This window comes from Pleurodeles waltl, chromosome 11 (assembly GCF_031143425.1).
Source record: "Pleurodeles waltl isolate 20211129_DDA chromosome 11, aPleWal1.hap1.20221129, whole genome shotgun sequence".
In the NCBI taxonomy this organism is placed as follows: domain Eukaryota; kingdom Metazoa; phylum Chordata; class Amphibia; order Caudata; family Salamandridae; genus Pleurodeles; species Pleurodeles waltl.
The window spans coordinates 326,175,136-326,247,224 of NC_090450.1; positions in this window are offsets into that span (position 1 = coordinate 326,175,136).

Consider the following 72,089-nt stretch of genomic DNA (forward strand, 5'->3'; position numbering starts at 1 on the left):
TCCTTGTATAGAGCGCGCACCTTGTTGACCCGTCAGCTCCTCTAATCCGCTCCCCTTTCCATTTAATATCGTTGAAGTCCAGTGTTTAAGGACCGAGACGAAGAAAACCACATCTATATTTTTTCTCCGAAGGGTGGTAACCAGATGTCAATAGCTGCAGCTGTGACTACATAATTACCTGTTTGCATTAACATCGACCACAGTTTAGATTTAATAGGTCGGGTGACAATGCAGCAAAATGCATTTAGCCTATGATTACCCCCTTTTCAAACATTCTCTCACTCGCAACTTCGACCCTGGGAACATTGCAGACGCATACCTAGGTCAATAAGAAACATTGGCCGGCACAATGGGCCTATACTCTTCACAGACTCTTCTAGGCCCCCACTTTACTGGCATTACAGCAGCACTCAGCACACCCACTGTTTTACAGGTACCATGCTGCAATTCATGCATCAGTCTAGATACAGCTTTGGAGCCCTAGGGCTGCAAGCCTCCACCCTCAGCCAGCACATGGCCCAAGTGCCCTCTATTATCCGGGTCCAGTCCATCAGCAGTGCACGAGACCTCCTAGTCGATCAAGTCACCCTGTAAGGGGCCTCAGTCCTGGATGGGACCTCCGAGAATCCCCACCACACCAGAGCAGTGTCCTGTTTGTGTCTTGGTGTAATCAGGAAATATCCATTACAACACGGTCATAACCATGCATGACTATTACCACAAATCCTTTACCAAGCATACGCCTTTACCACGCATGACTTTCCTACGAATATGCCTTTATCATGCATGTCTTTTCAACACATTTCATTCTGATGGTATGCATGGTAAAAGCATATGCATTGTAAAAGTTTTAAAGGTAAGTATTAAGGCCCTGATTTATACTTTTTGACGCAAACCTGCGTTAGCGCAGGTTTGCGTCAAAAAGTATACCACCAGATAGCGTCATTCCTGGACGCCAGCCGGGCGTCATATTTAAGCTAGGACGCTAGCCGGCAGTAAGGCCCAGTTAGCGTCAAAATTATTGACGCTAACTGGGTGGGGGAGGCCTAAGGGAAACTGGAGGTTGTGCGTGAAAGAACTTAAGTCCCCTGGGCACGGCCATTGGGCACAGTGCCATGTAGGGGGGCCCAAGTTAGGCCCCCCTATGGCACTTTGCAAAAACAATAAAAATACTTACCTGGACTTACTTGGGATGGGTCCCCCACCCTTAGGTGTCCTCCAGGTGTGGGTGCGGGTGTCCCTCGGGGCAGTGAAGGGCACCTGTGGTCTGTTTCCATGGTCTCTGACCAGGTAGTTTTCCGCTGGCAAAAAATGATTTTAACTCTGAGTTAAGTTTGCACTGGATTTGCATAAAAAAAATGACGCAAATCCTGCGCAGAGTATAAATATGCCCCTAAGTGTTTTATTTTTGTAAGGGCAAGAATGTTAAAGGCATATGGTTAGTAAAAGCTTTACAGGTAAGTACAGGTAAGTGTTAAGGGCCTGATTTAGATCTTGGCGAAGGGGGTTACTTCATCACTAACGGGCTGGATATCCCATCCACCATATTACGATCCCATAATATGCTGTGGAGATCGTAATACTCATCATATGGTGGACAGGATATCCATCACATTTGAGATGGGGTAATACCCCCTCAGGGATCTAAATACTCACACCCCGCCACGCACAGTTATCTGATCAATAATTTTACTGCAAATGTTACAGTGACATTATCAATGATGTTATCAAAGATGTTATGAGTGCTGTAATTTGTGGGGTAATTAGCAGTGCATGGCGAAGAAACGAGCTATAGTTACCTTAAGTTAAGAGTAATAGTTACTTTAGATAACTATAACTATGACAGATTAATTTCTATGATTCGGTACCCCTAAAATGTGAGCCTAACTGTAACAATCAACAATAATGCCACCCAGGATAAAAATCAACTTGTATCATAAGGGTATGGCAAATTAATCCACATGAAGGACAAATATTATGCAGTCCAAGTGGGCAATTATATTGTGAGGGGCACCTGTATTGTGAAAATTGCACAAGGTACTGCATTATAAAAATAAAAAAAACTTCAAAATTCTCCAAGGTGGAGCCGAAGTGGCTGCATAAACAGGATGAATCACAGTCCAATGTAATAACTCAAAATAAAGTCTAATTAGGCTACCCACTATGTCATAAGTCAGGTCTCAAAGTGAAAAATGAAACAAACATGTTAATAACAACCAGACACAAGTGGCATTAACATATATACCACAAAATACAATAAATTGGGAAATCTTAGTTCAAGCAGTCTGGTGACATCTCCATGGTGATCTCCGGATCACCTCTGTGGAAAATAATAAGGGTTTTTTATCAAATTACTTTGAGAAGAAGAACAACAGAAAAATAATGAAACAAAATTAAACCAAATGCACAGCCAAATCCTCATCCATAATTAGCCATGTTGGGTAAAGTGTGTTGAACCTGATTATGTACTTGGATTGTAGTCTACGCAGTGTTGCCACTCTGTCACCACCACAAATGTTGGGGGGGGGCTGATCAGTACAAACAATTGGAGGAGCTAATTGTTACTGGAAATATAGGGGATCATTCAGACCCCGGCGCGGTGGCCATTCTGTGTTTCCCGCTGGGCTGGCGGGCGACTGCCAGAAGGCCGCCCGCCAGCCCAGCGGGAAACCCCTTCCCACGAGGACACCGGCTCCGAATGGAGCCGGCGTAGTGGGAAGGGTGCGACGGGTGCAGTGGCACCCGTCGCGTATTTCAGTGTCTGCATAGCAGACACTGAAATACAAAGTGGGGCCCTCTTACGGGGGCCCCTGCAGTGCCCATGCCATTGGCATGGGCACTGCAGGGGCCCCAGGGGCCCGCGGCACCCCCTACCGCCATCCTGTTCCTGGCGGGAGACCCGCCAGGAACAGGATGGCGGTAGGGGGTGTCAGAATCCCCATGGCGGCGGAGCGAGGATTCGCAGGGGCAGCGGAAAACCGTCGGGAGACCGCCGGTTTTCCTTGTCTGACCGCGGCCGAACCGCCGCGGTCAGAATGCCCTGCGGGGCACCGCCGGTCTGTCGGCGGTGCTCCCGCCGACCCTGGCCCCCGCGGTCTGAGACCGCCGGGGTCAGAATGACCCCCATAGTTCTTAAAGTGTCTAGCAACTGGATATTGCTTGTCTTGATTACTGATGGTATGCATGTGTTCCAGGATACATTTTCTGGCCCTATGTTACAGGGCATCGTACTGTCGCGTGGGCTCTCATTATCCTAAGTGAGACTACTGGATTTCTAGGCAGCAGGATCAATAACGGTGTGGGGGACTGAGTCTGACCCACGTGTAAAGAACTCTGTCACCCTAAATCCGGTTCTTGCTCCGGCTAACTAGCAGTGCCTCATTTCTCCCAAGGGGAAGAGATGATTGGGCAGCCGAGCGCATGACATCTTTGGAACTTCTCAGGGAAGTCGTGGTCACTCAGATCCAAACCAACTCTCTCATTTACAGTATGATCTCATATACAAATGATAAAGACAGTATAAGTTTTATAAAATGTTTTAATAAAACGACTGTATTTTAGATAATAAGGCGTGAGCCGCAATAACCAGAACCATACAACACAGTAGGATTGAAATAGTCACCAGGAGAGTAAAACATAAAAACAAAGCTATCATTGTGTCTAATAGTTTCTACTCTCCCTCTGCTTGTTCTATTTAGAGCACAGCATGATAAGCTTCTAGCTTGCCTTTCTGAATCACTGGGGAGACATCAGCCCTCATACCTGAGCAAAGGCCTGTGATCTTGGTTCAGCATCTGCAACGAGGCAGTCAGCGTCTAGTTGTGGTTCCCTGGTCGGAATCTCCCTCTTGCGTGTATTGGGACAAGGAAGTGATTTTATAACTAACATGTTAGCGTGATCACAAAATGTCCCTAAGCAGGAATGCCAAAGACTAAACTCATACCACGTCTATCGGCAATATACCAGACTGTATCCTTGACTGGAGCACAGAGTGAACAGGAATGTGTTATGGAGAACTCCAGTGCTGAAGTACGGTAAACAGTGTGATATGAATAAAAAACAAGACCGTAGAACTGGCTATTTGAAAAATAACAGTACGAAGCCTAATAAAAAGCATTTAGAGCAAAGTGCACAGAGGCTCTAAGCTGCAAGCAAATGAATAAAATACATCCAGGGCAAAGTTCACAAAGGCCTAAAGCCTGAACCTAATGAGCAAAGGATACATAAAAACTAACCACACTACATCCTCCCCTTGTCGGTAGCAAGTGGTTCCAATAATATAAAAGTATGCCCCAAATATAAACAATACATAAAACTCTATATTTCGACAAGGTCAGAAGACAACAAAGTCATAAATTTAGGAAACGTGACGATAAAGCCAAATTCAATATAGTGTCAATTTTGCAGGAGAGAAAAAAAAAATCCAATTGTCAGACAGAAGCAATAGAACATAGGAGCTCCTCCACTTCGATATATGTCAATATCGGAAGATCCGCGCCACAAAGTACCATGGAGCAGGTGTGTTCCAAAGCCCCAAAACCATTCAGGACTGCACCCCGTGCAGGGCCTATGAATGAGATAATACCATCTTCCTCCAGGAAGGGAATCTCATAAACTGCCTCACGAAGCAAACGCAACCGTAGTGCACAAGTCTGGGAATGAGCCCTAATCGGGAACATCAACAGATCAGTTTCGACCACTGGAGAGCGCTGCAGTGAGAGGCAGAAAGCCAGTGCATGTTCAAACGAGCACCAAAGGCACCGAAACACGGGTTGCACACAATCCAAAACTGGTCGGAATGACAGAGACCAGTCACACTCCAAATGTCCCAGGAGTGTCGCTCCAAAATGCTGCATCATGCGTTCACGACACAGCTGCGCTGACAGGAGCAGCAATATAGGATCTCGTCGTGGCGGGACAGCCATTGCGAAAAAATAGCAACAATAGCAACACTCCAGCCAATAAAGCCAAAGTAATCGGGAAACCCCCAAAAATGCTTCAGAAAATAGAGTGTATAGCCGAAGGTATCAAACCGAATATGGAAGAGAAGGTGTGAGCAAAACCAACACCAACGGCTTTGAAAAAATGTGCAATTCCAGCAGTGCTGGACGCATTAAATATACGTCCCACAAGTTCACAAAAGTGACTCGGAAAGTTAGTATTCAAAAGGGACTGCATTTCCGCTGATGACCTTGCCACCTGTAGTGCATAGGTCTCGCTCGCAGATGTAAGGGTCACATGCTTTTGAAACAATAAAGCCTTCAGTCGACTCAACTTGTCGAAATTAACCTTGGAAGTAGCAATATGAGGCCAGATGTCCGCTACCTCCCTAATTTGAGTGGGGGGAAACAACGCATTCCCGCAGCACGTAACGGCCTTGGTGACAACGACAACGTAAACTATTCTGGCACGCATGCCACAGCAGCGTTCGCTGTTAAGAACAATGTAACTGCCGTTAGAAAGCACCTGGAAAGTGTTTTTAATAACCGGGACTGGAACTCCCTTCAGATAACAAGCTAAGTTAGCAATCGAAGCGTTACACGCTCCGTGCAAGGACAGCTGTTTACAAACCATGGAATAGCTGACAGAAGTTTCGCATTCACTACCGCTAAGAAAAACCTCCCTCAAACCATTAATACATCTGTATAGAAATGGAAGCTCCCACACCTCGTGTATGTAACTGTCTCCCAACCGTTCATATCTACCCACCGGAATGTGCTTCAAACAAGAAGTAATTTGCAGAGTGGAGATAGGCAGATCAATTACCCCATGAATCAACCACTCAGCTGACGGAATCTCAGCAACCGTGAAAGGCAGTTTCTCCAATTTTTCAATATTCAACATGACATACGTCGCTTCCTTTTTAGCCATCAGCTGTTGTTGACGAGTTAAATTAAAGGAGACAAAGATCTCCCTGGCACGAATGTGCTGCCACGGAACGCGACCTGCCTTCAAGGTCTGAAGAGTCCAACCCAGCTGCATGATGGACCGCGTCTGACTCTGCCCATGATATAAAGAAGACATATCTGATTTAATAATGTCTATAGCAGAGGAAACAATGCTGTCAATTGTGTAAACACGGTCAGAAAGGGTATGCATGCCAATATCCACAACAGATAAAGCCTGTATCAGGTTTTCCTGATCAATCTGCCTCAACCGGGCCGCTGCCTCCTGTTGTGAAAGCTTCCAAATCTCATTATATACTTCGTATAAAAATCGTTTCTTCCGTGGTACCTTAGGTCCTGACAAAAAATCTTGTAAGTCAGTATCATTAGACAGTAACGTGAGATGTGATTTAACTGCATCCAGCGTGGATGACTTCAACCATTGCTGACAAAGTTTCCCCACGCTGTATGTAGTTATGATATCAGCATGTTCTGGTGAAATGTAGCGAGGGTCTGCCCTACCAGTCCTGAACCCCCCTGAAGAGGTGACAAAACGTTGATGACACTTATTAGTGTCTACAGGCCATAATAACCACCCGCCTGGATGTACCAATGAAGTGTTAAGCATACCATTCTGGACCCAGTGTGTAAACTCACTAAACGTAGCATTAACATATCGCTGCCAATTGTTCAATTTGGAAGGGACAGGTATACTAGGCAAATTTAACTCTCTAATCGTTGCCAAGCCCAAACAGCTAGTCTGTTGTACTGTGTCATTGAGGAAAATCATCTGCACAGGGATAATACATGCTCTAAATAATGTGTCCCTGCCTTGCATTTGCCAATTTTTCGTTCCCCAGACACTTTTAAAATCAACAGTCTTAAACCAATATTCATACCCCTCAACCGATAGTTTAGACCCAAATAAATTTGAATACAGTAATTTAGTATCGGTCAATAACATTTGCTTATTAGCATACGGAGTAACTTTAAAATAGTAAGACTTAGCATTTTGTTGATTATGCCCAGAAAAATATGCAAATTTATCATAATACGTTTTTGAACTCCCTTGTGGAGGAGTTAGGCAATGTTCCCATTGCACATAATCAAATATGGACTTAGGGCTACTTGCTTTATGAATAAAGTGGTGTCCATAATAGTTGTAGCAAAACATGTCACCATGATTATCTCTAAATAGGTAAGCATCTTCATCGTCATAGACAGTATAATATTGTAAGTCTGTCAGCATAGAATCTACTGTCTTCACATCCCAATCATCAGAAACAATGCCTGGTATAACAATATCATTCATTGATAACTTGAGGACATACGGTATTTGAATCAATTCAGTGGGACCATATATATCAAACATTACTTTATCTCACACAATCCCATCCGGAATCGGTATTGCAGAAATGTTTACATTGGACAAGTCTCTTCGAACCATATGGGACGAAAAATGTGGTTTTAACACAGTCTCCACGTGCTCAATGTCAGATCGTTCAGGAAGAAAATGACCATGTATTACTAGAAAAAAAGTAACCACAAATCGCAACCACAAAAAAATAGTCATAACAGCCATAAAAAGCCACAAATAGTTCCAAGGAAAAACAAAATATGTGTGTTTAAACCAACACAGCAGCTTACGTGGACCTCGGACTGAAGACAATGAGGACGAAGAGCCGGACACGGCATCATCAGTGTCGTTGAAGCAGCCAGAGGCAGTTCTCGCAAAAGGTGCAACTGTGAACAAAGAAGCAGATGGAGGCTCTCGCCTTGGCACACTATAAACCACATGTTCAGAAACATCAGCAGAACGTACAGCAACTTAATCAAAAGATTCAAAATTAATTGTTGTCTGTGGAACAATCGCAAGATCATCTTCCACCCTCCCCAAGCTCAGAGAGGAAACAGCGTCGGTGTAAATCACCTGCAGCGGGACTTCTTCCCCAGTAGTGAGAGGGATTCCGGAACTACTGGGTGTCCCTCTTGGTCTGCTGTGCAGAATCAGCCACATGTTGTAACTTGACATTATCAATGGAAACAAAGCGATTTCCTTTGGCCCCTTGCAGCGGCGGTAAAATCACAGTTCTCGTGCCGCTAACCCCTAATACAGGGACTGGTGCTCGATAAGAAGGACCAAATTCTTTCTTTACTGCAACCTTTTCACGCACTAGATCCCCAATCCTGGGTATCCAACCAGTAGGAGTTACTGGCTCGTCCTTAATTCCTGAGGAGGCAGCACTTGCAGAAGAGTTATCTTCACGGAATTGTTGTAAATCCTGCAAAACAGTGACACGATCATTTATGTCAAAGGGCGTATCTGCCGCCTCCACACCAGGACCATCTAGATCAGGAACATACATTCATGTTCCAAACAGGCACTCATATGAAGTACGACCCCCCCAGTGACCTTCTAGTCAAGTTATTAAGTGCTCTCTGTACTCCATACAGATGGGCTAGCGAACTACGACCCGTACCTATAACTCTGGCCGTTAAGGATTGCTTTAAATCACGATTCAAACACTCCACGACAGAATTTCCCTCGGGATGAAATGGAGACGAGAATTGGAGTTGGACCCCCAATGAAGCCATGGTGTCCCTGAATGCCTTAGAGGCAAAAGCAGGGCCCTGGTCCGAATGAAAAGCCGCAACTGCAAATGTATCAACAAAGATGCGCAAATCTTTAATAACAGTCCGAGCGTCAGCCGAGCGTTGTGGCCAGACCCACACAAATCTGGAGCACGAATCTACAGCAACCAAAATATATTTGTATGCACTGTCTGGGGTCAGCGGACCGCAATGATCAAAGTACCCACACTGTAAAGGTTTATTTGAAATCAGAAGGGGCGTCTGCTGCGGGCGTCTAGCCGACGAAGCTTTAATTTGTTGACAAACGTCACAACAAAGGACATATTGCTTTGTCTCTTTATAGAGACCAGGCCACCAGTAACGAGCCTGTAAAAGCAAAATAGTGGCAGCCACACCAGCATGTGCAGATGCCGCCCCCTCATGTGCTGCAGAAATTAATCGAGGTCTCTCAACTTTATTAGGTATTTCACGTACAAAAATGCCTGGGATATTAACAACAGCATTCAGCGCACTACTCAAACAGTAACTATATTTAGAAGGAAATCCTTTAGGAAATGGCGTGCCATCAGCCGTAGCTTTAACGGTAGCCAAAATCTCTGTGTCTGGTTTGGAACTCGAACGAGTCACTGCGGCCACAGTGGCGACTGCCACTGCAGACTTCGCGGCTTCATCAGCCAAAGTATTCCCAGCAACGTGTATCCCAACGCACTGGTGTCCAAGTGTATGCACAACATGGACCTTAGGAAGCGTTTCTTTCAGATCCGCAACCTTACCCCACAACAATTTGTGTTTAATGGTGTTGCCCTTAGAATCTCTGAACCCATTCAACTTCCAATAATGTAAATATTCATTGAAAGACTGAACACAGTAGTAGGAGTCACAGACCAGCAAGGTTAAAATCGCCGGTTCCGTGTGTTCCAACGCTGACAATAGAGCTTTGAGCTCAGCCAGCTGTGCCGTGCAATCTCCCAAGGTTTTAGTATAAGTATGTCGGGGCAGAACACTTCCCCCTCCATAGTGACGCTCACTACCGCACATGCAGCAGAATACTGTTGTTTAGTCCCAACCGCTGGTAGCGCAGAGCCATCGGTATACATGACCACCTGATATTGGTCAATAGGCAAAGTGCCAGCAGGAACTGGGTACTCTATTTCATATTGAAGAAATTCTTGAGTCTGCAGTTTGGGGTCAAATATGTAATCTACATCAGTGGCTGTCAAAGACGTAGCCCATTGTATCCATCGCGGGTGTAATGCTTTCGAATTAGGAACACTCGCTTTTGTAACAGCCTCTAAGGCCGGAATCGGGGAAACGACAATGATGCGTTGTCCGAGGGTAAGCGGTCTTTCTTTAATCACTGCCATCTGTACTGCAGTGAGTATTTTCTCAGTCTGTGCAAATCGTTGTTCTGCAGCAGAATACAAGTGGGACTTGTATGCAATCAGGACCGTCTCACCCTCATTAAAGGTGACACACGTAAATCCAACAGCCCCAGGTATCACCCTGATCACCAAATGTGTCTTATTGTCCCGTGTGTGTAAGTGTTTAACTGCTAAGAGATCAGTCTGCAAATCTCGGAGTATGTGTGTATGCTCAATCGTCCAAAATCTACTCGAAAAATTCGGACGAATCAACTCGTATAAGGGTTTTATACGCGTAGCATAATCTGGAATGTAAGTTCTGCCAAAATTCAGAAACCCCAACAACGACTGGAGCTTCCGAACCGTATTAGGAGGCTGCAATTGAGCACATTTCTCCCAAAAATGTGGCACTAAGCTCCTGCCCTCTCTCGACAACTCATATCCCAGGAAAATTACGCTGAGGAAGGCAATCTTCGATTTCTTAAAATTAAACTTATAGCCAATTTCAGCAAACCCCACAACAATGCGCGATACACGCCTTAGATGCTGCAGAATCTCATCGTCTGTCAAATATATATCATCAACATATGATAACGCTTCAGGGTCCAACTCGTGCAAAATTTCAGTTACACGAGCCGAAAATAGGCCTGGGCTATTCTTATACCCCTGAGGCAAACAACAACAAAATTTCTGAGAGCCAAACGCACTGAAACTGGTATAGTCCCGACTTTCGGGCGCTATATTTTGGCAGAAAAATCCATTTGAGATATCTAAAGTTGTTTTGTATTTTTTACGCACTATGGGGGTTATTCTAACTTTGGAGGAGTGTTAATCCGTCCCAAAAGTGACGGTAAAGTGACGGATATACCACCAGCCGTATTACGAGTTCCATAGGATATAATGGACTCGTAATACGGCTGGTGGTAAATCCGTCACTTTTCCGTCACTTTTGGGACGGATTAACACCTCATCCAAAGTTAGAATAACCCCCTATATTATTCATAAGCGCTGCGCTATGTGAATTCTGTGTAGCATATGTGCGTGTATGACCATTTAAATGTCTGTAATCCACCACTATCCTATATGAATGGTCCGGTTTAGCAACCGGAAATAAGGGATTATTCATCAGCGAGACACAGGGCTCAATTACACCCTGATACTCCAATTGTGTAAGAATTTTCCTAACCGATGTCCTTGCTTCAAGTTTGATAGGATACTGCGGCTGTGGCTGAGGTTCGCCCTTTATTGGAATTACATGATAAGGTGATTGTCTATCCCACCCCACATTATTTCTATATAGAGCGGGGGCCTGTGCAAGAGCCCATATTTTACTATAGGACTCCGCTAGTTCTCTCGGAACAAGTGGTGAGAAGGAAGGTGTAATAACCTCTTCCCCCACCAGACAGTCGCGAACAAAGTCAGGCGGCCAATCTTGTTCGGCCAGTAGAACATCATATGATTTTACCACATGGTCCCAAAAGATGCGTGTACAATGCGGTCAATGTCCCCTTCTAATTGCAGAGTCACTTTATATACTCTAACAGGATCAGAGACCCGCATATCCGCCGTTTCGACTTGTATGAAGTCATCAGTTGCTTTCCCCTCCAGATGCTCTAGAAGACTCCGGCGAACTATTGTTACCTCTGCCGCGCTGTCTAACAGTGCCAATGCCCATGTCTTGTTCGTCAAGAGAACTCTCTTCTTGAGCGGCATGTCTAACTGAGACTGCTGCCACTTTCTTCTTTTTAAATTGCTGTTTCTGTTGCAGTGGTTTCTCTTCTTGTTTAATAGAAACCTCCTTTGAGCGTTGTGAATCCTGTCTTGGTTTCACGTACTCTGTCCTCCGCTCTGACCGCCCACCTCTCTCACTTCTCTTCTCTGAGGAGTCCTGAAAGGAACGAGATTGGCGTGTATCAGTATATTGATATCTATCAGGCGTCTTCAAGTTATCCCTATTCCTGAGATTATACCTATTTTGCGGGGTCTCCGGTTGTGGAGACTGTCTCCCATCTTTCTTAGGTGTTTGCTGTTTCTTTTCCCAGCGCTTTTTAGTACCCTCAGGTTGCTGTTGTTTAGCATTATCTTTATTATTTTTACCCTGTAATTGGGGTTTTTGCGGTCTAGCCCCTAGGCTATCGCGACCAATACTGGAATATGTCTCTGCTATTATTCTCGGAAGTTCCCGCTCCTGATTAATCTGCGGAACATCCTGAAGACGCATTCGCACTGCTAGTGCTACTGCCTCTCCCTTGAGATTACTCAAAATAATAGAAGAAACTGCGGCAAAATTGCCCATCAACTGCATGCCCAAATCTAAGGCAGGGGCAGCCCCATATTCATCTTGAATTTGTTTAAGCACTTCCAGTAAATTAGCTAATGTCGGTGTACCGTGTGCCGTAGTATAGAGCGTGGCAAACACCATGCCCCAAGTATTACAAAGGTCCACCAGAGGAACCATCCCATACGGCAAACACATTGTCAATATTCTATGTTTATCCTGAGCTCCCATATGGGGAAATACTGCCTCCAGCGTATTAATTTTTTGCGCCAGCCAAAATGGAGTTTCCTCACGTTTAGCCGGTACTTTACCCATAACTGAGTGTGCAGTGGCCGGATTAATACCTGGAACCACTGCTTGTGGGTGCGCCGGAGCAGCACACGCTGCATTAGTATTTAATGCCTGCATTACAAACTGAACCAGTCTTCTGTATGTAGTTGCTAAGTCTATATATAAACGACGCACGTCAGCCACTGCCAAATTAGCAACCGCAGGATATGGTGTGTAAGTAGCCAATAAAGGCCAGGTTGGACCATCATTACTCAGTGGACCTAACCTTACTTGTGCTACTGTGTGTGGGAGGGCGCCATCAAGCCAATTATGGTGTTCTTGATAAGATAAAGGTATCTCTAAATATGCATAAGCCCTGTATTGTCCAGGGACATTCGCAACAGTGTATTCGTGAAAAGTGTTTGTACGCCCATCAACCGCTGGAAATACGACCCAAGAATAAAAAAGTTCTGTTCTATAGGCTGCATGGGCGTCCACCACAAAAGTGACCGGACCCCACTGGACTGTCAGTCCATGTGCTACTAGATGTCCTGTGAGTGGTTGTCGCATATTGATTGCTATATTCACTACATTAGGATTCGCCATTTGTAAAAAACAGCACCAGGTCAGAGAAGGCACACCAATATCGGGGTTTTTCCTTTCAAAGTTCAAGCTTGAACAACCAACCACTAAGTAACAGGATGTACCTATCCCATGGCGGCGGAAATCCTCAGCCCCACGGACGTATCCGCTTACGGAACCGAGTAGTCAAAATATATATGAGACCGAGAGAGTCAGCCGGACCTAAATATTAGAGCCAGACCAATCGTTGGCGGTGCCATGTCGCGTGGGCTCTCATTATCCTAAATGAGACTACTGGATTTCTGGGCAGCAGGATCGATAACGGTGTGGGGGACTGAGTCTGACCCACGTGTAAAGAACTCTGTCACCCTAAATCCGGTTCTTGCTCCGGCTAACAAGCAGTGCCTCATTTCTCCCAAGGGGAAGAGATTATTGGGCAGCCGAGCGCATGACATCTTTGGAACTTCTCAGGGAAGTCGTGGTCACTCAGATCCAAACCAACTCTTTCATTTACAGTATGATCTCATATACAAATGACAAAGACAGTATAAGTTTTATAAAATGTTTTAATAAAACGACTGTATTTTAGATAATAAGGCGTGAGCCGCAATAACCAGAACCATACAACACAGTAGGATTGAAATAGTCACCAGGAGAGTAAAACATAAAAACAAAGCTATCATTGTGTCTAATAGTTTCTACTCTCCCTCTGCTTTTTCTATTTAGAGCACAGCATGTTAAGCTTCTAGCTTGCCTTTCTGAATCACTGGGGAGACATCAGCCCTCATACCTGAGCAAAGGCCTGTGATCTTGGTTCAGCATCTGCAACGAGGCAGTCAGCTTCTAGTTGTGGTTCCCTGGTCGTAATCTCCCTCTTGCGTGTATTGGGACAAGGAAGTGATTTTATAACTAACATGTCAGCGTGATCACAAAATGTCCCTAAGCAGGAATGCCAAAGACTAAACTCATACCACGTCTATCAGCAATGTACCAGACTGTATCCTTGACTGGAGCACAGAGTGAACAGGAATGTGTTATAGAGAACTCCAGTGCTGAAGTACGGTAAACAGTGTGATATGAATAAAAAACAAGACCGTAGAACTGGCTATTTAAAAAATAACAGTACGAAGCCTAATAAAAAGCATTTAGAGCAAAGTGCACAGAGGCTCTAAGCTGCAAGCAAATGAATAAAATACATCCAGGGCAAAGTGCACAAAGGCCTAAAGCCTGAAGCTAATGCGCAAAGGATACGTAAAAACTAACCACACTACAGTACTGCATATACACAGAAGTCAGAGTACATGATAACCCCTTGAGAATCTTGAATTCCTGTTTGGTCTTAGGTATTGTGAAAGAACTGACTTTCTCACTATAAGTGCTGGCTTTGCAGTTTCTACATGGCATGATGCAAGGTGTTCTTATTGTGGACAATGTTTCCCTACCTTTGGGAATCATATTCTTTGCATGGGATATCTCTCAAGTTCTTACTCCTGTGACAGGTGTGCTAGGTTGGTTGGACAAGTATTTGAATAAGGTTTCCTCAGTGTGAAGAACGTGCCAATGTTTGCACAAATATACCTTATATTGCCTGCTTGACTAATGTAAGTGGTAATAAATCTGACATGATCCTTCTCTTGTGGTACTTTTCTAGGGGCTACAAGTAGACTCTCTTGTTTGATCTTGTCTTCCTTCCTAACAGCCTCAGTAAGTGTGCTAGTGTTATAGCCACTCTGAAGAAATCTCTTGATCACCACCTGTTTTCCTCGTACAAAAGCAGAATCCAGGCTGCAATATCATCTTGTTCGTACAAGTTCACAGTAAGGAATGCTCCTAATCAGATTCTTGGGATGACTGCTGGTAGCATGCAGTTGCCAGCGGTTTTCTTACAGTACAATTTTGCCTCAATTTTGGAGTCACCAATCTCCAACATGAGATCAAGAAAGTGTAAGCCATGTCAATATGGCTTGCGAAGCTGAGATTTATATCACTGACATTCAGATTTTTTACAAATTCCTTGGCAAGCTGTTCAGACCCTTTCCAAATGACAAATATGTCATCAATTTATCGTGCCCAGAGCACACGTGGTTGTCGTATTGAAGGAATAAATTGGTGTATAAACATGTGTAACTGAGAGCGAAGCAAGTTTTCATCTTGGGGTCCATTGGTTTGGTGGTATAATTGACCATCAACAATGAAAAAAAAAATTTTAAGATGATATTCTATCATGTCCAGGATCATCTCATTGTGGAAAAGATACAAGAGTGATTTTGCAAGCAGGAAATGCTGGCATGCTTTGATGCCCAAGTGATAGAGAACACAAGTGTAAAGATTACACTCATCCAATCCCATGAGGAGGAAATCTTGTTCCCAGGTGATCCCATCAATAATTCCAATTATTCCAAGAAAGTCCCCACTGTCACACACATTTGAGGGCAATGCCTCAACCAATGGTTGCAAGAAAAAATCCACATATGTTGAGGTATTTTCCAAAAGGCAGTTCAAAGAGGACACAATGGGTCACTCAAGTGGGTACATGGGATTTTTTAGCATTTTGGGCAGAAGGTATCAAATGAAGGTTTTGGGGAGCTTGTTGAGGAGAAACTCACATTCTTCCTACTCCAGAAGCTCTTGGTCCCTCCAATCCATGAGTTTTCCCCAGTATACTTGGTTGGCTATGTCAATATCACATTTCTGGCAAGGCATGTAACATGGTATTAGCTAACTGTCTGTAGCCCTCAATCAAATACAGCTTTTTGGGCAGCAATACAATTTTACCCCCTTTATCCACGTTACGAATCACAATATCTTCTGTACATTGTAATCCTGACAATGCATTCTTCTGGGCTAACAAATTGAAATATGTTTTCCTGCTTCTGAATCTAAGAGTTTTGAGGTCTCCGGTCACCCCTTTCTCAAATACATCAATAATGTCAAAAGACATGCTGGGGAACAATACTGGTCTTGTCCGAAACCCACTTGGACAGCTTAAGTCAAGGGGGATCTCCAGATAATCTAGGTTTAAAACAAGATCTTCATGACATGCAGTGAATTCATCCAAATCACATAACATATGTAACTGGTCAATGTCACCCGAAGTGCGATGTCCAAAGCACTAGTTCCTTCTCTTGCCTCATTGTGTTTCTACAGTCTCAACTCCTGTGCTGGTGCCTGCATCTGGTTGGGGATTCATGGTCCCTTGGGATGTTCCTCCGTTGCTGAGTACATCATATGTTTTAGCAAAAGTCAGGGCACATCCATTCTTGTAATCTTTGTAATCTCAATAGAATTTCCTCTGTTTCTTAGTTTCTGTTTATTCTTCTAGTTTATCCATTTTTGCTTCAATTTTCTCCAGACCCTAATCAAGTTCCCTCTGGTCAGTGATTTACTGTAATTCCATGGTTAGCTGGTCAATTTCTGCAAGTAATTTCTTTCTGCCCTTCCATGCATATTTGATGAGCATATGCGACATGGTCATTTAACATTCATGGAAATTGGTATGCCATTCTTGCATCATTTTGGGGTACAGGGCTTCATAAGTTGGCACTGTTAAAATCCTGAGGTATTCTGCCACAGTCAACATACTTTTGTAATGACATAGTTTCCCACCACTTGAGTAATTCTTTTCTAGAGGCTTTTTCCCAGTTTTTCCCAGAGTTGTTTTGGGTTAAAGTGTCATCTTCCCCCAACTTCATCACAGTAGTTCCAGACTCATATTCTAGGTTCCAGAGTTTGTAAATCAGTTTTTCCACTGCCTCCCTTCTTCTGTTATCTCTCATCATTGCCATGATTGTGAAATATATGTCTTACTACTAAAATACTCAAAAAAGGCATAGGCCACATGTAGGCTCATCAGATCTGGCCCTATGTGTGTGTGTGCATGTGTGTGTGTGTGTGTGTATATATATATACAACTATAAATGAAGTGCTGGGGTGTGCCCACCCCACCACAGCCCCAGAGACCATCACCTCCCAGGACTTCAAACTAAATGGATGTGGGGGCCACCCACCCCCCCACACATTCGCAGGGGCCGCCACCTCCCCAGGCACATCTTCTAAATCTAATGCGGGCACCCAGGCCCGCCCCCTGCAACCCCAGGGACTGCCACCTCTCCAGGGCACATCTTCTAAATCTAATTCCGGGGGCTCCCTCGAGGAGCCACTGATGGCCCTGGGTAACACTATCATCAGGGCCAGCTCCTGCTGTGTCCCAAGGTGCCTATCCCATGACATAGCTGTTTGCTTTAACTTGGCAGGAGCTTTGACAGCTCCCACCAAGTGAGAGCAAACACTTCACTTTCTACAAGTGAGAATGTCAAACAACTCTCGCTAGCAGAAAGTGAAGTTTTCATCTGTTTCCCTGCACACAAATATACATGTGGGGAAACAGTGAAAACATTGCTCCCGCAAGCAGGGAGCTGATATTTATGCAACTCCCTTCTTGCGGGAGCAATGCCAGCTCCCGCAGGACGTGTGGAGCCGTTTAGGACCGCAAGAACCTTGAGGCGGCCGCCGTGGTCCTGTCACATTTCTCTCTTCCATCTTATAATGATACGGAAGAGTGAGGGAGAGAGAGATTGTCACTGCAATGGTCTCTCCATACAATTAATTCAAAGGTTCAGACTATCAAGATGCTTGGATGAATGTTATAGTTATGTTAGGATGCAGAGCAGAACAGAGTCACTTCTGGCCCAAGGGTCAAGGTCTCAGTAGGCTGAAGGTTCAAATACTAGTATGGCTTGGCAGCGTGTTTGTTTATTCACTAGTGTTTTGACTGTTAAACCTTCCTAGTGATGGAACATTCACACTTTTTTCCTATCACATGCTTGGGTTGAATGTCATAGGTATGTCTGGAAACAGCAGGGTAAGGATTCAACTCCAGGTGTGCCTTTGGTCTTTTCCCTTCTTTAATTTATTTTAAACTTCAAACGTTAAAGGTTCATACTAGAAGGTGATCTCACTCATCTTAAAAGTCAAATACACTTTTAAATTTGTCCCAAAATACCTCATTCTACATATATAATTCATCAAAGCTTATCTCTCTTTCTCTCTCTCTCTCTCTCTCTCTCTCTCTCTCTCTCTCTCTCTCTCTCTCAATTTCTCACTTTCTCTCTCTCTCTCTCTCTCTCTCAGGATTGGGTGGTAAGGGGGGGATGGTTGCAGGGACTGGCCCCAGGCCCTGTGGCCAACCCCATAGCACACAGCCAAAGGCTGTGCACTGCACAAGGTTGGGTGGTAATAGGGGTTGGCCACAGGACCTGGCCAAAGTCCAGGCCCTGTGGCCAACCGCTGCCATGCACGTCAGAAGGCTGTGAGTGGCAGTGGATGGATTAACATGTAGTATTTAAAATTGCAATATGATAAATAAACTTAGAAATGAACTGAAAAAAACAAAGGTTACAAGGATATTATAGTTAGGAAATAGAATTTTTTAAAAACGAAATTCATTAAAAAAAACAAAGGTTACAAAGATATTATAGTCAGACTCAGATTTGAACCATATCAAACCATAGAAATTAATCAGTTATAGTTAGAGTTATATCAAGTAACTATAATTTGTGCCCTAAGGTAACTGTAACTCGCGCCCTCGCCATGCACTGTCAATTACCCCACAAATTACGGCACTCATGCCATCTTTCATAACATCATTGATAATATATACAGTACCATTTTTGACAAAAAACTGTGTGTGTCTGTGTATATATATATATATATATATATATATATATATATATATATATATATATATAATCTGAAACCCCAACCATTTCACTTCTGAAATGGTAGGCAACTTAGTTTCATTGTCCACAACATAGCAATGTCATATCTATAAGTCAATTCAGTGTAGCACGTGGAGTGAACAGGAGCTGAGCACACCCACCAAAATACACAAGACTTTCACAAATCTAAAGAGGTGGATGTTTCAAATTGCGCATCTACATGAGACGCACATGACTATTTCAGAACTGGGTAAAATGTCTAGGTTATCTGTTTGGCATACCTATTCAGCCTTTTTTAGGGGACTGCTGATTTGTGTGTTCCTTGAGGTACCGCTGGTAATCGGTAACACACACACATAAACACTGAAGGTAAACATGTCCTGCTGGAGGGCACTTTGGAGGGCAGACTTCTATTACTGATAAAGGTTTATGTACCAAATACGACTCATTCTCAGTACCTGGTCAACCTTCACCCTCTACTGCTTCTGACACAAGTTATAAATTGTATTTTACAGAAGACTCTAATATGCCGGATTTCACCTGCATATAACAGGATGCCAATAATTATTGTTTCTTAAGTAATTTCCAGCATGTCTATGGATTTATGAGCTAACTTGGAACCTAATTTACTTATTACACTGGCCGTTTTGAATGCTCAAGTAGCTATATTCTCGACATGTTTAAAATTAGGATTCCATTAAAATGTAACATAAAAGATGTGAATTTTTAAATCTCCAAAATGTTTTGATACAGCCTCCATTTAAAAATGCACAATTAGTCATGTTACTTTCAAATACTACAGCCTTCAACTTTGATACACTGATGTTTAAATAGTTATCTAAACAATATTTAGACAAAGGGCCGCATTTTGAGTTTGATGGTCCCACCATCAATACTTACCATACATAATTTTGCTTCACCTCTTAGTCCAGGTTTCTGCTCCATGTCCCTGATGCTAATTGTATTCGGAATCATTCTCTATGTTTGAGCCAATTCATACTCCGTTCCAGGCTTTCCTATTCTCTTTCTTGTAGCTCCTGGTTCCCCTGGTCTTCCCTTCTCCAGGTCCCTGCATCTGGTTAATTCCTTGCACCTGGCTTTCTCCTTTCACCTGTGCTCCTCCCCTGAGCCTTCAGCTATTTTAGTTAGCCCTGTGAGTGGAGAGTGCAGTGGCTTGCAAACGATTTCTTTTTAGTCTCTTTGTGTTCGTTTGTGTTCCTGCTGATGTCATAACAGGCTTGTCCTTTGATTCTGTTTACTTTTTTCCCTATACCCATTTTCCTGTCTTTGGCTACTTGCCGTATCTGTTTCTGTGTCTCGTATTCCTCCATCCCTGTTCCTGTGTTAGCCATAGTTCATGGTCTCCTGTCTGCATTCTTTTTCCTCTTCCCTGTTATATGCATACTCCTTGCTTTGTGTTCTGTGTTCCTGTTTGTCTCATATTTCTCTCTTGCTTTGTTTGAGTGTAGAAATCCATTGATCTCTTGTCTGCACTGCAATTAATCTGCTCTGTTCTATGCAGACTCCTTGCCATGTGTTCCCATTTGTCTGCATATTTCTGTCTTGCCTTGTCTGAGCGCAGATGTTTCCTTGCCTTGGTTTCAATCCTCTACCTGAACCTCATTCCAATTCTGCATTTCTCTGAGCCAGGTTTCTCTTTTGGTGTTCCCTGTTCTGTTTCCTGGTGTACTGTTTTGTGGTTATATTTGGCATTAATAGATATTTGTCTCTTTCATATGAGCTGCTGGGTGTTTCCCCGAACTCTGTGAAATCGATTTGCTCCTTACTTTCATATAAAATCGTTTCACCTCTCAGAGAGATCATTTCCAAAGAGTAGACAAACTACCATTTATGATAGTTTGCCTATCATTTTCCTGCTTACTAGTCCTGTTGTGTGTACTTTTGCTTTCTCTACAGACTTTCAGTGCCCTATTCACTGCCTGTTACAACCTGCTCAACCTGCTTCAGTCCTCAGCTTCTGTTCTACTTTCCTCTCAGCCTTACGGTATTCTCTTGTCTATATTACACTTCAGTTATCCAGTCTTGTTCCAGTCTCACTGAGCTAGTCCCTGACAGACCACCCTGCTAGTTCTCTGACAACAACACTGCAACAGGGCAATGTCCCTTAAGATTCATTCCAGCCCACATTTGGCATATGCAGGGCCGCAAACATAGCAAAGGCGGGGTCCTTCTTTGGGCCACTATCCTGCATAGGGCACTCATTGCTTTTTGGACTTTTCACAATTGCTTCAAGGGTCCCTTGTATGTTTCAGTAGGGCTTTGCAGCTCACCCATCAAATGGCACCATATGCCCTTCTTATTCCCCTTTTGGGCTTACAGGTCCAGGACAGGTACATCACTGATCTTCAGCTGTATCCTTGGACTCAAGAGCTATTGTCCACACTTCAAGACCTCTACCAGAGTGGCCAGCTTCTGCCTTTTGCAGCCCTAAAGGAGCAATTTGGTGTTCACGAAGGCCAGATCTGTTTATGCTACAGTAGTCAAAGCCCTCCGAGAGCTTTGCGGGGTTCAGGGCGAAGAGCACCCCACTTATCCTCTCCTCTACACCATCCATACAATGGAGGGGGTTGGTCGCCGAGTAATCAGCTGGCTGGCTAGCTCCTTCATGGGCCATTCAGAGTCACCCTCTAGGCACTCAGGGAGACATGGGAGGATGAATTTGGCAGGGCCCTCCATGAGAAGGAATGGTCTCTACCCCAGCTTATCCAAAGAGGATCTCTAGAAATGTCAGTCACCAACTGAACCAGTTTTATGTGCTCCATTGCGCCTACCTCTCCCCCCAAAACTTCTTAGGATTTTCCTGGGAGCCTCTGACAGAAGTGCCAGACACTCTGCTCCAGCTACTTACCTGAAACACATCCTCTAGAAGTGCTCCCTAATCCAGCCCTTCTGGGAAGAGGTCTTTAACTGCCTTAGGGGCATCACAAAAATCAGTGGGATCAATTCCTGGGAGGTTTGTGCATTAGGTATTGCACCCTGCCATAAAAATCAAAAGTTGGTGAGATGTTTTTAGAGCTGTCCTTCATTCTGGCTAGGTGCCTCATCACAATGAAATGGATGCACCCACAGCACTCTATTGTCTCAACCTGAGGATATGCCTTCATCTGATGGGCGGAGGCAGAGACTGCAGCCCTCTGCCAGGAGAAGTCATAAGGCCTGCATCACTGACCGATCACCCATGCCTGGGAACAACTATTGCCCAGATTAATTAACCCCCTACAATCCTCTGTGTCCTCACAATCAGTGAGTAGCCCTGACCAGCACCAGCCCCTTGAACCTGTAGATTACTCACAATAAGGAAACCTCCTTCCCTCTCCCCACCTTCCAATCCTCCCGTTAGTCCAGTCACTTCCTGTCCTTTCACACTGGGACACCTACTTCTCCTAGTTATGCTACCCCATCTCCTTGGAGCCCAGGCCACTGACACCTTTACCCCACTGCCAGTTTTCCTGCATTAGTATCCAACATCAGTCATTATCAGTGGCCCTCCCTTTACCCCAGTCACCACAGTGCTATATCCATGGCTTATTGCCATTCACAAGTCCAAGCTATGAGAAGCATCTCAACCATCAATAACGAGGTGAAATTGGGCTCATCGTTATCTCTATTGTTTTTACTTGTATTGAAATCATTAAAAAATCTTTAAAAATGAATCCTGCACAGGGCCATGGTTCTCTACACCACAACACTAAACCAGAGCAATGGTCCTTAATCTTCACCACAGACCACACCTGTCATACAGTGCTCATGAACAATGCACACATGTGGGTGACCTGATCAGTGCTGCGTCCTGACGTGGCCCACACCTGTCATACAGTGCTCATGAACAATGCACACATGTGGGTGACCTGATCAGTACTGCGTCCTGACGTGGGCCAGAATTTCACAGTCTGCTCCCAAGATCCACTCAACAGGATCCTGACTGGACCTTGCAGCCTCCAGGTTCCTCACAGGATCCTCTGATCTTTGGTCAGGCAGAAGCTGGTGCTCCATGCTCAAGGGCAAGTGGTCTTGATTCTCCTGGATGACGTCCCCTCACCCAGCAGGGAGACTGACAGACCCTTAGCCCCCAGACTTGGTCCAAACCGACAGAAGTCATGTTGTGCTTCTCTATGTTTATGTGCAGCTTCAGTTCCACAATTTGGATGTATCAAGCTCCCCTTTTTATAAACAATTTCCAGACAGAAGTGTGATTTAGTGCATATGCCTTTGAGTTTGTGTTCTAGGGATTGCCTACTTTGAAGTGCCCATTCCTCTGTCATACTCTTCCCCCAGAGAGGTGCCTCTGCAGCACGAGTGTCTCCAAATCTAAAGCCCCAAACACAGGCCATCAGAGAGACTCGAAGTTCACACTTGGATGTCAGCTTCAGTGATATGTGCATCAAGAGTTTATCAAAGACCCCCAACCCTACTCTTTATGATTCCCTTATCAGCCCATCTTCTTACTGAGATGTGCCCAGGCCACGCTGACCAGTGACCTACCTTAGAATGAAAGAACCATTTTGAAATCCACAAAAAGCCTGTCTCTTCCTTCCTTTAGTGTGTGCCGTACCCAGTTCTCAGGAATACAGCAATCCACAAATCTGCCTGAGGGAATCCTCTACATGTTCTCCTGGCAAGCCCTGGGTCTTCCAAAATGGAACCCTGAGACCTCCATGTATTGTGCCCTTTCTAATCTCCTATACATCCATGTGCACACACACGCAAATATATGTGTTAAGACTCCCATGTACTGTACCCTTCAGAAGTACATATAGATCCTAGAACCTATGCAGAGCTGTACTTACTGTCTGGCACTGCAGAGGAGGCCATGATGAGTTAAGCACTCAGCAGGGGAATGTTACTAAATAGGCCAGGAGGCACCACTGCCATGACACAGTTAACAAGGCCTGTTCACTATACTAATGACTAAAACTTAAATTATAGTATGGCGCCACCACAACACTCATGCTACTTAACTCCTTGTGAAAGCAGTAGCCTTTCATCACAGAGGGAAGCTGTTTGGGGGCCCCTTCCAGTCTTAGCACGACTGCAATCCATGAGACAAGCCTAGGTCGTGGTGCATATGCATCAAACATGTTTGCCGATGGCCAAAAATGTTTACCAAGGATCCAGACGTCACAACAGGTGGTGCACTTAGGGCAGGGGTAGATGTCCGTTACCATGTGGGGGACATTTTCATCCTAACAATTCCATCATAGCAATTGCAGTAGATGTTTACTGAATATTTTGCCAGATATCCATTGGGGCAATCATCCTATATTTACTCTGATTTTCCCCATCACCTTTTTTGTATAATGGTATTCGGATGCTCCCTTTCAAGGTAGCAGGATTTTTTTCTTGGTGTATCGCTGCTTGATATAATGGTTGGAGTAATTTAGACCAGGATTGTGTCAACCTCTCCATGATGTTTGGAGTTACACCATCTGCCCCTGAGCACATAAAAGTTTTAGTCTTCTTATATATTGCTCTATTTTCTTCTTAGTTGGAACTACAATTCCCCTTTCTGGTACTAAAGTTAAATTATGACATCCTTTATTGCCATCTATTACAATTAGATCAATAAGCTTGTGAATTCCACTTCCGCTTGATTTTTATTTAAACGGTTTACTCATTAATGCATTTTAACTGCATATTTTTTTGTTTATTGGGATTGATAGTATTGTCATTTGGTTCTCCCAGAGTCTGGCAGTCACAAGACCACCAGACTCACAGTGGTGGTCAGACCACCAGGGCTGTGGCGGTCCAACCGTCCCATTACAAGTTTGGCAGGTGGACCGCCAACCAACCACCGTCTCTGCCATTATCCAAGATCCTGACGGGGTGACTTGGTTGTGATCTGCAGGGCAGGGATGAACTCTGCACAGCCCTGCAGAGTACAACCTTGTTCTCTGCCAGCCTTTTCATGGTGGTTTCCCCACCATGAAAAGACTGTCGGAGAACAAGTGCAGGGGGCCACAGGGAGGCCCCTGCCCAGCACCATTGGAATGTGCACTGTCTGCTTTGCAGAAAGTGTGTATTCCTAGGGTGTTGGCAGCCCCCTCTGTGCTACGAGATAACACTCGGCCCCCTTACGGGAGACGAGTGCTATCTCATAGCACTGTGACACAGGCCCTCATTATGACCTTGAAGGTCAGGTGACCGCCATGCTGACAATGGCAGTAATACTGTCACCAGGCCAGCAGTATTGTCTGCCATATTATGACCATGGCGGTGATCCCTCCCATAGACAGCCAATGTACCACACCAACCACCAGTGTGGTACGAACACTGAACATGGCGGTAGCAATCTCCAGCAGGCGGAAGACAAGGATCCACCCACCATATTATGACATAGCACACCGCCAGGATTGCCGAGGCGGTACCAACACCACCAAAAGGCAGGCGGAAACACATCATATAAAAGGAGACACTCACCTCCAGGGAAACAGAGGAGTCAGCGGCTGCCATGGAACCTGAACTGCAAGTCTTCCCGATGCTGTACCACGGCATGGCTGTCCTGGACCACCAACGCCAACAAAGACGACGACGGTGAGTACAGCCACCTAGCACACAAGGGAGGGAAGGAGGGAGGGAGGAAGGGGAGAGTGACACACACATACAACACACACCAAACACACACGCCCAGAACCAGCTGCAAGTTAAATCGACAGTAACAGGACCCAGGAGCAAAGAAATCTAGGACACATACCTCTGTTCCAACCACTGTAATTCAGTTGGATGAAGAGCCAAAATCCAAAAACTACAGAAGTGTATATTTACATGCAGGCCCAATCGCTAGTTCAAAGTCTGTAATGCCCACAGGGCAAAGTCAAAGCCCCAACTTGACTCCTGACAACATCGGGACTCCACTGTGCAGGGGCATCATGTTGGAAATAGGTAGGCTCCTCAGGGGGCAGGGGGGTGCAGGAGCTTCTCATTGGGAGGAGGCTCCTTGGCTTTTGTTTTGGGAGGGGTCTCCTCTGCTTTTGGTTTGGGAGGGTCTCCTTTGCTTTTGGTTTGGGAGGGGTCTCCTTGGCTTTTGTTTTGGGAGGGCTCTCCTTGGCTTTTTTTTTGGGAGGGGTCTCCTTGGCTTTTGGTTTGGGAGGGGGGCTCCTTGGGTTTGGCTTTGGGAGGTGTCTCCTTGGTTTTGGGTTTTGGTTTGGAGGGGGCGGCACTTTAGCCTTCTGTTATGGGGGCAGAGGAGTGGTCTTGGGGCGGGGGGCCGAAGACCACTCCTCTGCCCCCAAAACAGACCACTCCTCTGCCCTTAGTGGCATCTGAAGTCTTTGGGGGTGGAACAGGGTCAGACTGGGTGCTGGAGGTACTGGGCTGGGGGGTGGGAACATTCTCCTATAGGCAGGACGGGGGAGGGAAAGGTCAAGGCGGGAAAGGAAAAGCTTCTTAGGACCAATGGGGTGGGATGTGGGAGGAGGGATGGAAGTGGGGGTAGAAGGAGTGGTTGTAGCAGGAGGAGGTGTGCTGGACTTGGGTGAAGGTGTATGGACAGTGTGCGTGTGTGAGGTGGATGGCTGTTGGGGGTCTGAGTGAGAGCATTTGTGTGTCTTTGGTTGGGGGGCAGACAGGGTGGGGGAGGTCAAACAGGACATGTGGATGGATGTTGTGGTAGTGTCTGCAAGTGAAGTGGTGGTGGTAGTGACTGCGCATGTGGTGTGTGAGGTGCATGTCTGTGGGTCTGCTCTTGTGGTGACTGTGGGCAAGGCTGTGCAGGTGGCAGGTTCAGGGACTGTTGATGCAGTTCATGCAGGTGTGAGTGCAGATGTGACTGTGAGGAAGGAGGAGAGGGATGCAGTGGATGATGTGTGTGCATCTGTGTTGGCTGTGTGAGTGCTTGTGGACTGAAGTGTTCTGCTTGTGTCTGTCTATGCAAGTCTTGTCGGTTGTTTTGTGTGCATGCTTGTCAGAATGTGTGCGTGGGATGGGTTTGGGGTGAGGAGACTGGGACCGGAAGGTGGTAGTTGGAGGGGGAATGGAAGGGAGGGACACTAGCTGCCATCAGGGAGGAGGCCAGAGCCTGAAACGATCTCTGTAGGGCCGCAAGCCACTATGAATGCCCTCCAGGAAGGCATTGCATTGCTGCATCTGGGATGCCAGCCCCTGGATGGCATTCTATATGGTTGACTGCCTTTCAGAGATGGATCTCAGGAGGTCAATAGCCTCCTGAGGGCAGCAGGGCTGACTGGGGCAGGGCTTGAGGTGCCTGGGGCGAAGGAGACGCCAACACTCTTGGGTGAGCGGGCACGGGCAACTCAGGGGGGGGCTACTAGGAGGACAGTGCTGGTATGGGGGTGGCGGTTGAACATGTAGCTAGGGTGGTCCCACAGGGGTCCGCCACCACCAGGGAGCTCCAATCGGAGGACGTATCACAGTCAGTTGAATCAGCTCCTGTCCCCCCTTGGTGCTCCCCATGCCCTCCGTCCCACTGGTCCCCTCTGCGTTGGTGGACTCTGCCTCCTGGGTCCTGTGTGCTGTAGCTCCCTCACTCCCCGGTGCCCCTGCTCCTTCGCCAGATGATGCTAATGCACACATGGACAGGATGACAAAAGGAGGGGGGGAGAAAGAGAGCACAGGGTCAATCACAGCAACAACAGCACAGATGGCCTGCACAGCACCATGGCACAGAGGGACTAAGAATGGGCAGTTTGGACCACACTGGCATACCATTGGCTAGGTACCACAGCAAGTAGAAGACAGGCACAGCCATTTGCACATCAATTGGAACCAACTAAGCCCTGTCTGACATGGAAAGCCTTCTACCTAGCCATCTACAATAAGCATTACACCCAAAATACCTAAGTTGGACCATGCTGCAATGCCTAAGCTGGCATATTGGGGCATCCACTGACTAGAAGCCTGCACCAAAATCCCATGCCAAGTAACATAGATGGTTGTCACACACACTGTACTCACCCACTTGGGCTGCTGTGATGCCTCAAGTGCCTATCCAGCTCTGGGTAGGCCACTGCCAGTATGCAGGCCATCAGGGGGGTCAGGTTGAGACGGGCACCTCTCCCTCATTGGGAGGCGGTCCCCAGCTGGGCCTCCGCGGTCTTCCGGGCTCAGTGTCTCAGGTCCTCCCACCATTTCCTGCAGCGGGTGCTCCACCGACTTTGGACCCCCAGGGTCTGCACATCCTTGGCGATAGCACGCCACACCCCCTTCTTCTGAAGGGCGCTGACCTGCAGAGGAAACACAGACAGAAGGACACCATTAACCATACAATCCAGCCTGTCAAATAAATGGCTCACATACTGCATTTAGCCCTCATCAAGCACATACATATCCTATACCACAGCACAGACACTGCCACCAGCCATACCCCCCAAATGACACAATGCCAGCACACATACATCACTAAGCAGCCATGTCGCATGCAACGTACCCATGGTGTACTCACCTGTTGGTCTGGAGGCCCATACAACTGCTCATACAGTGGTAAGACCCCATCCACAAGCCTCTCCAACTGCTCCGATGTGAAGGCTGGGGCCCTTTCCCCTGTTGCACGGGCCATGGCAGGTTCCAGACACAAGTGACAGCAGCACACGCAGTGTAGATGTGGTCCTGTGGAAAGTCAGGAATTAAGTGAAGTGGGAGAAAGAAAATGGTGGTCACGGCTGCCGCGGTGAACACGGTCACTGCCGGTGTTGATCTTCATTGGTTCCTATACTCCATTGAGGCCCATGTTATCCAATGAGGAATTGCACGGCGGTGCAGACGGTCTCCACCATGACGCCTAACGCCGGCGGGGTGAGGTCACTTCCACCTGTCCCTGCATACAGGACAGGCGGTTGACATTTTCTACTGCTAGTACACATGTACTGACTTTAAAGTGCATCTTTGTTGTCGAATTTACACACCTAGACAATTTCAGTGTCCAACGTACAAACATGCTCTGTGTACACTGATGTAGTGTGTTCATAGTTCCTGTTGTCACTCCCTTCCTACTTTTGGGCCCCTTAGGTACCAACCACTGCAGAGGAATAGGAAGAGGAGGCAAGCACCTGTGTACAGACCCGTTGTGGATTTGGCGACACTGGAGGACAGGCACATCATACTCACCTATTGTCTGGACAGGACACAATCCGGATCTATGTGCACAATTGGAGCCTGATCTGCTAACTGCTATCTGTTGCACAACAGTGATACCCCCTCTTATGCAGGTACTCTCAGTGCTCCATTTCCTGGCAATGGGCTCTTTCCAGGTGACAGTAGGCTTGGCTGCAGGGATGTCACAGCCAATGTTCTCTATTGTGCTTGAAAAGGTTTTGGCAGCCTTGCTAAAACACATGTGCAGCTACATCGCATTCCACCAGGTAGATGAATTGCCCACTGTGAAGGCTGGATTCTATGCAATGGGACATATACCACATGTTATTTGGGCCATTGATGGGCACCATATTGCCTTAGTCCCCCGCACCCCCTCCCAGGCCAATGAAAAAGTGTACAGGAATAGGAAGAGTTTCCACTCACTCAATGTCCAGATGGTGTGCCTTGCTGACCGGTACATCTCCCACGTAACTTCCAAGTATCCTGGGTCGGTACATGATGCCTTTGCCCTGAGGAATAGCAGCATCCCACAGCTGATGGCACAACTACAGAGGCATGGCTTATAGATGAACCTGAGTTCCCACCCAATGTATGTCAGTGTATGCCTTCAGGAGTCATACCCCCTGCCATTGTGCAAGGCTAGTGTGTGTCCCTCACTTCTTGCAGGTGATTCCTGCTACCCAAACCTGTCCTGGCTCCTGACCCCTGTTAGGAATCTCAAAACAGGGGCTGAGAATTGGTACAATGATGTTCATGGGCATACCAGGAGGATTGTTGAAAGGACCTTCGGTTTCCTGAAGGCCATATTCAGGTGCCTCCATCTGACAGGTGGATACCAATGCTACTCTCCTGAAAAGTTCTGCAAGATTGTTGGTGTATGCTGCATGTTGCACAACTTGGCACTCAGATGCCATGTGCCCTATCTGCAGAAGAAGAGGGGTGACAATGCACCTGTGGCAGCAGTGGACACTGAGGATGGTGAGGAGGAGGAAGAGGAGGAGGATGTGGACAACAGGACACATATGTTACAGCAGTGCTTCCAATGACACTCAGGTAAGACTGTTGAACTAAACATTTTTCCTTTTCAGTGTTGTGCTGTGTGGCTGTAGCATATTCCCAGTCACTACCTTTGCATTGCACCTGACTGTCACCTATGCCTTCCCTTATTGCAGATGTTGCGGTGATTACAACAGTGTAATGCTGTGATGTGTACAGACTGCTGAGACACATATGTAGTATGGATCAACATATTACTGGACATTTGCACAGGACCATGCAGTTCAAAACAGTTCAATAATTTGTACATACACTTCAGATAAATCACTGTTACTCAAATTGTGTCCAATGGTGTTTGTAAAATATTCTGGTATACAATGCACAGTGGAATAGAGTGGGGTGATGGTTGGGAAAAGTCTAGTGCAGTGGGCCAGTCTGTTTGTTGCACAGGTCGAGTGTCCAAGGGGCCATAGGAAGGGGAGCAATGGCAGTTCAAAGTGTACAAGGTGACACCGTGGAACACAAGGGGAACGTTCAGGAGGGGCTCATTTCCTGGCTGTGGTCTTGGCAACAGTGTCTGGTGTCTGTCTGAGTCACAGGGAATGTTTGCTGGGAGGTTCACCTTCTGCAGGAGGAGGGGCCTGTGGGTCCTGTGGCAGGGCCTCCTGTTCACAAGCTGCAGCAGATGTGGAGGGCTGGTCAGTACACTGGCTAGTGGAAGGGGCCCGCTGGTGTACTGTGTACTCCCTCATGATGTTGGCCATGTCACCCAGTACCCCTGCAATGGAGACCATGGTGGTATTCAAGGCCTGCAATTCTTGCTTGATCTCCTGGTGGTGTTCCCCCTGCAACTGCTGGTTCTCCTGCATGATGTTTAAAACCTGACCCATCTTGTCCTGTGATTGTTGGTAAACCCATTGGTGGTGGGTGTACATACAGGGCTGGAAGGGATGCGCATGCAGTAGGTACAGCATGCAGGGCTTGGCATTTCATTTTGGTAACTGTTGTGGCGCACTGTGTGGGATTTAGTGGGATGATGGTTGTCAGGATGAGGGGTCGAGGTGGCATTCAGGTTTTGGGGGAGTGATAGGTAGTAAATGTTGACTCACCAGTGTCCAGTCCTCCAGCTACTCTAGTGAGTCTCTCAGGATGCAGGATTGCCAAGACTCGCTCCTCCCATGCTGTCAGCTGTGGGGGAGGAGGTGGGGGTCCACCGCCAGTCCCTCCTGATGGCGAGCTGGTGCCTTGCTGCAATGGAACACACATTCCCCCGTAGGTTGTTCCACCTCTTCCTTATGTCATCCCTTGTGCGTGGATGTAGTCCCACGGCATTCTCCCTGTCCATGATCCTCCACCATAGATCCATCTTCCTGGCAATGGAAATCTGCTGGACCTGTGCTCCAAACAGCTGTGGCTCGACCCTGTCTATTTCCTCAGCCATGACCCGCAACTCCACATCGGTGAAACAGGGGTGCCTTTGTGGGGACATGGGCGTTGTGTGGTGTGTGTACGTTGTGCAGAGGGTAATGTCTGAAGTGGTGGGGTGTGTGGTGCGTGTCGGATGAATAGGTAGTTGTGATATGTGTGTGCAGATCTCTTAAGGATGGGCATAGCAAAGTGTAGCCGTCTTCTCGTGTTTGCAAAGGATTGTGGGTGATGTGAGTGTGTGTTTTATATTGCTGTTGGCGGGTGTGTGGGGTATGTGTATTTGTGTCAGGTGTTTTTTTGTTTGTTTTGGCCAATGTTGTCTTGTTTGGAATTTGGGTGGCCATTTCTGCTGCGGTGGTGTTCACCGCCAATGGTTTACAGCCGTTGAATGTCAGCTGTGGTAATTCGTGGGTCATTTTTTGGAGAGCATAGTATTGGTGGTGTAACGGTATGGGTGGTAGTACCAACAGTTTATCACGTTCACTGGGTGTGGCGGATTTGTGTTTATGGCTGTTTTCTGTCGGTTTTGTATATATGTGTCATTATCTGAAGGACGAATGTCCTCCTCCGCGGTGGTATGCTGGCGGCAGTCAGCGCGGCGGTATTTGGTATTTACCGCCAAGGTCATAATGAGGGCCACAATCTTCAATTGATTTTTGATAGGATTTATACAGTTTTTGAGGTGGAATATATATGGATTTATAGTTTTTAGCAATACATTTCCAGTCATCAACTTTATTCAAATCAAATGTATTTTCCTTTTTGTACCTATTTTTGTATTAGATTTTCTTCAGCTTTATATTTTCCAACTTCTATCAACTTCTTCCTTTGATATATATATCAGGTCGGACTTTGTCACTCTCTTTCTTTCCAGCATGTTCCGTTGGCAGCCATTAGTCAAAACCAAGGGCCTGATTAAGAGTTTGGCGGTCCGAGGTCCGCGAAACTCACTGTGATGTTTGGACTGCCTGATTAGGATTAGGATCCCGGCCATCGGACAGCCAGGAGATCGCCACCACCACTGGGATCAGGGATCCAGATGGGTTGGCAGCGGTCGAAGTCGTGGTCAGCCATAGTGGAGCTGAGTTCAGCACCGCTGTGCTGATCAAGACTTCACTTTCTGTCAACCTTTCCTTGGGGGTTGCACTGCCATGCAAAGGCTGGCAGAAAGGGAGTGCTGGGGGCCAGAGGGGGGCCACTGCACTGCCCCCCTGCCAGCACCCTCAGTGCTATGCAGGCAGTGCGTATTCCAAGGGTACTTGTGTGCGATGGCAATGGCATTAGATCCCTGAGGGAGACAAGGCCAGTGCCGCTGCCCTGTCATAATGTGGTGTTTCTGCTCGTCAGCCCAGTGGAAAAATCATGGTAGGACGTGGGTGAGGCCACCGGCTTAATGGCAGCCTCACCCCGCCGTATCGGTGGTCTCAACTGCAATGCTGCTGAGATTGTAATCCACCCCCAAGTGTCTTCATCTCATTGGATTCTTTTAATTTCTCCTGAGAGTTTCTCCCATCTTTCTGAAAATGTACACTTGCTATACCATTTGATATTCACTAAATCCTTATAGGGGCGATTAGGTGTAATATCAATAGTAGTGTTGAGCAATTTAGATAAAAGCTGCTATCATCTACAATATTTCCACAAAACATAATACTTTTAACAAACTCATTAATGGTTAGTCTTGATTCATCAATTTTAATTGCAAAACATTTAGACCCATATTTACACTTTTTTAGCATCGCATTTGCCCCGCTTTTGTCGCAAAAGCAGCACAAAAAAATAATGCAAATGCAGCGCTAAAAAATTATAAATAAGGGCCTTAGTTCTTTATTCACTGGCACAGGGCCTAATTAACAAAGGTACTTACATATTTGTGCAAGATTACTATTCTTTTGGTATTCACAAACTACGAGTTTACTTTTACTAATAGGAATTTTACAACTGTGGAGACTCCGCACTCATGAGGGAGACACAGTACATAAAAAGATAGACATGTCATGTTCTCCACCCCAACTGTGGAGTCTCCACAGTCATAAAATTAATATTAGTAAAAGTAAACTCATAGTTTGTGAATGCCACAAAAATGGTAAACTTACACAAAAGTTTAAGTTTGCATTTGTGAATCAGGTCCTCTGTGATTTTGTTTTCTTCTGAAACATTTATCTCAGTCTCCTGAAACCTTTCTGAGATTATGTCCACACCTATTTGTTTGTGACTTTCTGTTTGGTTTTTTACTCTTTCACTTTTAATTTTACATATTATTGTAACTTCTGTCCTTTCTTTTTCAACTCCTTGTATTATCTCTTTTAGGTTGGAAAGACTTGTCAGTCGATCAGTGCACATTCTTCTTGGGTACTGTTCTTGAGACCTCCAGTGTTTTTATTTGAAAGATCTGATTTTCTTTGGTTTCTTTTTGGTTATCTTCATTCTACTTTATTTCTTCTTTTATTTTGCTTTTTTCATCTTCCCTTTCCAATGCTACTTTGGATATCCACCTTTTCTTTAAATATGGGCAACAGGGCAGGTTCACCTATTTGTTCTCCTGATGTCTCAGATCCCAGAGTTTCTTTCTCTATGCCTTCCTGTTTTGATTAACTGTAGTTCCTCGAGGACTTATTTTCAGGTTTTCTGTTCATAAATTATGAGTTTTTCATCAAGTTATCATCTACATTACCATATTATTAATATGTTTGTCTTTTTCTTACCAACTAATGTTACTGTTGTTTGAGTTGCTTAACTTACTTTCTTCAGTCTTTAGATATCTTTACCAGTGTCTTTAGGATTATAGTCAAAAGACCCAATGTATGATCAGAGTCATTTGCAAATGTCTCTATCAATTTTAACACTGAGTCTAATACACATTGGATAGACATGAACAGTGACAAACCTAAGACTGGATCTATAACTGGCCTTTCTAGTTCTTGTTTGATTTTCCTAGACTCTGTTGTTATTGACATAAAAAGATCAATTTCAATCAGACTATCTCCTTCCACTGGTGAAAATAAAAGACATTTTACTTTCTTGAAACTACTTGACTGGTGTATATCAATGGGGCTACTACAGTTTTCTACTACCATTTCCCCGTAGCCAATTGTAAGGTTTGCCCCAAATCTTTAAGCAAAGTGGCATGGAATCACTTATTTCTTGACCATACATTGTTTTTCCCTCCAGTATGATTTTATCATCAATACAATTCTGGTGTGATTCATATATTAATTTGTGCAACATATTTACTTCATGCTTTTTGAATGCATAACTTTTGATGCTGCCACCAGACGTATTTTAGATAGCATCCTTCCTATTTTGTTCTGAGCACTCCCTTAACACGGGGAGCATTTCATTCAGTTAATGGAGCTCAGCTTTTATCTGACTTTGATGCTTAGTTTATTTTGACTAAGTCGGTTGAGGATCCCAGCTATTCCCATCAAAATTATTCTCCTTCATTACTGAATCCATACTAACAATTGGATTCTTGAGTTTAGGAAACAAATCATTTGTGATCGTTTCTCAGTGTCATTTCCTTTTTTAGGGCCTGATTACAAGTTTGGCGGTCAGACCGCCAGACCGCCATGTTGGCAGTCCTGAAAAGACCACCATGCTGGCAGTCTTTCAGACTGTCCTATTACGAGTGACAAAGGTAGGACTTCCGACCTCCAAGCAAAAAAGGCAGACTGCCAAAGGCGCGGTGGCCTGTAAATAGGTAGTCTGTCCTCCAGCGCCTTCAGCACCGCTACCAACCACTGTGCATATTACAAGCACATAGTTGCCGTCACAGACCCTCATGGCGTTCAGCCAATGGTGTTCCGAACCACAGAGGTTTGCGGTCAGAAAAGTAATAGACAACTGCACATTGGATGAATTTGAAAAAACACAACTGACACATATTGCCACAGTAGAGTAGACACACCTGCAAAGGACACTATAAAGCACAACCCTTCATAGACCACACTCCTTTGCATTTTCAATGCAAAACACAGAAGCTACAGCACAATATTTCCAATACACCCCCTGGATTAGTCTCCCCTTTTTTCACCATCCCATATAACACACACTTTTGTCCATTGACAACTTTTGCACTTTCCCTGATAAGTAAGTCCCTGACACCCGTTTTCCTATTTACCACCATGTCACATTTGACAAAATCCACGTTTTTCAAAAGATGAGTTGAGAGCCATGGTGGATGAAATCATAAGAGTAGAGTCACATGTGTTTGGAGCACAGGTCCAGCACACTCCTCTCACTAGGAAAATAGAAAAGTGGGACAGGATAGTCAACAGAATCAATGCTGTAGGCACCACCTGTGCACAAAGTAGGACATCAGGAAGAGGTGGAACCAACTCATGGGTTAATATCTGTTTCCTCGCTTCCAGGCTCCTGCTGCAGGCCAAGAAGACTGGCAGTGGCCCTCCCAGCACCTCATCACATCTCTTACCCTCAGAGGAGAAGGTATTGGCCATCCTGAATCCCGAGAACGTGACAGGAATACCTGGGGGAGTCAAGTCTGGTAAGCCACAATACAAAAAATGTAATCAAATTGCACTGTCATGCATGTTCACAGCTCACCTTTACCCACTGTCTTGTTCATATACACCACCAACATTCAATACCCATAGTATCTGAGTGTAAACACTGTCAATCTGTATTGTTAGACCCAACAACTCAGCTACTAAGGTCCATCACATGGTATTGGCACAAATGGGGCCTGTCTGTCTTTCAATATACAAAAATAATCCCAGGTCTAATGGTATGTCTCAACAGGTAAATGTATGCCTAAACCTGAATGCAGTCTGCATACAGATATGTAATACCCAATATTTGTTTAGTGTGTAAAATACAGAGAGTTAACTGACTGCAACTTGCAGGAGGCACAGTTTCAGCAAATCCAGAAACCAGACCAGTGTCCACTTGTGCACATACACTTGTTTGGTAACTCTCCGTTGAGGTTTACTCACCTGGGAGGATACCATTTTGTCAAGTGTGGAAGTAGAGGGTGCGATCTGACTGCTAGGCCAGGAGGCCCTGTTTCTGTAATTACAACAACCAGCCCAGTGTACACTTGCCCATATACCCCTGTTTGGTAACTCTCAATTAAGCGTACTCACCTGGGAGGATGACATTTGTATAGTATGTGTGGTACAGGGGGTGATCTGAGTGCAACTCCCAGGAGGCACTGTTTCTGAAACTCCAAACACAAGCCAATGTAGTGGGTCACTTGCCCCAATACATCTGTTAGTGAACTCTCAAATGATGTTTACTCACCTGGGGGGAGAACCTTTGTCATGTGTTAATAGTACAGAAAGTAACCTGACTGCAACTCACAGGAGGCACTGTTTTCACAAATCCAAACGCCACTTGTACACATACCCCCGTTTGGTAACTCTCAATTGAAGTGTACTTATCTGGGAGGATAACATTTGCCAAGTGTGGGAAGTAGAGGGAATGACATGACTGCTAAGACCAAGAAGGCCCTGTGCCTGTAAATCCAAACACCAGCACAGTGTACACTTGCCCAAATACCTCTGTTTGGTAACTCTCAGTTGAATTGTACTCACCTGGGAGGATAACATTTGTATAGTGTGTGTACTAGAGAAAGTGACCAGACTGCAACTCCCAGGAGGCACTTTTTCACTAACTCCAAACACCAACCAGTGGTCACTTGCCCCAATACATATGTTAGTGAACTCTCAAATGAAGTTTACTCACCTGGAGGATAACGTTTCTCAAGAGTGTATGGTAGAGAGAGTGACTTGACTGCAACTCTCAGGAGGCCTTGTTTCAGCAAATACAAGCACCAGACCAGTCTGCACTTGTACACATAACCCTGTTTGGTAACTCTCAATTGAAGTGTACTCATCTGGGTAGATAAAATTTCCCAAGTGTGGGAAGTAGAGGGAGTGATATGACTGCTAAGGCCAGGAAGGCCTGGGTCTTCAAATCCAAACACCAGCATAGTGTACCTTTGCCCAAACACACCTGTTTGGTAACTCTCAATTGAAGTGTACTCATCTGGGAGGATAACATTTGTGTAGGAAGTTTACTAGAGAGAGTTACCTGACTGTTACTTCCTGGAGGCACTATTTCACTAACTCAAAACACCAGCCCAGTGATCACTTGTCCAAAGACCCCTGTTTGGTAAATCACAAATGAACTTCAGTCACCTGAGAGGACACTATTTGTCAAGTGTTAGAAGCAGAGGGAGTAGCCTGATTGCTAAGGCCAGGAAGGCCCTGTGTCTATAAACCCACTCACCAGCCAATTGTTCTCTTGTCCAAATCCCATTGTTTGGTAAACCACAAATGAAGATTACCCACCTGGGGAGATCACATTACATAGTGTGTAGTACAGGGAGTGATATAACTGTTGAGGCCAGGACGCTCAGTTACTGTTACCCCACTCACAACCCCAGTGTTCTCTTGTCCAAATCCCATTGTTTGTAAGCCACAAATGAGGTGGAATCACCTGGGGAAATCACATTTGTCTAGTGCGTATAGTGCAGGGAGTGACATGACTGCTGAGGCCAGGAGGCTCTGTTACTGTTACTCCACTCACCAGCCCAGTGTTCTCTTGTCCAAATACTATTGTTTGGTAAACCACAAATGAAGTGTACTCATCTGGGAGGATACTATTTGCCAAGTGTGTGAATTAGAAGGAATAACCTGACTGCAAATCCCAGGAGGCACTGTTTCTCTGACTCTAAACACCAGAATAGTGTTCACTTGTCCACTTAGCCCTGTTTGGCAAGTCTCAATTGAAGTGTACTCACCTAGGAGGATACAATTTGTGAAGTATTGGGAGTGACATGACTGCAAAGCCCAATAGGCCGTGTAACTCTAACTCCAAACACCAGCACAGTGGCCACTTGTCCAAATACCCTTGTTTGTCAACTACCAAATTAAGTATGCTCACCTGGTACTGATCAAGCACAGATCATGCCCAAATCACATATGTATATGTGAACATAGCTCCATCTTAACTTGCTAACCCAAGATTCAATATTGGAGGACAGGTATGGCGCCTTACCCTGAATGTATAACAAGTATTCATAAGGCCTCAAGATGGATTACCAGATAGGTATTGGCTGTAGATACATTCACACTGATCTGTGCACATGATGTCTCCAGTCACATATACATCAAAGTCCTGGGTCTGCCTTCATCACACCCAACTAGGCCTCCTTATGGGCAACGCCATATCTTGCCTAGCCACTGTTTTGCCTGCACTGGTGGCAAGATGGCATTTCCAGGCCATCCCACCTAGTGCTAACAGATCTTCACATTCCAGCAGCAGCAAATTAATTGGCATGCTTCACATATAGCAAGTCAACACACCCAATCCCATAGTTACTTGCCACAGTAGGATTAACTTAACTTTGTACAAGGTCTCTGCTTACCGTAACACTAAACCGTTGGAGGTAGATGCCACACTACAACCAGTAACATTATATGTTTTACATCAACAGGTGGAGCTGCCACTGGGTACTCAGAGGCCATAGAACAGACTGCCACTACCCACCTGGATGAAGTCTTCCCATCTGGGCAACCTGGTCAGACAGCAACAGTCAGTCTCACTGTGGCCACTACATCACCTCCCAGCTCAGTTGCCTCAACTTCACAGGCAGCCATTCACCCCCCCAACCTGTTTCCTGAGCACAATGTCTACCATCTTGTGCCCCCTGGTCCTGGATCCTGAGTTGCAGCGCAACACGTATAACAATGAGGGTCCAGGAACAAGTTGGAAAGGGCAACTTGTGGCAATGGCACAGGCCCATGTGGGTAGTGTATGTGGGAGGGATGCTGTGAGTCAGTGGAGGAGGCCAGTGGGGCTGATCTTGGTCAGGACACCATCAGCCACTTCTTGGGGGTCTATCAGGAGTCCCAAGCCGTGATTGGCCAGGTGTTCACTGAACTCCGGAAAATCAAGCAGCTACAGAGTGATATGCACAGATACATGTGGGAACAGATGGAGGCCCACAATACCAACATGACCTCCCTAATAGGGGTGCTGAGGGACATTCACACCACCCTGACCAGGACTTTTCAACAACAGTTTACCCCTTCCCTTGGCTCACCAACACCAGGCACATCAACATCAGTGCCAGCCACTGGAAGGGAGGTCCTGCCAGGGGAAGAACCAGCCCCAGACACCCCTGCCTCTATAGCAGCAGATCCCCCGCAAGCTGGGACATCCAGCAAAGAACCCAGGAGGTGCAGATAGCAAGAAACCCACCAGTGCCAGCAATTGACCTCTTCCTAAAGGACCTCCTTTGTGTGCCAAACATTCACACTGTTGACTAATCCTCAACCACCTACCAGTTCCAATGGGAGGAGTACTCTGGACTTTTGACTCCCGATGGTGTGACATCTACTCCAATGATTTCATTCACCATGACTGACCCCTTCACTTTTACTTCTTTTCTTTCTTCCTGTCCAAATTTTATTTTCAGAATTCGCATCGTAGTAAATTCACTCATCACAAACTCACTGTCTGCTTGCTTGATTTTCACATTTCTCTACATAGGGATTTAAGGCCATGTGAACTATACGATTAAGAAACAAGCTATTTGTGCAAGCAGAGAAATGTTACAGGTACACAGGCCCTCATTCCAACCCTGGCGGTCATGGACCGCCAGGGTGGAGGGACATGGAAGCACCGCCAACAGGCTGGCGGTGCTTCCAGGGCCATTCTGACCGTGGCGGTAAAGCCGCGGTCAGAAAAGGGGATTTGGCGGTTTCCCGCCGGATTTCCCCTGGCCCGGAGAATCCTCCATGGCGGCGCTGCTTGCAGCGCCGCCATGGGGATTCCGACCCCCTTCCCGCCAGCCTGTTTCTGGCGGTTTACACCGCCAGAACCAGGCTGGCGGGAACGGGTGTCGTGGGGCCCCCTAACAGGGCCCCATTAAGATTTTCACTGTCTGCTTTGAACCCATCGCACCCCTGCAACTCCGCCGTCTCCATTCGGAGCCGGCTTCATTGTTGCAGGGTCTTTCCCGCTGGGCCGGCGGGAGCCCTTTTGGCGGTCGCCTGCCGGCCCAGCGGGAAAGTCGAAATGACCCCTGCGGTCTTTTGACCGCGGTGCGGTCTTTCGACGGGGTTACTTTGGCGGGCGGCCTCCGCCGCCCACCAAAGTCAGAATGTCCCCCACAGTGTCCAACTCAGGATAACATACATTACACACCAAAACATTAGTACAAGTGTCTTGTCAAACCAAAAATTGTATTCCAGTGTACAGCACATAGGCCATCAGTATGTCTGGACTCTTAGGATCAAGAATGTGTGACTTATAATGAGTCAAAGTACATATTTCAAGGTACAGACCACCAGACCACAGTAGCAAGCGCTTTGTCAGACATTGGCCCTGATTAAGAGTTTGATGGACGGGGGGAACCCCTCCGCCAAACTCCAGACAGGGTGGCCAGCCCCATTATGACTTTCCCACTTGCTGACCGGCGGAAACCATGGTTTCTGCCGGTCAGCCTAGCGGGAAAGAGGCAGCAGCAGTATAGCTGGCATAACAGAGCCGGCAGCAATGCTACCACCCGCAGGGGACACCAGCACCTTCGCAATATGCCCCTGTTCTCCGCCAGCCTTTTCATGGCAGTGAAACCGCCATGAAACATCCGGCGGAGAACCAGTTTATAATCAGCAGGGTGGCGCTGAGGTCAGCCATATCCTGCCTGATTGCAACCTGCACCTGCCGTCAGCCCATTAGGATCTCCGATACCGGCATAGACAGCTGTAGTTTGGGGGGCCTGCACGCCAACTTCGTAATGTGGTGATGGTCGGACCTCCACAACCGTGGCGGTCCCTCAGCCACCACAATTGTGGTGGTCCGAGGACCGCCACACTTGTAATCAGGTCCATTGTCCTGTACAATAAGCAAACATTAAAGTGGTTGATGTCAGCAGCTTGAGCCTTAGCACATACCACACCAAAGTAATCCAACATCACATAATCCAAGTGTTCTGCTTTCCTGCTCTTACCTCATGACCAAGTTTACAGAACCTCTCTGGAACGCACTTCTGAGTTTAAAGAAGACATTTATTGTTATTATTACTTCACCACGAGGTTCCTGAGAGACGAAATTAGTAGATTGGAAACACACGTTCAAAGGTAATCATAGCAATGAAAGCAAAATATATCAAAGTACTTCTCAGTTGCAATGTACGCAGCAAATACATGTGATTATATTATAGCATAACTTCAAAGCAAAGCATAAAAGTCAAAATTGCATCACCGTAGGGCTGTAGGGCCTATCCTTATGCTTCATCTTTCTGAGGTCTGCAAGTTCAACTGCTGAAAGAGATTTTCTACCCAAACGGGAGACAGGCAACTGACGTCTAGCTCCTGTCTGAAGTCAAGATAGTTTCCATCTAACTAACTCTGCCGTTGCCCAGAGCCATCGTTCCAAAAACGTGCCCCCTCCTCTCAGACTCGGGAAAACTAAGCAAGCCTTTGGAGACTGGCCAGATCTCCTAGACCCCTCCTCTTCCCAAGGCTGAGCAGAAAGGAAAACACCAAATGTTCTTTTTCTTATCAGCTATAGTCTGGGGTGAAAAACACAGCTTGGTCTATCATGTGGAAAAACACAGCTTGGAAAAACACAGCTCATCTGCAATGTCTCAACTGCAATGTCTAAATCCATGTTAAAGCCAATAGGCAGCTAACCTAAATACCACATGTAATGTCTAATGCCATGTCAAAGCCAATAGGCAGCTAAACTGAATACAGAATGTAATGTCTAACTCCATGTTAAAGCCAATAGGCAGCTAACCCAAATACCAAATTAAATGTCTAATGTCATGTTAAAGCCAATAGGCAGCTAAACTGAGCACAACATGTACTGTGCTACTGGTGAACATTGAGCAACTAATATGCGCAGTGGTGAAACACAAAGTCATTGGTCAAACACAATTAATAGCATCACACCAAGATACAGACAGATGGCAGTACAACACTCCCTTATCACAGGCCAATCATAATCCAATTCCCATGCATCTGGTGGTACGACTGTAGGAGGCCTGCCTGGTTTGCGGTGGGTACCTTGGGTACTTACACCTTATACCGGGTCCAGTTATCCCTTATTAGTGAAATGTAGTAGTGTTCTAGCAGTTTAGGCTGATAGAGGTAGCATAGGCTGAACTAGGAGTCATGCAAAGTTCCTGCAATACCACTATAGTTACCCAGTACTTATTCACAATAAAAGATAATATTCAGTGTTACCAAAACTAAAGGTGCTTTATTTTTGAGCCACAAGGCAAAATATATCTTAGAGGAAATACTCCTTCTGGAGGTAAGTATTATACACAATATATACACTAGAGGGCAAAATAAGGTAAGTAAATAGTCATAGGATAGTGCAAACAATAGAAATTACCATAGAATGCAATAGGAAGAAATAGGTCTAGGGGCAACACAAATTAAATACTAAGAAAGTGGAATGCGAATCACAAATTCCCCCCTAGACAAGTGTAGTGTGTAGAGAATTGCTGGGAGGGTAGGAAAACCACAAAGGTGAGTAAAATACCCCACCCCAGAGCACAGGAAAGTAGGAGTAAAGTACTGCAAGTTTCATTAGGACACGCTACAAGTCGTGATTAGAGTTATTGCAAGAACCAAGCAATGTAAGCAACAAATGGTAGATTCCTGGACCTGCAGACCTATGAAGAGAGGAGACCAAGTCCAGAAGTTGCAGAAGATTCCAGGAAGTACAGGAGCCCCTGCCAACCTAGAAGATGGTGCAAAAGAGGATTCTCTGGTTAGAAGAAGTCTGCAGAAGAGCACCAAAGAAGATGGCTGCTGGTTCCTGCATGATGCAAAGGATGTCCCATGTGGAGATGTTGGATGTAAGTGAGTTGCAGCAATGGATTCATCCAACAAGCCTTAGTTCAAGCAATGTCGCGGATTGCATCAAAATGGCACTGCCTGGACCCAGGAGGGACCTGGGGGCCTCAACTTAGACTGAGGAGGCAGAGGGGGCTCCCAAACTGGAGGGAACCCACAGATGACAAGGCAGCACCCACTGAGGTCCCAGGACACCATGACAAAGAAGGTGCAAATTGTGGTTGCTGCAGCACTACATAAGAAGGTCCCATGTCGCCGGAGAACAACTCACGGAGATGAGCATCACAGGATAGAGTGCTGGGGACCTGGGCCAGGCTGTGCATGAAGGCTTATTGCAAATAGTGCACAGAGGCCTCAGGAGGTGAAGATGACGCAGTGCACAGGGGTACTGTCGCAAACAAGGAAGGCAAGCTCTTACCTCCTCCAAATTTGGACAGCAGGACCTTAGGAAAGTCTGTTTCGAAGGGGTCCACCAACTGTGTTCCAAGGAGCAAGCTCGTCACCAGAAGAGGAGTCCTAGAGAACCGGTCGTCGTCTTAGAAGGTGTTTGCTGGAGGAGGAAGTGACTCCATCAATACCAAATTTGGAATGGGGGACAATTCCATGATCTTAGACAACTTACATGGCCATATTTGGAGTTACCATTGTGAAGCTACATATAGGTATTGACCTATATGTAGTGCACGCGTGTTATGGCATCGCCGCACTCACGAAGTCCGTGGATTTGGCCCTGGACAGCATGGGGGCACCTTTGCTAGCGCGAGGGTGCCCTTCACTTAGTAACTTTGCACCTAGCCGTCAGTAAATGAAGGTTAGACATATAGGTGACTTATAAGTTGCTTATGTGCAGTGAAAATGGCTGTGAAATAGTGTGTCCACTGTTTCATGAAGGTTGCAGTGGCAGTCCTGTGAAAGGGTTTGTCTGAGCTCCTTATGAATGGCAAAAGAAATGGTGCAGCACATAAGGATCTCCTGAAACCCCAATGCCCTGGGTACCTAGTGTACCATATACTAGGGACGTCTAAGGGGGTCCAGTGTGCCAATTGGAATTGGTAAATGAAGTCACTAGCCTATAGTGGCAAATTTGGAAGTAGACAGAGCATAAGCCCTGAGGTTCTGGTTAGCAGAGCCTCAGTGACACAGTTACGCACTACTGACAACCCACACATTAGGCCACAAACTATGAGCACTGAGGTCAAGACCAGCAGGATCCCAGTGAGACTTGCAAAAACATACTCACATACAGGTAAAAAATGGGGGTAACATGCCAAGAAAGATGGTAATTTCCTACAATGACATAACCATATGTCATTGTTGTGGCACAAGCAATGTGGCCTACAATGTTGAAATACATCTACAGCTAGATAGAGGTCATGCCAAAAGAGTGTTTAGCCAATGTGAAGGCAAACTGACTTGATCAAAAGTTAGGACTACATCTTTTCAGACAAACAAGATGACACAGATGATGCATCAGACTCACTACAACACACAAAAGAAGTGCAATGTGCACTTCTGTAACTCCACCCAAACACTGTACCAACTGTCTTGGTACAGGTCTCATACATCCAAACTCTGCAACCTACAACAGCTGGAACAGCCTATGCCCACTTTGCATGTCGGAACAACACCAGATACCTGCCAATGTCACAACTCTGAAATGCCCACATGAAGATACCATGGTGAAGGTACCTGTACAAAGAACAAAACAAGGAACATACACTTAAAACCATATCTATGACACAAGCCACATTGCAAGCAAATGGAAAATAAAGTACATTGCAAGGAAACTAACACAAACAAAGCAACATCTTCAAGGTAGGGGGGTGTCAAACGATAGCTTATCAAGCAGCCTTTGGCTGAATATTGCATAGTTTTGGCTCCATAGCTGTTTTTAAAACACTCAACTCCAAACCTTTTCACAACTACAATTCATATTACAGTCACAGTCGTTATCACATGAAATACTTGCCTCATGTAAAGTAGCTGTTGAGATCTTCCTGCAAGTTAGCAGCTTCCTCTTCACCACTGTCATCCTCACTTGGCATATCAGGAGTCTCACCAAGTGGCACTGCAGGCTATGCCTCCTCTGGGATGTGCAGCACATTCCTCCTCAGGGCGATGCTGTGGAGCATGCAGCATGCCTCAGTGATATGACACACTTTCCCAGGTGAGTAGAGGAGGGTTCCACCAGTCCAGTCCAGACAGCTGAATCTGGACTCCAGGAGCCCAAAAGCCCACTTCCCTGCCCGCTGTGTTCTTCCATGGGCCTCACTGAAGCAAATTTCCCCTGGCGTAGTTGGGTTCCTCAGCGGCATCAACAACCAAGGACGGTTTGGATATGCAGAATCTCCTTTCAAGGAATGAGACATAAGTGCGACAATGAGTCCCTCACTTCATGATTTAACCTGACACTGCACACACACAGTTAGGACAGACATGACCTACCAACTAGCTATGCCCTCTCTAGGTGCAGTTGTGACATCAGCTGGGGCATAGGGCTGTTCTGTATTATGAAGGAATCATTGACTGAACCTGGATAACGGGCACAGACAAGTGAGTTGTAGACATCCACCAAACAGACAACTTGCACGTTTATGGAATGGAAGTTCTTTCTGTTGCAGTACACTTGTTCATTGGCTTGCGGTGGGACCAAATCAACATGTGTGCCATCAATGCCAAATGTGAGAGGCAGGCAAAACTATAAAAGAGAGCCTTCACATTGGCTTAATCTTCACGTCGGGGGAACCTGATATAACGGTCAGTGTGTTTCATCATTGCTGAGAGGAAATCCTTTAACACCAGACTGAACATAGGTTGAAACATATCAGCAGATAGGGCCACTGAATGTTGGAAGGACCCTGTGAGCCAGAAGTGCAATACTGACAAGACTTGTACAATGGGTGGTATGCTGTATGGATAACTAATTGCTGGCATCAGATCTGGCTCCAACTGACGGCATGAGTTCACTATTGTGTGCCTATTCAGAAGGTAGAACTGGATGACCTGGCATTCTTTCATGGTCTGAAGGTCTGGCAGTAGACAGTAGACAGGAGGTTGTCCCATTCTCAATCTCCCAGGGTACTTATGTGTGACAAGACATGATTTGCAACATTAGTCAGTGTGTGGCCAGTAACATACATGATGCATGCCAATAATATAACATGACAAAGCATTTCTGATTGGATAGACATGACACCCAGTACGCATCCCAGCTGACAACTACACAAGGGTCACATGTGACCCTCATGGTTTTCAAAACAAGTGTTCAAAATGGATGTGGATGAAACTCAGAGATGTGCTACACAATTGCTGCTCAAAATGTGACTGTATATTCCAACTACCAAAAAGACCGTCAGCGGTAGTGGTTTGTGCACTGCTGGTGAATGCCATCTGTGCCATGCAACAAACTACAGTGGTGGATGAGTAGAAGGACCTACATGTCAAGAAATAATAAGGATGTTTATGGTGAAACTAACCATATTTTGTAGATGTGACACAGTTTATAAAGCCAAATACAGCATTTCAGCCCCCAAAATGGCGAATGCCTGACCTACTCTACTGGACATTCGAAACCGCCCAGGACCACCAGTGGAAGTCGTCAGTGCGGTAGGCAGATTCTACTGCGGCAGACACAGCCAACAGCATAGGCTAACGTTATTGCCTGTGGCGGTCGTGGCACAATGGCTGTGTCCGCCGGCGGTGACGACTGCTTACATGGCAGATGTAACTCTCATGTTGTGCAGATTCACTCACTTGACTCCTGACACTGCTGCCAGCAACACCTCCATGACCTGAGCTGCTGTGTGGCGCCTCTGGGTGTGATCATGCCACGTTCAGCAAGTGATAGGGTACCTGTCTTCTCTCCAGAGGAGCTGGAGAGAGTTGTCAATGGGGTCCTACCCCTGTATGGACAGTTCTATGGCTCACTAGAAGAGCAGGTAAGAATCTCATAGGCACAATAGATACTGTTCAACACCATCCTTTCCATCCTCACAGGCTAAAATGGGCCCCTGTGTGACAGTTAGACTTCTGGTGTGCCTGTTATTGCAGTCTGTGTGGCATCAATGGGATGCACATGGTGCAGGTACTGGTGAGCAGTACCATATGTTAAGTTCAGTCACATTGTGTTGTGTGAGGTTTTTGGTGTCCTAGATCCTTTTTGTGTTGGATGCACATAACTAGGTAAGGAGACTTTACTGCCATCCACTGACATTGTTTTCTTTACGATATTTGTAAATGCTAGACAACATGTTTGTGCTTGACAGCATGAGCGGTTTCTGCATTTTGTATGAGTCATTTGAGGATCTTGTAAGCAATGTGTATAGGACCACAAATCTTTCACCCCACATCTGGCCTTGCCAAACTGATTTTCTGAATCACTCTGCCCTTCAGGTTGCCACACACACCACACGCCAAATTGGTGATGCCCACATGATATTCTTTCATGCATGGAAGTAATGGAAATTGGGTGACATGAAGGTTCTGTATGCTTAGCCTCCAGAGACCAGGGCCTGTCAAATGTATCTCCAAGTATGAAACATAGTCCAGGCAGTAGTAGCCACTGTGGCTATGCAACTGTGGCGCTGTGCCCACTCCTTGTACACCAGTAGATCCTATCATGTTGCCAATATGATGTTCCATTGGCAACATTTGCCCTGAGTGCCTCAGTCCATTGACTAGATTAGGAATGGATACTGAGGTAAATTCATGAAGTAGTCCATCATAGTCAATGTGTGTCTTTGACTCATGACAAGTTCCTTACTCCCACAGGTCTGTTGTCACCTTCATAGAAGTCGTATCTGTCTTGTACACACTTAGTGCACTGATGACAGTCCCACATTGCAGACTGTGTGTTGATTTCTGGGGGGGCATGATATCTGACTCAGTAGCTTGGTCACATTGCAGAAATTTTACAGTGCATGCCTATGTATGTTGGGTGCCATCTCTATGGGATAGACACAAATGTCCAAAGGAGTGTTTTGTGGTACAGGTACATACCACAGAACCCTCCCCCTGAAGTGGCATGAGTCTGCATTTGGTAGGCCACATGTCCTCCCATGCACAAGGAAGACACTTTTTGTACCCACCATGTCAGCCCCTTCATTGTCACTCAAGTGTAAGGGTGAAGCCTGTACTATGGCAGTTGCCTGAAAGGACTGTATGCAGTGAATCAGTCTCACAGAGTGTAAATGTGTTGGTCCAGTCCGGCCTCAGGAGTTTACCCTTCCCACATTGCAACTCTATATCCTGTGGATGACGGCGAGATGATCTGTTTTTGAGTGTAATGACACAGGTAGGTGTGTGTACTTGTGGTCGGTTGCATCCACGGCTGCATGGATTTTGTGCTCCATCAATGATCAGCAGCAACGGCAGGACATGTGTGATGGGCTCCATGGCGCCACAGGACGTGTAACGATGCCTGCAGGTGAGTTGCTCCCTTAATAATCTCTGATCTGCCTGCTAAAACATGGTGGTTGGACGGGCACAGTCACATTGATGGTGTGCAACTTCATAATGTGTCTGGCAGAAACACAGGCTTCACCGGCCTGTTTGTGCTTCCTCGTGACCACAGAGATCTGCGCTGTCTGGCGGTGTCGGGGGGACTGCGGGAGTCTTTGCTCCATAGGCCCACATGACTCGTAATACAGTGGTCCGACCGACAAGCCAATGGCCATATGATCGCCACCGCCGCCATGGTGGTGCACGAACTGCCAAACTCGCAATGAGGCTCTTAGTTTACTTCCTGTTTCTACTGATCTTTTAGGATCAAATTCCAATATATATTTAATTCCGTACAATTTTTCAATAATATGGTTCTTCATTACTTATAATTCTGTATGTTTTCGTTTATATTTTCACCTCCACTTCTTTCCAATATTATGAAGAAAGAAGTTACCAGGTTTATGACACTTCCTCTGTCCTTTAGCCAAGGGATCTTTACTGCATCCTAAATGTCTCCAAAATGAACCAAAACTGATTTACTACAAATTCCCATAGAAATAATTTGTAGACAACAACCTGTAAAAGAGGTGTTAAAGAAGTTACAGTCCCAAATATACACACACATAACATTTACTCATCAAAATATAACTAACAATACTTAAATTAATAACAGATTCATACATTAATATAACAATTTTAAACAATGTGACATGACAAAATACTGCAAACACTAACAAAACCACATCTAAATATACCAAAAAGTCATAAACAACACTATATTCAAGTTTTAAACACCCATCCTAAATCTCTTCTTCTCTCAAATCCCTTAAAAAGCCTTTAAAAAGGACTTTCCTGATAGGACAAGCAAAACAACCTCACTGCAAGTTGGTTCCTGGGAAATGTGCCCAATATAGCACCAATAGACTACAAAATAGACTACAAAATAAAAGAGAGTGGTAAAAAAATGGTTGTCAAATGAAACAAAAAAAAACTCAGTGGAAAATATAGTAAAATGTTTAATACATTGTAACAAAAATGTAAAGAATTATTAAAAATGTTAAATATGATAATGTTGTAAAAATGTTCAATTTATTTATTTCACAATTTGGAACTCTGAAGAGGTCCACATGCTCACCCAACATTTAATCCGGGATAATAATAATACGGTCCCTAACAAATATATACTAACCTAGACAAGAAGAAATAAAACAGCATTATTTTTCAGTACAAAATAATCAGGTCATGGCCCAACATTTGTCGATTAAATGTCATACAATATTTACATGAAAACACTATTCGATAAATAACCAGTTTAAAATGAGCAATAAAAATACCAATTAACAGAAGACTTAGGGGGTCATTCTAACTCTGGCGGGCGGCGGAGGCCGCCCGCCAGAGTTCCCCCCTCCGAAATACCGCTCCGCGGTCGAAAGACCGCGGAGGGTATTCTAAGTTTTTCCCTGGGCTGGCGGGCGGTCGCCAAAAGACCGCCCGCCAGCCCAGGGAAAAACTCCCTTCCCACGAAGATGCCGGCTCGTAATCGAGCCGGCGGAGTGGGAAGGTGCGACGGGTGCTGTTGCACCCGTCGCGTATTTCACTGTCTGCCAAGCAGACAGTGAAATACTCGTAGGGGCCCTCTTACGGGGGCCCCTGCAGTGCCCATGCCAGTGGCAGGGGCACTGCAGGGGCCCCCAGGGGCCCCGCGACCCCCCTACCGCCATCCGGTTCCCAGCGGGCGGACCGCCGGGAACTGGATGGCGGTACGGGGGGTCGGAATCCCCTCGGCGGCGCAGCTAGCTGCGCCGCCTTGGAGGATTCAGAAGGGCGGCGGTACACTGGCGGGAGACCGCCAGTGTTGCCGGTCTGACCGCGGCTTTACCGCCGCGATCAGAATGCCCAGCGGGGCACCGCCGGCCTGTCGGCGGTGCTCCCGCCGACCCTGGCCCCCTTAATGCCTAGACCGAAACGAAAAAAGGCCTACCATACGTCCCAAAATATAAAATACCAAAACATTCAAGATTATGACAACCTCTTTATAACTACCGAGAGAGTACTCGAGTCAATAACATTTTTAAAATGCCTTAAAAAATGTAAACATTCTAATACAAAACATTTTGTTCAGAGGATTATACATGAGTTTCAGTACCCCATCATATGAACATATGTTGAAATTCACACATAACGGTTTCAACTATTTTTTCCTTAACTCATCTAAGGATGGACAAACAAATATCACATGCATGAAGTTTTGTATCCCTTGCTGGCAAAGATCACGATTATTCGAGTAACCATACCAATTAGGAGTTACATCTCTCAGAGGTAATCTGTTAAATCTCAACAGAATGAGGAAACGTCTTACTCCATGAGGTAAATTCCACTGTAAATAAGGTTGTGGGTAATTAAAAATCACCGAATTTGTTAGTCACCTTAACCTCCACTTTTTAATGCAGAATTCCATGTCCAATGAGAAACATTTTCCCCTTGTAACTTCTTTTAGACTCTTTTTAAATAACAAGGGGTGTTGGGATAACAACAAATGAACATCTAACTGAAGAATTTGCATAGCACAGTTAATATTTCTATAAAAGTGAGAGTTATCTTTTAGTGAGCCAGATATTTCTTTATAGGCAAAGGTTCTTAAGCATTGTGCTGTACTCTGGGCTAAACAGTAGGCTCTCCGGATTACTGCCGCTAGGCCCTGCATACAAATACTCTGGAAACCAAATTATAGCCTTACGGCTGCCACAGAAACTGAATTATTACAGGAAACCAGGCTTCTTAGAATCCGGCCTACAATTTTATTCAAGAACTCCCCTTTTGAAATTTTGATTCCTTCAATGGCATACAGGATAGAAGACAGAATTTTTGCTTGATAAACAGATAGTAAGTACGAGAAGTGCCGCCGACCCACCGCTTTATAAAAGGCTAATAACCCCTGAGACTGGGTCAGAGCCTTACTGCTGTTCTTGCATATGTCGTCCCGATCGCTAAGAGAACAGGACAGGATTTTACCCAAAAAACAATAGGATTTCACCTGCTCCAAACTCTGGTGACCCACCGACCGTATAAAGTTAATTTTTTTACGCAATTTATTCCCCTGGAAGCATACTACTTGGGATTTTGACACATTTATTTTTAGGTAATACTGATTCGAAAAATCATGTAAGGCCGCGAGACGCCTATTAAGGCCTTTCAGAGTAAGATCGAGCACGACAATATCGTCGGCCTAGAGAAGGCAAGAAACTGGATCACCTCCAATTATGGGCGCAAACCCTTGGGTGTTCCCTAATACAGATGGCAGGTCGTGGATATATAAGGAAAAAAGAAGAGGTGCCAACAGGCAGCCCTGTTTTAAACCATTTTTTGTCACAAATTTAGATGAAAGACCTTGCTCTCCACCTAGCAGTACTTTACACCATGTTGAAGAGTGCAAGATTATAATTAGACGTAACAAATTTAAAGGAACACCCAATTTTGATAATTTCTTCCACAATATCTTACGGTATACCCTGTCAAAAGTGGTAGAAAAGTCAATAAAAGCAGTGTATACTACCCCACCCCTGAGCTGAACATATTTTTCATTTATGATTTGCATTAAAAGAATATTATCTAGGGTGTTATGATCCTTCCTGAAGTCTGCCTGCTCGATAAGGAGGATCGACTTTTCTTCTACCCAGAAAGTTAAATGTACAAGTATGCTTTTAGCGAAGATCTTACCAACAGGATCCAACAGGGCTATTTGCCAATAGTTTACTGTTAAAGATTTATCGCCATTTTGATACAAAGGGACAATGATACTCCCTGTCCAAGACACCAGGATAGTACCATTCAGATAACAAGAGTGGAATACCAGGTTAAGAATCTTTGTCCAAAGCAGGGGCTCTTTTTTAATTACTGCCAAGGGGACTTGATCTGGACCCATTGCTCCAGAGGCTCTCATCAACATTATAAACCCCTCTATCTCAAGGATTGTAGGGGCACCGAAAGCATCAGGCTCCAACCAACAAACAGTCTTTAGGTCCAATTCATCTAATTCCACATCCTAATTTTCCGCATACAGAGAGAGGATTTAGTCCCTCCATTCTGACTCAGCAATTGGTGATGCTGAGGGAGTTTTGTGAGACCCGCAACCTTCAGAAATGAGTGACCAAACATTACGACTGTTTTTCACCCAGGCTGCTTCCCTCAGAACAATCCAACGCTGATCTGCTTCCTCCTTCCTTATTCTCGCCTTCATCCGTACCCTTCACCCCTTGAGAAGGAAAATTCTTCTACCTCTCTCCTCCAATTCCCGCCCATGCTGTAACCTAACCAATCTATTAATTTCCCTATTCAATAGGAGAAGAGGGAGCCTTAATTTCTGTTGTGGAGGTTTGATGCATTTTTACTGGATTTTCTGAATAACATTTTCCATGAAGTCAGAAAAACATTTTAACTGATCTTTAAGCCAGGCAACAGTATTTCTCAACACTATTTCAAGTAATTCCTTCAGGGATGACATTTTCAAAGGTGACCAATGCATTCGACCCGTTTTCTCATTAAAATTCATATTTTGACTCTTGAAATTCCATGTTTCAATAGGAGACATTTGGAGTTTTAGAGAAAGGCTCAACATCTTATGGTCACTAAGTGAAGTATCCAAAATTGACATATCCTCCACAATTTGTGTTAGGGAGTAGGAGGCCAAAAAACAATCAATGATAGAATTACTCAGGCAGGATTTATGAGTAAAGGCTGCTGGGGAATTCGACTGAAATTGGGCATTCAAAATTATACATTTGAGTTTCCTCAAGCCTTTTAGCAGAGAATACCCCCTTTTGTCTGTCCTAATTCTCGGAGGAAAACAAATAGGTGGGATATCAGGGAGGGATTCCCTCTCTATGTCACTAAAGATCGAGAGGGATGCATTTGAGATTTTGCAATTTAAATCCCCCGCTATCAAAACTTCAAATACAGTTTCATGTGAAATTAAAAAAGAGGAAATACAATTCAACATATGCAATAACATCTTATCATCCTATTTGTCAGGAGGAATATAAGCATTTACCACTAAAATTGGCATTTACCTACCATCCTCCAATATTGGCACAAATTCAATTATCTGATAGGAATTGTGTAAAGTCTGAATGATTTCAAACTCCCATCTGTAATTATCACTTAAGAATATTGCAATACTCCCTTTTGCATGCCCCATCTTGGACGGCTGTGATTTTTGACCAAGGACCGTGTACCCCGAATAAGAACTATTAGTTGCACTCCAAATCTCCTGGATGCAGATTCGGTCCGCTTGAAGAAAGCAGATATGGTCTAATTTACCTATATAATTCTCTAATCCTGAAGCATTCCAGGAGACCACATGGAGATTATGGTTAAAAACCATGTTGTAGGGATTTCCCCTTCACCTTATCGTTATTTAAAGCCCCTGGCAGCCAGCTCCAATTATCTTGGAAGGGACTCCAAGAGGGAGACTGAGCCTCTTTGACGAGCTTTACCACTCTTCTTCCCCGGGAAAGAGAGACCTTCACACTTTCCAGGGGAGGAGCCGGAGACCCACGCCCCAGACTGATGTTACTTTTCTTCACGCCTGGCGCAGGGGGGGACTGGATTCTATGGAAATGGGAGTCCATACTCCTAACTAGGACCACATCTATGCCTCTGCATTGCAATTGATCACAGTTGACTTAAATCAGATTTGCAATAGTTTTGGAGTAAAACCAGACTCTTGATATTGCAGAGTCGAGACCCTGCATTAAAAATACACGAGCAATATCACCACTTTCAATTAAATTTTACTCTGGTATATCTCCAAAACAGAATATTAAAAGAGCTCGGTTTAAAGATAAATTTGACTCAAATAAAACACAAAACTCAAGGCATGACGTTGACCAAGACAAATTGAAAGGATTCTCCCTCTTCCCATTAGCAACTCCACCACCCAAGTTGTCAGAAGTTAAATGCAAGGTATTACAAAACACATCAGCATGTGGGTTAAGGGAAGAGTTCAACTTCTTTACAATCAATAGTTCATCTGGTTTGTCCACAGGAAGTTCCCAAAGGGGAACTAAATCAAGTTCTTCCTTAAAGGAGGAAGGTACTATAACTTCCTGATCCTCCAAAACATTCGTCCTCTCTTCCATTGGGTCTTTATTGATAACTTCCATGGGGAGAGAGATTTCTGAAGGAGGCTGGCCGGCAAACTTTACCTTTCTAGGTTTTCTTTTAGAAATCTGCCTTTTACTTTTCTTCCCTGCTTTTTCCCTTTTGGGGACTTTCCCATATTCCATTCAGTTCGTAGATCTGCAACTGGAAGAATGGAAGATGACCCCTTAGTGCGTACCATATCTAATACACGCTAACCACAGCTAGATTTAGGCTGGATATCAGAAATAATTCATCTAAGAAAACATCAGTGACTTACGAGTCGTTGGGTGTACAATAAGGTGACAATTTCTCATGAAAACCCTCATCAAGTTTGCTCCTGGAATATAAATGGGGTTAGATCAAATACCAATCAAAAAGTTCTATCAAGCTTACTAAAGAAATTTCTATTTTCTTTTCTCCAGGAGACCTAGGCCACCGACTCTTTTGCAATTGATGGATTTATGTGATTCTTTTTCCCAGTAATAAAGGAGAAAAGGTATGGACATCCAAAGGGGGGATTAGCAATTTTTATCTCAGCAGGATTAAACATTTGATGTACTTGATTATATGAAGAAAACAAAGACTTCTTGCTTGTGAAGTTATACGGGTGGAATAAGGAACATTCCAGCCGACTCCTGCTAATTAATGTCTATATCCATCCAGATGCACAATCTAGAAAACAGATATCTTCCAAATTGATAGATACAATTTTAACTGCCCATCAGGATTTAGGACCCCTGGAGCTTTTAATAGCCGGGGACCCCAATCTGAAATTATTAAACCCTTTTGCAAGGGATACACAAATTATCTTGAAAGATCTATTATGGGTAGTACCACAGCAGTCCCTGGGGGTAACAGAGAAAGAAAAAGCCAGGACAGTAGCACTCTCCTTAGTAAAAGATCTTGAGGCTCTTGGGCTAAGACTTCTAAATGGAAGGTATCCACAAGATACTCCGCCGGCAACTACCTGCTACATCACCGTATCACAAGCGACAATTGATTATACTGCGGCCTCATTATTTTTGCTTACGCTAATTACAAAATTTTACATCGTAAAATCAGATATGAGCGACCACGGCCAGCAATACCTGGAGATAGGATGTGGCATTCCTAACTTTAACCTTGCACTAACTACACCAAGGAATATTAATACAACAAACTATAAAAAACTCAGATGGACTGAAAAGTTAAAGGAATCCATTGGTGAACGGTCAATGGTGATAATCGACCAATGGCATATGAACATGACCGGGGACTCAATAATGACCTGCTCATCTTTCCTAGATAGATTTACGGCTATTCTTCTCACAGATAGATCAAAAAGGAGGTATCAAAACCAGGAATGAGGTGCGAAAACAAACAGGAATATAAATTTTTCAGCACACATGATTAAATTAAGAAAAGAATGAAATAGAGCTTTAAGGTTATATAACAAGAATCCAACAAACTGATACTTCAAGAATGACTTAAAAAATCTAAACAACATATATCGGAAACAAATATGGGAATACAAGCATCAGGAAAACCATGATTTTTGGGCAAAGGCCCTATTCTTAAGTAAAAAATGAAATACGCAAGGTTTTTGGAAAATGGTGAATGCCCTAAATAATGCCCCGATGACCCCGACCAGCTCTAATATCTCGGAAGCCGTCTGGTTTGATTACTTTAGTCACCATTTTGGTGAACAAAAGAGAGCCAGCAAAAATTTAGGAGAGGAAGCAAAAAAGTTAAGTCTAGAAAGAGTAAAACTAAAACACCTCATACCCCAAAAGGAAACCAAAAAAATTATATTTACAATGGCCGAAATTATAAGCTCAATTAAAAACAACCAAACTGGGGGTGTCCCTGATCTAAATGCCTTGTTTAAACTGAATCCTGCGTTTTGGAGTGAAAAATTGGCTTTGACTTTCAACCATTGTATGGCGCTAGAAAGTATTCCAAAATCTTGGAGGGGGGCAATAATTCATCCAATATTCAAAGGAGGCAATAAGTCACAACCTGAGAGTTATCGCCTAATTACCTTAACGGATGTCGAAGCTAAATATTATGCAGGGATTTTACAAGAACATCTTCATAGGTGGGCATAATTCCCACCAATCAGACAGGTTTTGTAAAGGGCCTGGGTACTACCGTAAACATTTTAACTCTATCCCTGATTATTGATAAGTACAAACAAAAAAATCAACCCTTGTATCTGTGTTTTGTAGATTTGAAATCAGCCTTTGACCTGGTACAGTCTCCTATTGGAAAAATTAGTATCCTGGGGGATACTGGAGGACCTGCTAAAGGCTATTGAACAGCTATACACAGATACATGGGTAAGAGTTAAGATAGGGGATGGATCTTTCTTTTCAAGGGAAATTAAAACAAAACAAGGTCTGAAACAGGGCTGTGTGCTGGCTCCATATCTTTTCAATCTTTTTTTATCAGACTTGACTGCAGAACTAAATAAGTTAAATGTGCACCCCCCAAAGCTTGGTGATATGACTATTTCAAACTTGTTAGATGCTGACGATGTAGTACTCCTGAGTCAAACTGAAGTAGGGCTACGGAGGCTCATCATAAAGGTATCCGAATATGCAGAGCAAAATGGATTGGAAATTAATCAGAAAAAAAACAAAGCAATGGAAATTAGCAAAAAAAACTTTGAAAGTTAAAAAATGGGTGTTTTGGAACAAGTGAACCAGTATGGATACCTGGGTGTACTTTTTGATGAACGGGGCTCCTTTCTTCCACAGAAACAGGACCTATACAGAAAAGGAAATGTTCTACTGTTCGCTTTCTGCACTTTAAAAAAACTGCTTACCGGCGCTAGCTATCGGCCGTTGCTTCAAGTCATTGCAGCCAAACTAATTCCAACTTTAGGATACGGAAGCGAAGCTCTGTGTGGACAAGATGCTATCATCCTAAATAAAATCACTGGAAAGATTTTTAGGTCCTTATTCTACCGGGGTATACCTCCCAAGCAAAAATTAGGCTGGAGTTTGGTTATCTAAATCAATGTATAGATAGGAAAGCCAGTTATATCAAAGCCTGGAAGCATTTACAGCTAACAAAGGAAAATCAGCTCTGCCAAGCACTTCGGAAGGATATTAGTTTAAACTCTGAAGCTAAATCTCGAAAGTACTTAGATCTGGCACTAACAGACTTGGAAGTAGTGGAATTATGGGACTCAAACCTTTCCCACTTTGCTTTTTAAACAATCCTAAATCGAATATCAAGTAAAAGATCAGTGAACATGGATAAGAGTTTATTGGCCTCCAGATCGCATTCCTGGATGGTAATAAATGAGTATAAACTTTTCAAATGTCAGCCTTACTTCGAAGCTGGGTGGACAAAGATAGACAAGGATCATTTTATCAAATACCGATTTGGTATCATCCCTGGTGGTGCCTACCTAGTCCCGTGGGAATGCCCGCTACAATCCCTAAGTGCAGGCTGTGTGGCCGGGGTAAGGAAGATATAATTCATTTGATCTCCATTTGTTATGGCCTACGAAATGAACGTAAGTCTTTATTAACCCTCCTTCTTTTGACCAGTCAGGACTTTCAGTATAGCCGATAGAGTATCTTGGGAACGATCAAAACTATTTATTGATTTTTCCAAGAGCGGTAAGATAGATGAAAGTATTCTCTACAGGCATTAAAGGAATCTGAAATTACTGTATGTTGATCCAGGGGGGCACTTGGCGAATTTCTAGAGAACAGAAACTCTGGGGTGAGTGAAGGAAATCCTGGAGCTAGACAGAGATCCGAAGGCATACTACTAATAAGTCTTAGACAAGGGGATTCCTCTCTTCCTTCCAAGGGCGGGGACGCCCGATGAAAAGACGAGCTCTTTGTGACAAACATCCCTTTTACCTCAAGGTCCGGCAGAGTAAAGTCTCCCACATCCGGGGGATGACCCATGTTCAAAGAAGGGAGAATCGTGTTCTCTAGATCACCCCCAGCAATAAGCGACTGACTAAAAGAAGAAGATGTGGCCAGAACCTTCCCGGAATTATAGAGATTATCAAAACCCTCAGGGTTTGCAAGAGCTTCCTCATTAGGTGGGGGATCGCCAAGAATTTCCTTTTGCAAAAAGGGAAGAATTGTGGGGGAATTTTTGTATTCAAATGGGACATGGGGCCTGATTCTAACTTTGGAGGACGGTGTTAAACCGTCCCAAAAGTGGCGGATATACCACCTACCGTATTACGAGTCCATTATATCCTATGGAACTCGTAATACGGTAGGTGGTATATCCGCCACTTTTGGGACGGTTTAACACCGTCCTCCAAAGTTAGAATCAGGCCCATAGTCTTGTTTCTTAAGGGATTCGATTTAGTCTTTTTACAGGCCCCGTTGAGAAAAGCTCTGCCCATCCGTAGGCGTTTGGCAATCATAACCCGGGAAGGGATTAATTTAACAAGCTGGACAACAGTTCTTTTTTTTCTTCGGTCCCTGTAATTAGGATACTCAGGCTCTTTGACTACAGGCACTCCCCGAGGTTCAGGTAGCCGGGCAAGAGACTCGCAGAAGTTATATTTATGGCTGTATAGGCTATTTCATCAATATTGACCTTATTCCGGACTTCCCAGGATTTTCCTGTAGCTGGTTCTCCCGAGGGGGGGCTCTTTAACGGGGACACTGTAAAGGCTGACAATCCTCCAGCCCACTGTAGCGTTACTTGGAGCTGAGTACCCACCAGTACCCACGAGGGTGAAGCCACCCTAAGACAGAGTGGGGCGGCAAAGGGGTGAGGGGGGTTCTCTAGGCCTACAACTCCGAGTCAATTGCTGCTCGCACTCACCAGCCTCAAGCTGCCGCCTGCCTGGCTCAAAATATCAGCCACCTGCCACCAGTGTTGCTCCAAGTAGAACCTGTACCTCAGTGCTCCTTCCTGCAACTCCAAGTCAGTCAACCAACACCAGCCACCGTCGTCGCCGTGGCCGCAGCCCACGTGCCTCCAGGCAGTTTCAGGGGCCCGACCAACCGGCCGATTTACTATCGCCCAACCAAGAAGAGCCAGAGGCTGCCGCCCACGCTGGCCAGGCTTTGCGGCTCCTAGCGCAACCGCAGGACCCGGCAATTTCCTGGGCAGGACGCCCAACCAGGGAGGGCCAAGGGACCGAGGGCCAAGCAGGGCCAAGCGGGAGGCGAGGAGTGCTGGAGCTGCCTCTGTCGCAGTCTCACTCTTCGCTGCTGGAAACGCAGCTGGAAACACCGACCTGCCCTGCCGACCGCCACAAGGTCTCGCAGGGGAGTGCGAGACTCAGAACTGTGGCGTCAACCGAGCAGAAAATTACTTGTTCGCAGGAGGAGGGTGAGGGTGTGGGGCCCAAATTGTTTCCAATGTTCAAAAGTTGTAAAGTATTAATTAAATAATAGTAAAAAATATATAAATTATTTAATGTATAATTATAAAGGATATGTTGAAATTATGTTAAGAATTTATTTTAAACAGTTAAATATGTTTAAAAATTATAATCAATGAAAAATAGCATTTGAAAAAGTACATTATAGAAATATGTACACAATCTGATTTCCTTCTTTTTTTTACAATCAGAAAAACAAAAATCATTTTATTTACATCACTTTACAATTCCTTTTATTTTAAAATAAAAATATATTAGTCAAAATGTAAAACTGTACAATACATTAAAATTGTCAAAAAGTACAATTTAAAAAATATATGTGACATCCTGTGATTAGACAGAATTTGGGGAAATTCATGGACACTAAAATGGTGACATTTACTATTTTTTCTACTCCATTCTAAACCAACTGGGAGAAGTTGTTTGACAGTAAAGGGGTGACTTTACTATCACCACTCCAATCTAAACCAACTTGGGGAAGGTGTTGGACACTAAAGGGGTGACAATTACTGGCCCCATTCCAATGTTGGACACTAAAAGAGTGACACTTAATATGCCTACTCCAATCTAAACCAGCTTTGGGAAGGTGTTGGACATTGAAGGGGTGACATTTACTAAATTATTCTACATTACAAAAATGTAAAACATAATTTAAATATGTTTAATTTTTAATTTTAATTTTCTAAAAAAGTTTTAAAATATACCTTGTTTAAAATTAAATGTAAAAATAAAATACAAATATTATACATCAACATACATTTGAAAATTCAAATTAATTAATTTGCATATCTTTAGAATTATTAACTTAAAATAAAAAATTAAAATACACTTTTTTCAAAATCGCACCCACCCTCATCTCCTAATAACCCAATATCCCACTGCTAAAAACAAAATGTAATCATCAATAAAAACATGAATGCAATTGAAAATACAAGAGCTAAACAATGTGCTGAAAAATACTAAAATGAAAACAAAATAAACAATTATCAACACATAGAATCAAAAAGAAAATATATGACATATTAATTAACACTAAAAAGCCATTTATATACAAAAATTCTTAAACATCGATACTTTAGACAACAATATCAAAAACAATATTAAAAACAATATATTTACCTCTTTGATATTCCTGTCCACGATATATTTAAAGTCCTGATATTCTTCATTCAATATTTCTGCAGCACAATATTTGTTTCCAATATTTTGTCCAAACACCCTTCCAAGCGAAAATTAGATTAGCACGAGAGGATTACCTGCGACATAACTAGGGATCCACACAGGCACGGGCAACTCAGTTTTAGGGGCTGAGGGCAGTGGTGAGGGGGGAATGTATGTTGAAAACATATGGTATTAGACAGTAATTGACACATGAACTAAAACAGAAAGCGGCATGTCAGGCGGAACTGCATTATTATGGTGTCCAAGCCACAAGGACTCTGTGAAAATGGCCTCCTATTAACCCTTCTCCATGCTTAATGGGGGCACAGAGGTCCTCACACGGGTGCTTGCCAACAGACTTCTGCTTAGGATGGGGATACCGGTGCACGAGGATCAATGCAGATTCATCCCAGGAAGGAACACTATGATGAATCTGTGGTGCCTCAGGCACGTCCTAAACTCGACATAGGATTTCCAACATGAGGGGGGGACAGCGGCGCTAGACATTGAAAAGCATTTGATTGCCTGAGCTGGGACTATATATTTGCAGTCATAACCAGGAGGGATTAAGCCTGCAATTCTAAAAATAAGAGCATCTCTTCTACACAGGCCCAACAGCAAGACTAACGGCCTAATTACAAGTTTAGCAGTCCCATCTCGAAACCACCAAACCCGCGGGGAGGACTCCACTGCCATTGCTGTGGGTTCCCCCCTGCCCTATTGCAATGTTCCCACCGGTCTGACCAGTGGTAACATTACAATAGAGTATTCCCGCCGGTCAAACTGGCAGGAACACTGCTACAAGATAGCACTCAGCTCCCTTACAGGAACCAAGTGCTATCTTGTTCCACAGAGGGGGAAGACCAGCACCTTCGGAAAGTGCACTCTCTGCAAAGCAGACACCGTGCATCCCGATGGTGCTGGGCAGGGGGCCCCTTCACTGCCATGCCACGAGCATTGGGAGAGCTGGGGCCCACCTGTGGCCCCCAGCACACCCCCATGGCCAGACTTTCCATGTTAGCAAAACTGGCATGGAAAGGCTGGCAGTGAGAGGAGTTGTAATCAGCCAGGCAGCGCAGAGTTCAGCCCCACCCTGGCTCGGTACAACTTTGACCACCATCATGCCATCACGAACTTTGTTCCCGGCGGGGAGAGTGGTGGACATGCCAGGGTTGTAATTGGGTGGTCGGACCGCCTGGAGTGCAGTGGTCTGACCGTCAACACGAGTGTGGCGGTCCTCGGACCGCCAAACTTGTAATGAGGCCTTAAGTACCAGCAGACAGTTCTCGTCGGCATGGTCCATAGAACATGATACCAGGCAAGGGTGTCCCCTAACTCTGCTGCTTTTTGCCTTAGCAATTGAGCCTTTGGCCATAACAGTGCAGCAAACACTGTGACCTTGGGGTATGTGGGTATGTGATACAACACCTCTATGTACGTGGATGACCCTGGTGTACTCAGTCAGACCGTAGGAGTTGATACCAATTCTATTCCAGGAATTGGCCGCTTATGAATATCAGGGCTACTTGTTAACAAGAATCCCGGGGGAATGCAGCTCATTTAGATATGTCGGTATCTGGATAACAGATGCAGTTGCACAGTATCATTAGCTGATCATTGAAAAGATAGTGTGAGAGCTCGGTCCTCCATCGCATTTTGGAACACATTCCCCATCTGGCACTCGCCAAAATGTTCCTCCTTCCCAGATGTCTCTATGTGCTCCAGAATACGCTGCACCTGATCCCTCACTTGATCTTACAGGACCTAGATAGACTCTTGGTTTCCCCAGTGTGGCACAGGGGGCGGAACAGGGTCTGCTTGCAAGTGTTAAAACTGAGCAGGGAAGAGGGAGAATTGGGTCTGCCAGATCTTGAGCTTTATTATATAGCTTCGCAACTGCAGCATTTGGTGAAATGGTGTGCTTCAGAGCCCAATTAGCAGACTCACCTCCTCGGTTGGCTCGGTAGAGGCAGATTCACTGCATGTCTGCAAGGCTAGAGGCAGGCTGCAGGAGTGCCGGTGGTGGTGGAGCAGGTTGCAACCATGTGAGACAGGGTAAGCTGTGGAGTGCTCAAGCGGCCACCATTTAGTAAAGCCCTCCCATTAGACTGGCTTCAACCGTACCAACAAATCCTTGTCATTCTGACACTGAGCGAGTGGACAACAGGGGGGCTCTATCCTTTTAGGAAACTCCTAACCTACATAGGCATTCATTGCATTTGAGGAGGCCAGGGAGAGTTTTGGGGTCACTTGGGGGCAATCTTTGCAGTTCGCAAAGCTTGTGCACACCACCAAGGAGATCTAGACAGACTTCCAAATGCTGATTACAAAGCCCCCTAACATATTCGCAATGGGTGTTGGCTTGTACACAAGTCCAAGAAATTGCTAGCAACGCTAGTTTTAAACTTACACACTTTCAATTTTAAAATTAGACATATATGACCCCTGATGGGCTGCATAAAATCTACCACAGTCGGTCATCAAAGTGCCCTTGATGCAATGAGTCAATATATGACATGGACATGCAGGATATTGACCGGATACTGGAAGGACGTGATGAAAGACTAGGATGAGTGACAGGGGTCGTATCCAGCTTCGATCCAACACTGTATGCTGGGCACGGTCCCCCAGTCTACAAATATGATGATGCACTATAGTTTTGCAAAGCTGAGACTCCTGCTGGCCAAGTGGCAAGTTGAAATACACTTTGTGGCCAGTGAGGGTCACACAGTGGATAGATGGCATCAGGATGTGTTGGAGTAGGCAGTGGCGGAAGAGATCCGCCTTCAGCAGGTAAGGATAGACGAAAACGTCAAGGAAGACCTCAGAGACTGGGCAGACATGCTTTACTCTCTGGCTGGTGACATGGATTTCAGAGGATGAACTGTCCTCGGAGACTGGCGGATAGTAAAGGTGGGGACACCCAGCGGGGAGGGGTGAATAGCATAGGGCATATAAGGTACAGATAAAGGGAGAGGGGTTTGAGTCAGCGGGAGGGTATGACCCTGTATTGTCCTGAAGAATGTTCACTTCTGCCCGGGTGAAGGGGGTTGCACAGTGTGCTTGTGGGGTTATTGTTTGGTTTTAACTTGTGGTGTTAATTATTAATGTGAGATTGATATGGTACATGTCAGCAGTGAAGCAAAAAGTGTAGGGTTTGCAGTAGCATGGCAAGTGAGATGTGCTGCTATGCAGCTGGATGATACTGCCTTTGTCCGATCATTTTGAATGTATATGTATAACTGATGAAACTGCTCACACAATTGAAATTGCATTAAACAGTATTAAAAAAATCTATAACCACCCTGAGAATCCACTACTGAAGGTCAATCCTTTATTCTTACTATTTACCATTATTCTGTAGCCTTCGGGTTAGTCCACGAGCAAAGGTAGACCATGTGAGAAATTGGATTATTATTTGGGGTGGGCAACTGCCCACTTTAAGGAATAATCACAACCTCTGTTATGGTGAACTCTTCAAGTCACTAAATTAACCAGAATTAAACCCCTGGTTAGCTATGGCACAGAATAGATAGGCTTACATTAGGGCAGTGTGTAAAGTATTGCAGTACCAAAACAGTAACAAAGTCAAAGTACCAAACAATAAACGTCATAAACCAAATTAGAGAAATTGAGTAAAATGTAAAAAACAAACCAACAAAAATGCAATAAAGAGAATCAGAGATATGATTTTTTGAAGTCTGAAGTAGGAACAACACCAAAAAGTGCTACACACCAATGATAATCTATGGTCACTGTAGACCGGGCCCTAGGCACAAATTCAGGCTGAAAATCATGGAGCTCATGTTGGATGCACTAACCAGGTTCACCATCGGCAACAACAATTTTACCTTCTGCCTCAGGCACCCATTACAAGTTTGGCGGTCCAAAGACAACCAAACCCACGGTGATGGTGGTGGGACCACCAAACTCCTGACGGTCCGACCCCCAGAATACAAACCTGGCGGTCAGACCACCAGGGGACTGCTGCCACTGCCAGGATCATGGATCCCGGGGCGGGCGATGGTCGGAGTCGTGGTCAGCGCGGCAGCGCTGAGTTCAACGACACCGTGCTGATCACAAGTCCTCTTCCCACAAACACTGGTGGAAATCCAGTGCTAGGGGCCCTGGGGGGGCCTGCACCGCGCATTCCCATGGCATGGGCAGTGAAGGGCCGCCTCTGCCAGCACCCTCAGAAGACAGTGTGCATTCCAAGGGTCCTGTTGTACCATGGCATTGGGCTCAGCTCCCTTAAGGGGTCTGTCCAGCGGAAACAAAGTTATACGATGTTTACATCGGTCAGTCTAGTGGAAACATTGTAATACTACGGGGAAGGCTGCCAGTATGACAGCAACCTCCTTCTCGTGGCTTAAGCAGTCGGATCATTCCATCCGCCAAAGTCATAATGAGGCCCTCAGTCTTAAGCCACAACCAACACACAGGTGTACATTTTAAGGCCTCAGGGACGGCCAATTAAAGTCTGTTAGTATATCAGGCAGAAGCCAAAAGAAAAGTCCACTTCAAGTCCAGCTGCCACTAGTCAGCAGGGTACTTTCAGGATGGTGAAAGCCTTTGGCCGCACTAAACGTTTTCATATTTATAAAAAAAATAATCTGACTTTTTAATAACCGTTAAGAATATTGGTTTGATTATTTTTCTCCTTCGTCCCTTACATGAGTTAGCAATATTTTACTGTTCACTCTGGTTTCATACATCCGACAGCTAGGCCTATCAAGGTGGAAATGATTTTTGGGTGTTGTACCTGTAGAGACATGGTGATATTAATTGTCTACATATCCACTTTTTCAATATCACTCACTCTACCTTGTGGGCCACCAGACTTACATAGGGGTGATGTACTAATATTTAAAAAGGAGATTTGTACCTGTCAAAAAGGGTTATTTTAATAGGTTTCTGAACTATGATTACTCTCTTATGTTATGTACAACAGTTCTTTATTGTGTCTTTCTTTATGTGCTTCATATGTATCTCCAGCGGCTTTTTATTTCCCTTTGTTAACTTCAGTATTAAATACTGTATATTCCTTTATGGCAAATAAATTGTATATTTCCTTATGTACCTAATTGGATTTTCTGTACCAATCAGAAGCGCTCTGAAGCTCTGGGAAGGGTTGTTTGCGCTGTATAAAACTGGAAATAAATACATAAATATATAAATTACTAAATTATGTCACATTGGAAGTGAGGCTGCCTCTTGCCCTAGGTTTCATCCTTTCAAAGTTTCATTAAGGGTTCTCTGACAGGGAATGCTGGTGGATGTGCTTTTAAAGATACACATTTTAGAGGGCCAGGATCTGAAAATGTTGAAAATTACTTATCCTCCAAATAAGGGTAACTTTAGAGCCACACATAAAATGTTTAAATCATGAATCATATTTTTTTCAACGAATTCGTAGCTACAAATCGAGAGATCTTCTCTGAAAATTATGTAGATAGGCACATAATAGTGCACCTATGATCCATGTTTCGATTGTCTTTTTGTGATGCATGACAAAGCCAAATCTGTCAACAACCTATTTCCCATGGAAAACGTTCCCCTCTAGTTATTCAGTTAAAAAAACTGCAGGTAAAATAACATTTTACATGATCTGTTCATTTCTTTCTTTCTTTCCACTATTGATTCAATTAATTAATGTATTGGGCACGGAAAACATGCTCTTGCACTGAGAAGCAAAACATACGGTGTATAGGTTGCTTCAAAATATCAGGCCCGATAAACATAAACAAACCTTGGATGTAGAGAACCTGTGGTGATAGGGCAAAAACAAAACAGTGTCTTAACAGATACAGCAGATGAGGAACACAGTGAAGCAACGACAATGGATGTCCTGTGGGAAGCAGAGGCACGGACCAGTCTTCCCACAGAATTGTCCGTGAGGGGGCATAACGAAATGGGACAGGATAAGTTGCATGTGGGTGGGGTTGTAGTTAAGGTTCATATGGGAGCCAGGAGAGTGGGTCGTCCTCTTAGCAAGCTCGCACACCCCGCGCTACTAGGAGTGCATTTTTGGCATCTGGTTAATGCAGCGTAAGCTAGGCTGGTAGGCCTAGGGCTTGGAAGGAGCATTGCTGTCAAGCTCTGATGTCTGTGAAGGAGCAGGCAGATGAGGTAAGAGCAGAGCTGTAGACCCTGGGATCACGCTAATCTGCTCAGGCCTGGTGTTCTACACCAGGAGTGGATAGGGATGTGTCACCCGACGAGGGCGTCGTCGGGTGGTGTGACCGCTGTGGTTGCGGCGTGTGCCTCGCCGCGCAGCAAAGGGCATGCCAAGCGGGGCTGGGCCGGTCAAGGACTTAGCGGGTCGCCCGCGACCTTGAAAGTGAGGTCTGCGGCGGGGCTAGAGAATGAGCACGAGGACGCTACCGAATGGCACGAGGGGGCCCGGGTGTGAGCGGACACCCGCTTCAGGAAGGGCCCATTGACTTGTCATGCAGGAGGCACATTGGTGCCGGGACTGGCTCAGATAAAGCCCCATAAAAGAAAGGCCAAAGTAGACAGGTCGCAGGAGGTTGTGGTAGAAGGGAGCAATGGGGGACCAGTGTCAGGCAGGTGAGGCAGATGTGCTACTTGAGTACAATAGGGGCCAAGGTTTAAATGCCACATGGGCCTCAATAGAGTCAGCAGAAATGGAGAGTGGGCAGATGAGCAAATGGTGTGAGGTGGACATTGAGGCCCAGATTCAAGAGCAGTGCAGATTGGTGGCTGCAACCAAGGAACGTGGAAGACGTTGTGTAGGGAGAGGGACAACCTACTGAGCAGGTAGGGCATTTTAAGAGAGTGAAGGGCACATCGGGCGTCTGGGACGGTGGTGTGGTCTCTGGACGTCCCAGAAGCAGAGGGAGCTGGGTTTGGGTGCCAGATGAGGAGCAAGGGGGCAGAAAGTCTGCTGGGCCAGTGCGGCTAATGGGCCTGGTAGCCTTAGAGGACCGCAAGGTTGGAGCAGCCAACTGATACATGCACAAGGCGGCCTCAGGACGTTGGTCTGAAGCAATGGGAGGGGTCTTTGGCAGCCTTCCCCATGACGATGGATCGAAGATGTGCTGATGACATGGAACCTACTGGTTTGTGTGATGGGACGGTGCCTGGAATGAAGGGTCCCAGTGCAACCGGGTGCCTGATGCAGTATCTGTATGACCAGGAGGATGAGTTGGAACTGGATTACGAGGAAGGAAGTGACGAGTGGGAGGAAGGTGAATTACATGAGAATGCGGGCGTTGTTTCCGGTGGTGTCAAGAGTGACGAGTGGTGGCGCAACAGCCTCTTCAGTTGGTGTTTTACAGACATCAAGTGAGGGCTCTGGAGACACAGCTGAGCAGTGCGAGGCACAAAGGGGGAGTCACAAGACGATTTGGGAATCAGGATGGTTACCAACAGGTAAGAAGGATTGGTGGGCAGTATGGGAGCCGCAGCAGACTAGTTTGGGTTCAAAGTCTTGCAAATCTTTTGGGGTGGAAGACAGTGTAATTGAGGAGACAGGGGGTTACACAGTCTAACACGGATGCTATGTGACAGACACTAGAGGCTCCAGATGGTACAGAGAAGGTGAACAAGGAGGCCTCACAGGTTTCCAAAGGGTGGAAACAGGCACAGACAACATGGACGAGGGGGTCACCACTTGCTCTATATGGGGTTGGCAATGTCCTGGGGTTACATATTTCAGGAAAAAATAGAACAGAATATGGAAGCATGAATATGTGGATGTAGTCAAAGTGTTGCACGGGGATATTCAGGTAAAGAGGGGCAGAGGAAAGAGGAGTGGGACTTAGCACGGCGGCCCAGGGTGCCCATTACTATTGGCATTTTAATTGTATTTCTATAGAGCTTACTCCCCCTGACAAGGCGTCAAAGTGCTTTTCAGTGAGTAGCACTCTTATCTGGAACCCAAAAGGATTGGTGGTGGTTTAGTATAGGGAAATATAAGTACGGTATTAGTATTAGTATAGGGAGGCATGAGTTAATTTGAGCAGAGGACATGTGAGTCTGTTAGTTGATTTGAAAAGAATATGGGGGAATAGAGGAGGGAGGAATCCAGAAGTGTTAATTGGGAGATCATAGTAGTAAGATGAGGTTTGGGGTGAGTAAATGAGAGGTGGAGGAAGTAAGAGTCTGTAGAAAGGGATTAGGGAGATCATAGTAGTTAAATGGGGGTTTGGATGAGTCAAAGGAGAGATAAATGAGGGAGAATTTAGGAGGGCTGTTTGGGAGATTATTGTCATAAACTGACGTTTGGGGTGAATCAGGAGGTATAAAGGAGGGAAGAGTCTGGGAAGGGTTATTTTGGATATCATAGTAGTAGACAGTGAAGATAGAGAATAGATTGGGTGATGTCAGACACAGTAAAGCTTTGAGAGAGTAATTACTTTTTTCTCTTGTACAGTAGGATTAGAGTAGTAAATATACAGATACATAATTACATATTCAAGGGGATACATGTGTAACAAATATAATCTACTGAGATTTAAATGTGTATTGTATAAACACAGGTTTTCAAGAGTTACAGTATTTGAAGTTAATTTATTTGTGTACTTTTATAACAGTATTTTATCTTTCCTCAATATTTCAATAGTTAAATGCTTTTACATAAATAGTTAAGATAGTATTTAACTATTGTGACAGATAAAACAAAGACAAAGACTCAATCAAGCAAATTATATAGAAACTATATGCAATGACCTATGAAAATGTCAAGCGTAGAATAATACACACACACACATATATGTATATGTACACATATATATACATACATATATGTTTACATTTAAATGAAGTAAAATATAAATTTGTTAAACAGGCATAAAGAGTATGTATATATTTTAAGATAAAATAGTTATTATACGTATTTGTACAAAGAAATACAGATATCTAGATATATACACATAATCAAATTATCTGTTTATGTACACAGGGATATGAAGTCCATTGCTGTTTGAGTATGGTGGTTATGTAGGAAAAAGCTAACTTTTGAGTAGTCTTTTGATGGTAAGATAGTTATCTGTGGATCTTACATTTGAGGGTGATGAATTCCATAGATTGGTCGCTTGAACAGAGAAAGATGTACCACCTATTCTTATTTTCTTGTATGGTGGTGTTTTGAGGCGGGTGCCAATCTTGAGCGGAGGTTTCTTGAATGTAATGTATATTGCTTTGTGAGTGATACAAAGCATCTTGAAGGTGGATCTTCTGGGAACCGGTAGCCAATGTAGGGCCCTTACGCGGGAGGAGATTTGAGCTAGTGGCTTTACATGTAGCAGTAGTCTGGCAATCGAGTTTTGAATGGTTTGTAGTTTTTTCATAGTAGAGATGCTCCATTGTAGAGGCGATTGGCGTAATCTAGTTTAGTTAGTACAAGACAGAGGTAGCAGTCTGCACCTTGTGTGGAAATCCAAGGTGGGGGAAGATGCATTGCAGAGTTTGCATGGTGATGAAGCTTGATCTTGCTAATTTGTCCACTTGAGTATTCATTGTTAACTTGGAGTCCATGGTAAATCTAAGGTCTCCTCTTTCCTTAGATAGTTTAGGAGGCGGCCACAGATCACCAGGCCAGAAGCAGAGTGAGTCATAATTTTTCCATTTGCCACATGTGGGTATTTCTGTTTTGGAAGCATTCAGATTCAGATAACTTCATGTCATCCACTGATCAACGGCTCTGAGGCAACTGAAGATTCATGTGTTTTGGCAACAGTGTACAGTGTATTTTTTCTTTTGTCACCTTCTAGTAACTTCAGCAGCTATGGTGATGGGGCACAAGGGTCAGCAATTGGGTGGGAATATTGAAAAAAAAAAACCTCAACCACAAAGCTTTTGTAAAGCACACATCCTAAATTCACATATTTGAAGATGTTCTCAGATGTGATGGTGAAAAAGGGAGGCTCAGTTATATTAAATAGTTGCTTAGGATCACAAAATTTGGTCAAGTGGTGATTCCAGGATTGAGCCCCTATTTTCAGGGTTAACATTGTAGAAATCAGCACTCTCCCTCCCTCTCTCTCTCTCTCTCTCCTGGTTTACACCAAAGGTTAAGGTCTTGTCTTTAATTTCTGGTGAATGAGGTTAGTGTGAGGGTTGGCAGGGCGAAGACACATGAAAACTCCGCTTGTTTTGGGCTCAAGGCGCAAGACAGCCTTGAGTTAAGCCAGTGCCAGGCATCTGATTCTAAATTTCAGAGGCTCACCCACCTCTAATTTTAACAGTACACCTTTTTTGTATTTAAAAGGTTTAGAATGTGTTCTGTTTTTTTCTAGGGGCATATATTTTCATGTTCACGTTTTCCTTTTAGCTTCTTTACGTTGACCAATTTAACAGAGGTTCCAGTCTCAAAGGAGCCTGAGAGAGGAGAAAAGTATGAGGATGTATTAGAGGACTAGTATCACCTAAAACTACTGGAAATCTTCCTAAAAAAGAGACATGACACCAGAGCACCCAGTTAGTTTTGTCCTGCTGTCCACTGTTGACTACGTTTAGAATAATTTAGGATTTGTAGTGGTGAACCAAGATGCAAAATTGTGTCCCAATCCAAGTTTTGTTCTCTCCTCAGTCATCTGCTCATGCTCCTCTAATAGCTCCATTATCCCAGAAGAACGGATATTATCCATTGGTTCTTATGTTGTGAAGAAAGGGTTCTATAGCAAGAAGAACTAATAAAGTGGATAGGGAGCATCCTTGTCTAGTGCCCTGAGTAAGAAGGAATTTTTTGGATAGTTGACTGTTGATTTTGATGCGGGCTGAGAGTTTAAAATAAAGGGACATTGCTATTCTGTGATACCTTTAACCTAAGTTGAATTTTTGGAGCACTGCTTTAAGGAAAGTCCACAACACTTTATCAAACACTTTCTTGGCAGACAGGGCTATAGCCATGGGCAGGGAAGGGCAATTTTGCTTTTTCTAATACATGACAGGAAGTACGAACATTATTTGCAGCAAGTCTATCTTTTACAAAGCCCATCTGGGAAAG